The sequence below is a fragment of the Aegilops tauschii genome, chromosome 3 (assembly GCF_002575655.3).
Source record: "Aegilops tauschii subsp. strangulata cultivar AL8/78 chromosome 3, Aet v6.0, whole genome shotgun sequence".
Lineage (NCBI taxonomy): Eukaryota > Viridiplantae > Streptophyta > Magnoliopsida > Poales > Poaceae > Aegilops > Aegilops tauschii.
The window spans coordinates 174,321,169-174,393,257 of NC_053037.3; the positions used below are offsets into that span (position 1 = coordinate 174,321,169).

General features: G+C 48.0%; 1 protein-coding gene and 1 long non-coding RNA gene across 5 annotated transcripts; one reads left to right on the forward strand and one right to left on the reverse strand.

Moving 5' to 3' along the window:
• Nucleotides 1-26,102: 26,102 nt before the first annotated feature.
• Nucleotides 26,103-29,704, reverse strand: LOC141042329 (uncharacterized). Its single transcript, XR_012204632.1, has 3 exons — nucleotides 29,367-29,704; nucleotides 27,705-27,793; nucleotides 26,103-26,461 (listed from the first exon to the last, which is right to left on the reverse strand). It is a non-coding gene; the product is annotated as an uncharacterized lncRNA (long non-coding RNA).
• Nucleotides 29,705-58,579: 28,875 nt separating this feature from the next.
• On the forward strand, nucleotides 58,580-63,975 carry LOC109786988 (uncharacterized). Of its 4 annotated transcripts, none has more exons than XM_020345546.3 (6): nucleotides 58,580-58,981; nucleotides 59,309-59,385; nucleotides 60,359-60,794; nucleotides 62,022-62,053; nucleotides 62,136-63,082; nucleotides 63,474-63,975. In XM_020345546.3, exons 3-5 carry the CDS (start codon nucleotides 60,464-60,466, stop codon nucleotides 63,057-63,059), a joined length of 1,287 nt encoding a protein of 428 aa, XP_020201135.1. In that variant the 5' UTR covers nucleotides 58,580-58,981; nucleotides 59,309-59,385; nucleotides 60,359-60,463; the 3' UTR covers nucleotides 63,060-63,082; nucleotides 63,474-63,975. The 4 variants fall into 4 exon arrangements, with proteins under 4 accessions (XP_020201135.1, XP_020201136.1, XP_020201138.1 ...); XM_020345547.3 differs by having other exon boundaries at nucleotides 58,667-58,981; nucleotides 60,363-60,794; XM_020345549.4 differs by lacking the exon at nucleotides 59,309-59,385 and having other exon boundaries at nucleotides 58,669-58,981.
• The last annotated feature ends 8,114 nt before the right edge of the window (nucleotides 63,976-72,089 follow it).

A 72,089-nucleotide genomic window follows, 5' to 3' on the forward strand; every position in this document is an offset into this window, starting at 1 on the left:
TCATCCACTCCAGTTGCCCTGCCCTGGAGCACTTGCTCATTGTTTTAGGAATAGAAATCCCTATCTGTTGTCTCCAAATAAAGTCGCCTCACCTTAAAAGCATTGGAATTTGTTTTGTAGGACAGCAGCTCATCATTGAAGATGCCCCTTCACTTCAAAGGTTGCTCCTTGATGATTGTTATAAACCTTCGCAAATAACTGTCGTCTTTGTGCCCAAACTGGAGACCTTGGGCCTAATTAGTGCTCCGTCTGATGATCACAACAAGTTGGTGTTTGGCTCCTCACTTTTTCAGGTACCGTATATTATCATCTACACATTTGTAATCATAAGCTGCATTTTTCATTTGTGCGCATAAGTTTTATATCATCTTGGAGTACACTTTGGGTACTAATATTATGTTATATGCTCAATGAAGAGTTCATCCATGGATAGCCTATCAATGCTGCTGGATTCTATCTAGATCTTATATATCGGAATGTATAGTTATGATCTGAACATAATTATTGGCTTGCTGCGATGCTTTCGGTCTCTGGAGAATTTATATATAAAGGTGATGATTTCATGCACATTGAAAGACCGTTTATATTGTACTAGAATTAACCGTTTAGCTGTTGCTCTTTTAACATACTCTTTTTTCAGACCTTAACTGTTTTCAAATCTTCATGTCTACTTAGGTACTGCAACCACATGGAGAAAAATGTATACCAATCGGTGGCGTAATAAGCACCAGGATTTTCTCAGTTCTCATGACATTCATTTGAGTACAATAACGATGGAATGATATGCATCCAACCAGGCAAACAGAAGCTTTGTCACATTCTTCCTGTTGAATGCGAGGTTACTATTGTCCATGAGGCTTAAGTTTTACCGCAAGAGATTTCTCACGGACAGACACGTTGAACAACAAAAAAAAGAAGTTTCAGGTGGACAAATGGGCTTCTAAACGTGCTCGGCTTCTATTTACAACAAGTTGTAGTCATCCTGAAATAATTTTTTTTGCACAGGATGTTGATTTTATGGATCAGACCGATCCATTTGTTTGTGACTGCGAAAAAGAGTGGTTGGGTTAGATGCTACTGCCATGTTCAATCTGGGTTTTGTCTAAAAATTTGATGAAGAATTAATCCTTGGGCTTTTTGTACCGTTTGTAAGCTTGAGTGGTCAACATCTTCTTGAGCTGGAGAAAAGCTTCGTCCGCCTTGTCATCCCACTCGAAAAAAGGTCTTCTTCATGAGCTGGTACAGGGGAAGAGCCTTCTCGCCCAGCCGACTGATGAAACGGCTAATGGATGTCAAGCAGCCGGTGAATTTTTGCACATCCAACAGTCGGGTGGGTACCTCCATCCTCTCGATGGCTTTGATCTTCACAGGGTTGCACTCTATGCCGCGCTCTGAGACCAGAAAGCCAAGAAGCTGGCCGGCTAGTACTCCAAAGACGCATTTCTCCGGGTTGAGCTTGATTTGAAAGCGGCGCAAGTTTTCAAAGGTTTCCTTGAGGTCTTCTAGCAGAGTGCCACGCTTCTCCGTCTTCACCACAATGTCGTCCACATAGACGTGGGCGTTTTTCCCGAGTTGCTTGAGGAGACACTTCTGCATGCAACGCTAAAACGTGGCGCTGGCATTCCTTAAGCCGAATGTCATGGTTAGGTAGCAGAAGGCTCCGAATGGTGTGATGGAGGCGGTCTTCAGCCTGTGGGCCGGGTTCAACTTGATCTGATGGTATCCTGAGTATGCATCAAAAAAACTCAACAGCTCGCATCCGGCTGTGGAGTCTATCACTTGGTCAATTCTTGGCAAAGCAAATGGATCTTTGGGGCAAGCTTTGTTGAGGCTGGTATAATCAATACACATGCGCCACTGCTTATTTTTCTTCAGCACAAGGACTGGGTTGGCTAACCATTCTGGGAAGAATACTTCCATAATGAAGCCGGCTGCTAGAAGCCGGGCTATCTCTTCTCCAACGACTCTTCTCTTCTCTTCTGACAGGCGGTGCAAGGGCTGCCTGACCGGCTTGGCATCAGGTCGGACATGTAGCTTGTGCTCGGCGAAATCCGTTAGAACACCCGGCATGTCCTTAGGAGACCATGCAAAGATGTCCCGATTCTCACGGAGGAAATCGACGAGCTCGCTTTCCTATTTGCTGTCATGGTTTGCACCTATGACAGCATGACTCTCCGGGTGCTCTGGGTCCAAGGGTATCTTCTTCGTTTCTTTTGCCGGCTTGAACGAGCCCTCAGCTTCCGACTCCTTGGGGTTGGGCGACATTTCCGGCTGCTTGCCTGCCATTGCCACAACCCGGTCAAGGAGCCGCTTCTCTGCTGCAATCACGAGGGACTCGGCTAGCCGGCTACTGTCTGCTGCGCAGGCGGACGACTTCTTGTAGTCTCCTACTATGGTTAGGATTCCCTTGGTGCTTGGCATCTTCATCTTGAGGTAAGCATAGTGGGGGACCGCCATGAACTTGGCCAGAGCAGGCCGGACAAGTAGTGCATGATAGGGGCTCTCAAGGTCCACCACCTCAAACCAAACTGGCTCTCGGCGGAAGTGATCTTTGTCTCCGAAGAGGACGTCTATCTGGATCTTGTCGATTGGTGAGCAGGAAAGGCCAGGGACTATGCCATGGAATACAGTCCGATTGGGCTGAAGCTGCTTCTGCTTGATTCCCAACTTCTCCATAGTGTCACGGTATAGCATATTGATGCTGCTACCGCCATCTATCAGAACTCGGGAGAAGCGTGCATCCCGCCTCTCTGTTGCGAAGGTGGCATCCAAGACCAGGGCATAAGAACCAGGAGAAGGCATCACCTCCGGGTGGTCAGCCCTGCTCCAGCTGATAGGCTTCTCAGACCAATGCATGAACTCGTGGGTCCCTGATGCTACTGCATGTACTTCTTGTTACCGTTGCCATCTGATGTGCCTGTCGTCAGCCACGCTGGTGAACACGACGTAAGCTCCATGCTCTTCAGGATATTCGTCTTGTATTGCGCCGACCGGCCGACCTGTTGGCTGCTGGGGAGGAGGAGGCGGCGGGCCGGCAGGCGGAGGAGGTAGGATTCCATCGCCCTTGGTGATCCTGGTGAGCCAGTGGCACTTCCGAGTGGTGTGGTTGGACGGCTTTGCGCCACTGTGAAACTTGCAGGGTCCATCGAGAGTCTGCTCGTATGAGAAGGCGGGCAGCCAGTTGGGCTTGCCGCCCTTCTGACGCTTGGGAGGAGGTTGCCCTTCCGGCTGCTGGTCTTCAACTGTCGCCACCTGCTGGCTTGTAGAAGCCGGCTGCATGGCCTTGCGCTTGTTGTCATTCTGCTGCTGACGCCGACTGGTGTCACCAGCCGGAGTCCGAGGAGCTTGAGGAGCCACTTTGCCAGATGCGTCGACTTGGATCTCCGCCTTCATGGAGGAGTCGACCGTGGCATACTTGTCTGCTATGATCAGCAGTTCATCGAGGGTCGCCGGCTCGTCACAGAGAAGCCGGTGTTTGAGGAGGGTGCCTTCTCGGCACTCGGCGGTGAAGTACTCGATGGCCTGCACTTCGTGCACGCCCTTGCAAGAGTTGCGCAGCTCGGCCCAGCGCGTGAGGTAGTCGCGAGTCGACTCGTTGGGGCCTTGAACGCACAAGGAGAGCTGGCGAGTCTTGGGCGGCCGCTTGTACGTGTTGGTGAAGTTGCGAACGAAGGCTTCAGTGAAATCAACCCAGCTGTTGATGCTGCGGGGCTTCAGGCTGTTCAGCCATGTCCGGGCTGTGCCCTGGAGCATGAGCGGAACATACTTCACGGCAACGCGCTTGTTGCCGTTTTCTATGCTGACGGTCGTAGAGTAGTCGACCAACCAGTCCTCCGGCTTCACGGAGCCGGTGTACTTGGGCGTATCTCTTGGGAGTGTGAACCCTTTGGGGAAGGGCTCGTCACAGATGCGGGGGCCGAAAAAGGGCGGGCCCAGCGTGTCTTCTTCTTCTAGCGCCAGGGATCGGTTGAGGCAGTCGATCCGGTGGCGGGCATCATTCTCTCCGACTCCTTCTCGGCGGCCAAGGCAGTCGCCGAGTCTCTAGTGGTCAACAGGCGGCGGGGAAGCACGCCTCTCCCTGCGGGGAGGAGGGGAGGCGGACAGTCGACCCATCATTCCACCGCTCTTGGGCGGCCGTCTTGGTCGCGCTCGATGGAGATGTACGTCCGGCTGCTGCTAGCAGCCGGCTCCTTGTCCCGCCATCCTCGGTTCCCGCCAGTCGGCGTCTGAGAGGTCGCACCATGCTCTCAGCGAGGCGGCTGATTCTCATCTTGCAAGACGGGCTCTACCACTCGGCGACCGGCCTCTTGCTGAGTGGCAGCCGCGTCAAGGAGCTGCTGTACCCGCTCCATCATGCAGCGACGCTCGTCGCCCTCCAAGTGCTCCAGCTCTGTTGTTGCCGCCTGGACGGCTCGTATGTTCTCTTGAGGCGTGGCATAAGTCAGGCGATCGGCCCCCAGCATGCTGGCGATGGCAGCCCCGCATTGTCGAACAACGCCTACGCGACTGGGCTCGCCAGCAGCCGGCGTGCCACCAATGGCGCGGTCGACCTCGCGCTGATAAGCCTCGGAAAGGCGCCTCGTCGTGGCCAGCTTCTGGGCACTGTCGTAGAGCGCCTTGCGATGCGCCTCCAGCGCCTCGCCGTCGGCGTCTTCGGGTATGGGTACGGCCAGGTCCCGCAATGCCGCCTGCAGCGGATCCTGGCCACCTCCGCCAGAGTGCTCGCCATGGCTGATGACAAGCACCTTAGTGACAGTGCTTCCGCCACTGTCCGCGCGGGGAAGCGGTTCATCGTAGACCACCACGTTGGTGGGGAATGCGTCGAGCGACGCCGTGTCGGAGTCGACAAGCATCGGGTCGGTAGAACCGACCGACTCCAGGTCCACAGCCAGCTCGCTGACGATGTGGAGCTAGTCGAGGAGGCTGACGAGGCGGCTCTCGGGGCCATCTTTGCCCGCGTTAGATACGGGCTCGTCGGACAGGCGAATCTCGCTGACAAAATCGGCGAGGCAGCTCGTCGCGCAGGCGACCTCCGCACCGTGCAGCGCATCGGCACAGACGCCGTCTGGCGTGCCGGGCTGGCTGCGCTCGCCAGGAAGGAACAGGGTTCCTGTCCAGAACAGGTCTCCGGACGACGGTGCACCTCGCCCCACGGTGGGCGCCAAATGTCGGGGGTTGGGTGCAACATATGCCAAGGGATGGCTTATCATGGTGGGAGCGAGTAGAACGTCGCCGGTGCCCGGAAGTGAGATGAGGCATAGACATGAACGCCGGCATACTTTACCCATGTTCGGGGCTCTCCTAGGAGATAACACACCTAGTCCTGCTCTGCAGAGTTTCCGCATGATCACTAAGGCACTAGTGAGTACAATGGTGCTCCTCGAGCTGTATGCTAGAGGTAGAAGAAAGCTTGGCTAGCTCTCTCCTCTCTCTATGTGTGAGTCTAGGTCTAACAGGTTGGGGACCCTTTGCATGGGTGCCCTGGGGGGTTTATATAGGCCTAACCCCCCCGGGGTACAATCGTAATCTGGCCGGGTGTAGGACCCGGCTGTCAGTGTCTCCTGTCGCCGGCTTCTCCGCCGGCCGCTGGGGCCCGCCGCCTGGTGGGCCCTGTCGACTGGTCTGGTGCGGAGCCGACAGGCCGCCTCCGCCGCTTGTGGGTCTGGCCGGCTGCTTGTTACTGTAGCCGTAATGCTAATGACGCAGGCTTGGTCGGGGGGCGTGGCTACAGTCCCGCCGTCTGGTGGGAGATCACTGTAGCCACACCGTGTCTCATCTGGTTAATGGCGCGCAGACTCCGAGGGAAGAGGGGGCCGCCTGCTAGAGGCCGGCCTCCCTCGGGTCCGACTGGTCAGGCTCTGCCGCCCTCCGGTCTCTCGCTGCCTGGTAGGGCCCGCCGCCTGCAGGCCGTACCGACAGGCCGTCGTGGGAGCAGGGCTCCGCCTGACAGGGGTGACGTCAAGGGTGGAGCGGTAACAGTGCCGCGCCGTGCGAAGATCTTTGCCGGTATGGGGCACTGTGGCCGCGCCGTGCCCTGGATATGGGGGTGATGGGCTATACTGTAGCCACATCCTGTCTTTTCTTCTTAATGGGGGCGCAGACTTTGAGGGTGTTGTGGGCCGCCTGCTAGGAGCCGGCCTCTCTGGAGGCCGCCTGCTAGGAGTCGGCCGTCTTGGGGTCGTCTTCTGGTGCTTGGCCGTCTTCTGGCAGCTGGCCACCAGAAGGTGGTGCTTCATCCTTGATGCTTGAGGGGCGCAGCCGGCCCAATGTCTTGAAATGCTCAGGGACTCGGGTTAGGCTACCCGTGGCCCATTACTCCGACAAAATGCATCTTCATGTTCTGTGCAACGCACGGGCATCTTGGTAGTTAAGATTTTAAATTTCATTCATTTTTTTGTGGAGAATTGTTTTTTGAATTTTATTTTGATATAATTTTTCAAAAAATTATTTTTAACGGGACTCGAAATTTCATGATTAAAAGAGTTCGGACCCCACCGAAATATGCAAAATTTCGTTGAATTTTTTAGCAGTGCCCAGAATATATGGTCTGTAATGCTAATAAAAAGAATATTGGCTTCAAATATCCTTAAGAATTAGCAAATGGGCTGTAAATTATTGAAAATAATGGCTAATGGGCTGTATGTTGTTTTCCACAGATTTGGAGGCTGACTTCTGGGCCTACTAGGTTGACGGTGACGCTGTCCTAAAAAAATTTGACGCGTACGCAAGGCTTTGTCAACTTAGTCAACATAGAGCAGTGAATGTTGGATGTCCATCCAACGGTCGCCGTGCTTCTTCAATCTCTGATCTTCCTGCTCCAGCCGCCTAAACCAGCGCCGGCGGGACTGCCTGCTCCCTCCTCCCGTGGCTGGCTGTGCTACCGCCAGGCCATCCCTCTACCCACCCGCACATCCTGTTATTTCCCGGCGACGTCAGCCTCACCCCGCAGCCAACCAGTCAGCGCTCGTATTCCCCTCAGCGTGGGCATCCGCTGCAGTGGCTTCGCCGGCTCCGGGTCGGTCCCTTCCTGGGCCTCGCCCTCGTCACCACGTTTGTGCTCTCGGCGTGGCGAGGTCAACATGGTCAACAAACAACAGCCATTGGAAGAGGCTGACAGTAGGGGCCCACACAAGGAAATGCCTCCTTATTACGCACAAAATAATGATTCCTCCACCTGACAGTTGGGACCCACCGGAAGGGCCTCTGTATTTCGCGAAAAAAAGTTCCCCCCGCTGTCAGCTCGAACCCACTACCTATATCTTCGCACGCAAGGAAGTGCCTCTTTATTACGCACAAAAAATGAATACTCCCCCTGCTAGCTGGGACCCACCGTAGTGGGAGGCTGACTTGTGTGCCTAATAAGTTGACGGGGACGGAGGGCTTTGTCAACTTAGTCAATATGAACGATTTTAGCTCCACTGGCCGTACGATGTCCATCCAATGGCCATAGTGTTTCTTCAACCTCTACTCTTCTTGTTCCAGCCGCCCAAACCAGCGTCGGTCATGCCGCCAGCTGCTGCCTCCCATGGCCGGCTGTGCTGCCGCGGAGGCCTCACCGCCCCCTACTACTCACGCCGCTGGCCAGGCCATCCCTCTACTCACCCACACCCCCTATTATTCTGCAGCGATGGCAGCCTCACACCGCAGCCGAACCAGTGAACCCTCGTACTCCTCTCCGCATGGGCATCCACTGCCGTGTCTTCCCTGGCTCCGCGTCGTCCCCTTCCTAGGCCTCGCCGTCGTCCACCGCCATGGTGCTCTCGGTGCGGCGTGGTCAACGTGGTCAAGGAACAACGTACTGTACGTGGAGAGGCTGACAGCTGGGTCCACGACCGCAGCAAGGAAGTGCCTCCCTATTATGTGAAAAATAATGATTCCTCCACCTGACAGCAGGGACCCACCGGACGGGCCACCGTATTTCATGAAAAAAACGTTTCCCCCCTGACTGATGGGACCCACCAGCTACATCTTCGCATGGTAAGGAAGTGTGTCCATATTACGGGCAAAAAAAATGATTCGGCCCCCTGACTGCTGGGACCCACCAGCTACATCTTCGCACGCAAGGAAGCACCTGACAGTCGGGACCCACCTGGTCGAAGCGTACATAGCGTTGTCATTCTGGTCGCGAACGTGTACGTACATACGATCGGTCTGTCTGCAGGCTGCAGTGATGAACCGTGGCAGTGTAAGGAAGGGCACGTGTCGTAGTAGAGGCGCGCACGTAGCATGTACACGTATGTACAGCCAGGGTGCAAGAAAGTAAATATGGCCACGTACGTACATACGGGCGGGATCTCGAACGCCTACTCGCGCATACGTACGCCCAGGGCTCGTGTACATGGCTGGGTTGGATCGGAGAAACTGCGTCATCGTCGTGTTCATGGGGAGGCAACGGAATGCGTCGTGTTCATCGGGAGGCAACGGAATACGTCGTGTTTATCGGGAGCCAACCGGCTTGGACAGAACGACCGATCAAAACAAGGCCTAGCGTACTGCAGAACGGAGGAAGCGGCCTTGTGTTCGACCGGCCACGGTCGAAACGGGGTCCTGTTTATCGGGAGTGGTCTGGCGTACCGCAAAATGGAGGAAACGAACTTCTCTTGGACCTCCTACGGTCGAAACGGGGTCCTGTTGATCGGGAGGGGTGTGGCGTACCGCAAAACGGAGGAAACGGACTTGTGTTGGAGCGCTACGGTCGGAACGGGGGTCCTATTCATCGGAGGGGTGTGGCGTACCGCAAAACGGGACTCCACAGGATACTGTTCAACTCCACCGTCGACCTCCTCCAGCCTCCACGGGCTACTGTTCACCCACCGTCGACCTCCTCCAGCCTCCACCTACGACTGTTCATCCACGGCGTCTCCCCTCCTGCCTCCACCAGCCACTGTTCATCCAGCCTCCACCGCTCCTCCACCGGCTACTGTTCAACCAGCCCTCTCCACGGGGTCCTGTTCAACCACCCCTCCATGGGCTACTGTTCATCTAGCCCTCCACCGGCTACTGTTCAACCAGCCCTCGACGGGGTCCTGTTCATCCAGCCCTCCACGAGGTCCTGTTCATCCACCCCCAACCGGCTCGATCGGGGTCCTGTTCATCCAGCGGCAAAGGCCTCTACTACCACGGGGTCCTATTCATCCAACCCCCCACCGGGAACTATTCATCCAAACCCCCCAACAACGCTCACATTTCATCAAGAGGCGGCAAGTTCGATCAGCATTAGTTAACAGCAGTAGCGAAGGAATCGCTCGATCGGGTTCGGTTAACAACCATCGATCGATCGCTTGGGTTCAGTAACGCGTAGCCTGCAGTGCAATCGCTCAGGTTCAGTAGGCGAATGGCTCGCTTGGGTTCAGTTAGAGCCCAACGCCTCGCACCCACGCGCGTACGTGTACGAGAGAAACACGCATCGCTCGGCCCTGACCACCCACCATAACCAGGAACTCCCCGATATTTTCCTCGCCGTCGCTTCTACCATGGTTTTTTCCATCATGGACGGCCCAAAGAATGTCATGCAGCTGCGTCTCCGGCCCGCCCAGGACGAAAAGCCCATTTTATGTCATGATTTTTTGTCATAGAAGTAGGAGCCCATCACATCTATGATGATACCAGGTTTTGTCACAATTATCGTCATAGAAGTGTCATAAGCATGACTGGAAAAAAATTTGTTCGGCCCCAAATGTCACGGATGTGTCTATTTTTTGTAGTGTAACTTGTTGCCAAAGGGGGAGAAAGTGTATAGATCATAGGCTTCAAGAGAGAGAGTGCCTCTTGCTTTTTGTTGGTTTCTTTGCCTTGCTAATCTTGCTACTTTGGTTGTTTGGTTGTCTTCCTATGCTACAATTTGATTTATGCGCGTGAGATACTTATGTGATCATGTGTTTGATCATATTATGCTTGATATGTGCTTGCATGATTATATCCATGAATGTTCGTGTATGATCAATCACTTGTATCCTTGGTGATGAGTGCATGTTATGTAATTCTTATCATTTTGAGTGCTCCACCAAGAAGTATGTGACATGGAAGAGTGATCCATGATCCTAACCAATTGTGCATTTGCATTCCGAAGCAAATTTTAAATAATGCACAAATTTAGGGGGAGCTCTTGCTTATCACATACTTCTCAAAGCGACGATGTATTTCATTCATATTATCATTTGTGGAATCTTTGGTCTATATGTTGTCATCAATTACCAAAAAGGGGGAGATTGAAAGTGCAACTAATCCCGGGTGGTTTTGGTAATTCATAACAACATATAGCTCATTGAACTAATATCCATTCAAGTTTAATATTTCAGAAAGTTCAATGAATGGCATGGCATGGACTAGAAATGTGGACCCCTCAAAATTCTAAGGACACATGTTGGCCAAAGCTCAAGACTCTTCATTTCTATTTTAGTGATCCAAGATCACATTGAGTCCATAGGAAATCCAATACTATTAAAAGAAGATGAGGTGTTGCTTAATGGTCTACTTGCTCAAAATGCTTAGTGATATTGCTCCAAAGCACTCAACCACTTTCTCATTTCCAAATATGTCCAAAACCCAAGGTCAAACTCAGCCCCACCGAAATCTTCTATCCGGCGCCACCGAGTTCATTTGACATAGCCACTGCTAGAAACCCTAGACACTTCGGTCAGATTGATATGGATCTCGGTCTCACTGAGATGGCCTTGAAAACTCTCTGTTACTTGTTGTATTATTTCGGTCTCACCGAAATGTGCAATCGGTCCCACCGAGTTTGCTTGACATTCGCTATGTTGCCTTATTGCTTCACTTCGGTCTAACCGAGTTGATGCAATCGGTCCCATCGAGTTGATGTTTGCCCTAAGCCCTAGCACATTGGTCCCACCGAGTTATTCCAGTCGGTCCCATCGAGATTCCTAACGTTCACATTTTGAACTAAATCGGTCTCACCGAGTTCTTCTATTCGGTCTAACCGAGTTGGGTCAAATGTGTGTAACGGTTGGATTCTGTGTGGAGGCTATATATACCCCTCCACCCCCCCCCCCTTCTCCACAAGAGAGAGAGCCATCAGAACGAGCCTACACTTTCGGCCTACATTTTCTGAGAGAGAACCACCTACTCATGTGTTGAGATCAAGATATTCCATTCCAACCACAAGAATCTTGATTTCTAGCCATCTCCAAGTTGCTTTCCACTCAATTCATCTTTCCACCATATCCAAATCCGAGAGAGAGAGTTCAGTGTTGGGGAGACAATCATTTGAAGCATGAGAGCAAGGAGTTCCTCGTCAACACAACATCTATTACCTTTTGGAGAGTGGTGTCTCCTAGATTGGTTAGGTGTCGCTTGGGAGCCTCCGACAAGATTGTGGAAGGGCAAGGAGATCGCCTACTACGTGAAGATCTACCCGAGTGAGGCAAGTCCTTCATGGGCGATGGCCATGGTGGGATAGACAAGGTTGCTTCTTCATGGAACCTTCGTGGGTGGAGCCCTCCGTGGACTCGCGCAACCGTTGCCCTTCGTGGGTTGAAGTCTCCATCAACGTGGACGTACGATAACACCACCTATCGGAACCATGCCAAAAATCTCGGTTTCATCATTGCGTTTGCACTCTCCAAACCCTTCCCTTTACCTTCATATTCAATGTTTTACTTTCTGCTGCTACACTCTTAGAATTGCATGTGTAGGTTGATTGCTTGACTTGTGCTAAGTTGCTAGAATCTACCCACAACTAAAATTAGGAAAAGGTTAGATTTTTAGTTGGTCAAGTAGTCTAATCACCCCACCCCCCTCTAGACCTACTTTCGATCCTACACCCTCCCCACCCCCTTTTCTCTTCAACCACAAGTCACATTTCCCCTGTTTCCTCCTTCCTTCCTTCCTTCCCAAGCTATAGTCGCTTCCTCGCTTGCTTCCTCGCTCTCGTTGTCTCGCATCCGACCGCCGCGGCCGCCATGGTCTTCTTCAATGACCTCTCCAGCGGTTCCTCCTCCGACGACGACTATTCCACCACCCGAGTATGCCTCTCTTCTCTCTCTCGGGTTATAATTTGGAATGAAGGATTTTAACCCGGCGGTCATTTTGAGTCATTTCTTCCTCTTGTAGCTCCCTAGGACAATCAGCGAATGGAGCGGGGTGACTGAAGATCTGCCTGCTCGTTGTCACCATCAATCTCCATGTGTGAAGTTAAATGCGTTTGAATCTGTGGACAGTGGGAGGAAGTTTCTGGCATGTGCAAAGAAGGTTAGACCCACTTTCGTTGTTACAAATCATTTGTTAGATGTGATTCAGACACTGTCGCGGTGCTACATTATTCTGGATCTGATTTAGACAGTGTCACAGTTTCCACCTAGTATCTAAAAATGTTGCCATCTCATCAGCGGTGCCATTAGAAAATTATTTGGCACCGCTTCAGCAGTTTGTGCAGCCAACTTTGGTCCACACATCCGAGCAGCCAAGCAGTAAAATACTAAAAACTTTATGGCACGAAGGAACTGGGCATCGAAGCAACTAGGTGCTCCGGAGTCTGGTTCCCTGATTTTTTCCTCTGCATTGGCTCGCTAGTGCAGGGCACCGGTGCGAAATGTAGCAACAGTTGTCTTGACACCGGTTTTGGCATACATAGTGAACAACCTTAGTTCTATGTTACTACATTTGTGCATGTACGCACTTGTTAGTATCAACTAGATAATTCCCCGCGTGTTGCTGCTGGAGTATTGGTCAAAAATAAACATTAACCATTACGTGAATTGATAATTATGATGATCAGGGTACTCTTTTGGTCACATGGAACAGTGTTATGAGTTCGAGGGAGAGGGCAGTTTACTTGTCACTCTCCTATGGTTCTACGTATAGGTGCTAAGTTTGAAGGTACAATATAAAAGATTTTGGCGCTATATAATTTATGAATGCACCGTGTCTGAAAACAACAATTTCCAGCAAATAAATTACTTTGCAAAGCACATATCAAATCTAGGAGAGGAAGAAACTTTTACGATGGAGCAGATTTTGAATGTTAACTTTTCCTTGGAAGGAGGTGGCAAAAAATATGTTGCAACTGAGCACTTGCCAGCAAAAGATTTCCAACTAAAATTGAAACAGGGGAGGAACTTGAGAGGTGTCCGTCGGTTGTTTGTAGTCTTTCAGTGTAGGAATGTCCACCAAAGACCAAGGCACACCATGGAACTAGGAGCCCTACCAGATTCGTAACCGTAGATGTTAGGGGACAAAATTCATGATTAAGAATAAGAACACTTGTAGTTATATCATAGAGCAATAGATAAGAGTACTATTCTCTACAAAAAGATTTAACACATGACGTCATGACACGGGAGAAGAAAAAGACAACGTTGTAGCAAAGCGAGGCAAGAACTCAGACAACTTTTTTCTTACATTTATTCTTAGCATAGATCAATTATACAATTACAAAAAAGTATATTGTGAGAATACATAAACAATCCCTTGCCAGACCACAAATGAAAGAGCAAAAAATTACCAAGAGTGAGTAATAAACAAAAACAAACTTGGTAACAAAGTTGATGACACCTGGATTGGCAACGACCTCTTGGCAAAGGCCTCTTGGCAAAGGAGAACGCCCTCGGTGACACAATTCTCTTCATTAAAAAGGGAACATTACTTAGAGATGTCATATCACTATAAAGCAAAGTAAACATGATGGTTAAAGCACTCACTTCACTACTTCTTTTGCAAGTATTGGGTACAATGATGGTTACCACAAGCAAGTTAGAAAGAAGAAAATACAAATAATCGAACGAATCTAGACAGCCAAAAAATGATAATTGTGCACTGTAGTGCAGAGATGAAGTAATTTTCAGCAGAAAGCAACCATTTGGTCTCACTAATATACTTACATGGTGTTAAAACATACATGCAGTTCAACATATAAACCATGTCTAAATCTGTTGAGATGGCAATCAACCTAAAAGTCTGTCGATGTAGTTCTGGAATATGAGTGGTATGATACCAAATCCACTATTTTATATCCTTGATATTTCAAATGAATGTTGCCATGTGGCCAAATTCTCATCCAACTCCAGAACAAAGGGAAGGGATCTGCAGGATGAGTGAAATAATAATTGTATGCATCGGTAATTATATCTCTGATACTACACATGTGTTTTTGAGGTCAATAATGCAAAAAGGAAGCAAGAAGGGAGCCGGATTAACTATGAGTAACCTGGCTAGCATGACACTATTTTGGAGGAAAGGCATGGCCAGCATGATACTATTTTGGAGCAAAGACACATACACCAACCTGATGTTGGCGCAAAGGCGCAATTTGGGGAAGTCCCCCAAGAGCCGGCATCGTCGTCGCTTATGGGTAGCAGGGTGGTGGTGAATATCTTTCTTGAGGAGTCGTCGAGGTGGTAGAGGTTGGGCGTGCCGTGGCTGCAGGGTAGCGCCGCGGTCCCGATGCGTGTGCGGCACCTCTTGGCGGTGGATGTGGCCGACGCACATAGATCCATGGAAGGCGACGTGCTGCTGTAGGATCGAAAGTATGTCTAGAGGGGGGTGATTAGACTACTTGACCAAATAAAAATCTAGCCTTTTCCCAATTTTAAGTCTTGGCAGATTTTAGCAACTTAGCACAAGTCAAGCAATCAACCTACACATGCAATTCTAAGAGTATAGCAATGGAATGTAAATCATTGCATATGAAGGTAAAGGGGAGGAGTTTGGAGGGAGCAAACGCAATGTAGACACGGAGATTTTTGGCGTGGTTCCGATAGGTGGTGCTATCGTAAACCCGCGTTGGTAGAGACTTCAACCCACAAAGGGTAACAGCTGCGCGAGTCTACGGAGGGCTCCACCCATGAAGGGTCCACCAAGAAGCAACCTTGTCTATCCCACCATGGCCATCACCCACGAAGGACTTGCCTCACTAGGGTAGATCTTCATGAAGTAGGCGATCTCCTTGCTCTTACAAACTCCTTGGTTCAACTCCACAATCTTGACTGAGGTGACACCTAACCAATCTAGGAGACACCACTCTCCAAAAGGTAATGGATGGTGTGTTGATGATGAACTCCTTGCTCTTGTGCTTTAAATGATAGTCTCCTCAACACTCAACTCTCTCTCACGGATTTGGATATGGTGGAAAGATGAATTGAGTGGAAAGCAACTTGGGGAAGGCTAGAGATCACGATTCTTGTAGTTGGATTGGAATGTCTTGGTCTCAACACATGAGTAGGTGGTTCTCTCTCAGAAAATGAATGATGGAAGTGTAGGCACGTTCTCCCTCGTAGACCGAAAGCGGAAGCGTTTAGTAACGCGGTTGATGTAGTCGAATGTCTTTGCGATCCAACCGATCCAAGTAGTGAACGCACGGCACCTCCGCGATCTGCACACGTTCAGCTCGGTGATGTCCCTCGAACTCTTGATCCAGTTGAGGTCGAGGAAGAGTTTCGTCAGCACAACGGCGTGGTGATGGTGATGATGAAGTTACCGGCGCAGGGCTTCGCCTAAGCACTACGACGATATGACCGAGGTGTTGAACTGTGGAGGGGGGCACCGCACATGGCTAAGAGATTGTCTGTTGTGCTTTGGGGTGCCCCCTTGGCCACGTATATAAAGGAGGGAGGAGGAGGAGGCCGGCCTAGGAGGGGCGCGCCTATAGGGGGAGTCCAACTAGGATTCCCAATCCTAGTTGGAGTCCCCTTCCTTTTCCAAGAGGGGAGAGGGGGAAGGAGTAGGAGAGGGAGAAGGAAAGAGAGGGGGGCGCCGCCCCCTCCCTAGTCCAATTCGGACTTGCCATGGGGGGCGCGCGGCCACCCATTGAGGCCCTTCTCTCCTTTCCCGTATGGCCCATTAAGGCCCACTACTTCCCCCGGCGAATTCTCGTAACTCTCCGGTACTTCAAAAAATACCTGAATCACTCGGAACCTTTCCGATGTCCGAATATAGCCTTCCAATATATCGATCTTTACCACTCGGCCATTTCGAGACTCCTCGTCATGTCCGTGATCTCATCCGGGACTCCGAACAAACTTCGGTCATCAAATCACATAACTCATAATACAAATCGTCATCGAACGTTAAGCGTGCGGACCCTACGGGTTCGAGAACTATGTAGACATGACCGAGACACATCTCCGGTCAATAACCAATAGCGGAACCTAGATGCTCATATTGGCTCCTACATATTCTACGAAGATCTTTATCGGTCAAACCTCATAACAACATACGTTGTTCCCTTTGTCATCGGTATGTTACTTGCCCGAGATTCGATCGTCGGTATCATCATACCTAGTTCAATCTCGTTATCGGCAAGTCTCTTTACTCGTTCCGTAATGCATCACCCCGCAACTAACTCATTATTCACATTGCTTGCAAGGCTTGTGGTGATGTGCATTACCGAGAGGGCCCAGAGATACTTCTCCAATACTCGGAGTCACAAATCCTAATCTCGATCTATGCCAACTCAACAAACACCATCGGAGACACCTGTAGAGCATCTTTATAATCACCCAGTTACGTTGTGACGTTTGATAGCACACAAGGTGTTGCTCTGGTATTCGGGAGTTGCATAATCTCATAGTCAGAGGAACATGTATTAGTCATGAAGAAAGCAATAGCAATAAAACAAAATGATCATTATGCTAAGCTAACAGATGGGTCTTGTCCATCACATCATTCTGTAATGATGTGATCCCGTTCATCAAATGACAACACATGTCTATGGCCAGGAAACTGAACCATCTTTGATTAACGAGCTAGTCAAGTAGAGGCATACTAGGGACACTCTGTTTTGTCTATGTATTCACACATGTATCAAGTTTCCGGTTAATACAATTCTAGCGTGAATAATAAACATTTATCATGATATAAGGAAATATAAATAACAACTTTATTATTGCCTCTAGGGCATATTTCCTTCAGTCGCCCACTAGCACTAGAGTCAATAATCTAGTTCACATCGCCATGTGATTTAACACCAATAGTTCACATCGTCATGTGATTTAACACTCTATAGTTCACATCGCCATGTGACCAATACCCAAAGGGTTTACTAGAGTCAATCTAGTTCACATCGCCATGTGATTAACACCCAAAGAGTACTGAGGTGTGATCATGTTTTGCTTGTGAGAGAAGTTTAGTCATTGGGTCTGCCACATTCAGATCAGTATGTATTTTGCAAATTTCTATGTCTACAATGGTCTGCACGGAGCTACTCTAGATAAATGCTCCCACTTTCAATATGTATCCAGATCGAGACTCAGAGTCATCCAGATCGGTGTTAAAGTTTGCATCGACGTAACTCTTTACACTGAACTCTTTATCGCCTCCATAACCGAGAAATATTTCCTTAGTCCTCTAAGGATAATCTTGACCAATGTCCAGTGATCTACTCCTAGATCACTATTGTATACCTTGCCTCAATAGGTCTGGTACATAGCATGGCATACTTTATAGAACCTATGGCTGGCTCATAGGGAATGACTTTCATTCTCTCTCTATCTTCTGCCGTGGTCGGGCTTTGAGTCTTACTCAACTTCACACCTTGCAACACAGGCAAGAACTCCTTCTTTGACTGTTCCATTTTGAACTACTTAAAAAACTTCTGTCGTGGTCGGGCTTTGAGTCTTGATCTATCTCTATAGATCTTGATGCACAATATGTAAGCAGCTTCATCGAGGTTTTTCTTTGAAAAAACACCTTTCAAATACTCCTCTATGCTTTCCAGAAAATTCAACATCATTTCCGATCAACAATATGTCATTCACATATACTTATCAGAAAGGCTGTAGTGCTCCCACTCACTTTCTTGTAAATACAGGCTTCACCGCAAGTATGTATAAAACTATATGCTTTGATCAACTCATCAAAGCGTATATTCCAACTCCGAGATGCTTGCACCAGTCCATAGATGGATCGCTGGAGCTTTGCACACTTTGTTAGCACCTTTAGGATCAACAAGACCTTCTGGTTGCATCATATACAACTCTTCTTCAAGAAATCCATTAAGGAATGCAGGTTTGACATCCATTTGCAAAATTTCATAAAATGCGGCAATTGCTAACATGATTCGGACAGACTTTTAAGCATCGATACAAGTGAGAAAATCTCATTGTAGTCAACACCTTGAACTTGTCAAAAACATTTTGCGACAATTCGAGCTTTGTAGATAGTAACACTACTAACAACGTCCGTCTTCCTCTTGAAGATCCATTTTATTCTCTATGGCTTGCTGATCATCGGGCAAGTCAGCCAAAGTCCATACTTTGTTCTCATACATGGATCCTATCTCAGATTTCATGGCCTCAAGCCATTTTGCGGAATCTGGGCTCATCATCGCTTCCTCATAGTTCATAGGTTCGTCATGGTCAAGTAACATGACCTACAGAACAGGATTGTCGTACCACTCTGGTGCGTACCTTACTCTGGTTGACCTACAAGGTACGGTAGTAACTTGATCTGAAGTTTCATGATCATCATCATTAGCTTCCTCACTAATTGGTGTAGACATCACCGGAACTGATTTCTGTGATGAACTACTTTCCAACTCGAGAGAAGGTACAATTACCTCATCAAGTTCTACTTTCCTCCCACTCACTTCTTTCGAGAGAAACTCCTTCTCTAGAAAGGATCCATTCTTAGCAACGAATATCTTGCTTTCAGATCTGTGATAGAAGGTGTACCCAACAGTCTCCTTTGGGTATCCTATGAAGACGCATTTCTCCGATTTGGGTTCGAGCTTATCAGGTTGAAGCTTTTTCACATAAGCATCGCAGCCCCAAACTTTAAGAAACGACAGCTTAGGTTTCTTGCCAAACCACAGTTCATATGGTGTAGTCTCAATGGATTTAGATGCTGCCCTTTTTAACGTGAATGCAGCTGTCTCTAATGCATAACCCCAAAACGATAGTGGTAAATTGGTAAGAGACATCATAGATCGCACCATATCTAATAAAGTACGGTTATGACGTTCGGACACACCATTACGCTATGGTGTTCCAGGTGGCGTGAGTTGTGAAACTATTCCACATTGTTTAAAATGAAGACCAAACTCATAACTCAAATATTCGTCTCCGCGATCAGATCGTAGAAACTTTATTTTCTTGTGACGATGATTTTCCACTTCACTCTGAAATTCTTTGAACTTTTCAAATGTTTTAGACTTATGTTTCATCAAGTAGATATACCCATATCTGCTCAAATCATTTGTGAAGGTTAGAAAATAACGATACCCGCCGCAAGCCTCAACACTCATTGGATCACATACATCAGTATGTATTATTTCCAATAAGTCCGTTGCTCGCTCCATTGTTCCGGAGAACAGAGTCTTAGTCATCTTGTCCATGAGGCATGGTTCACAAGCATCAAGTGATTCCAAAAGCCCATCAGCATGGAGTTTCTTCATGCGCTTTACACCAATATGACCTAAACGGCAGTGCCACAAATAAGTTGCACTATCATCATTAACTTTGCATCTTTTGCCTTCAATATTATGAATATGTGTATCACTACGATCGAGATTCAATAAACCATTTATATTGAGTGTATGACCATAGAAGGTTTTATTCATGTAAATAGAACAACAATTATTCTTTAACTTAAATGAATAACCGTATTGCAATAAACATGATCCAATCATATTCATGCTCAACGCAAACACCAAATAACATTTATTTTAGGTTCAACACTAATCCCGAAGGTAAAGGGAGTGTGCGATGGTGATCTTATCAACCTTGGAATCACTTCCAACACACATCATCACCTCGCCCTTAACTAGTCTCTGTTTATTCTACAACTCCTGGTTCGAGTTACTACTCTTAGCAACTGAACCAGTATCAAATACCGAGGGGTTGCTATAAACACTAGTAAAGTACACATCAATAACATGTATATCAAATATACCTTTGTTCACTTTGCCATCCTTCTTATCCGCCAAGTATCTAGGGCAGTTCCACTTCCAGTGACCATTTCCTCTTCAGTAGAAGCACTCAGTTTCAGGTTTGGGTCTAGCTTTGGGCTTCTTCATGGGAGTGGCAACTTGCTTGCCATTCTTCTTGAAGTTCCCTTTCTTTCCCATTGCTCTTTTCTTGAAACTAGTGGTTTTGTTAGCCATCAACACTTGATGCTCTTTCTTGATTTCTACCTTCGCCGAGTTCAACATCGCGAAGAGCTCGGGAATCGTTTTCGTCATCCCTTGCATATTATAGTTCATCGCGAAGTTCCAGTAACTTGGTGATAGTGACTAGAGAACTCTGTCAATCACTATCTTATCTAGAAGATTAGTTCCCACTTGATTCAAGCGATTGTAGTACTCAGACATTCTGAGCACATGCTCATTAGTTGAGCTATTCTCCTCCATCTTGTAGGCTAAGTACTTTCTCAGAGGTCTCATACCTCTCGACTCGGGCATGAGTCTGAAATACTAATTCCAGCTCTTGGAACATCTCATATGCTCTGTGGCATTCAAATAGTTTTTGAAATCCCGGTTCTGAGCCGTAAAGCATGGTGCACTAAACTATCAAGTAGTCATCATACCGAGCTTTGTCAAACGTTCATAACATCTGTATCTGCTCCTGGAATAGGTCTGCCACCTAGCGGTGCATCAAGGACATAATTTTTCTATGCAGCAATGAGGATAATCCTCTGATCATGGACCTAGTCTGCATCATTGCTACTATCATCTTTCAACTTAGTTTTCTCTAGGAACATATCAAAATATAAAACAGTGGAGCTATGCGCGAGCTATTGATCTACAACATAGATATGCTAATACTATCAGGACTAAGTTCATGATAAATTAAGGTTCAATTAATCATATGACTTAAGAACTCCCACTTAGATAGACATCCCTCTAGTCATCTAAATGATCACGTGATCCATATCAACCAAACCATGTCCGATCATCATGTGAGATGGAGTAGTTTTCAATGGTGAACATCACTATGTTGATCATATCTACTATATGATTCACGCTCGACCTTTCGGTCTCAGTGTTCCGAGGCCATATCTGCATATGCTAGACTCGTCAAGTTTAACCCGAGTATTATGCGTGTGCAAAACTGGCTTGCACCCGTTGTATGTGAATGTAGAGCTTATCACACCCGATCATCACGTGGTGTCTCAGCACGACAAACTGTCGCAACGGTGCATACTCAGGGAGAACACTTATACCTTGAAATTTAGTGAGGGATCATCTTATAATGCTACCGCCGTACTAAGCAAAATAAGATGCATAAAAGATAAATATCACATGCAATCAAAATATGTGACATGATATGGCCATCATCATCTTGTGCCTTTGATCTCCACCTCCAAAGTATCGTCATGATCTCCATCGTCATAGGCATGGCACCATGATCTCCATCATCCTGATCTCTATCAACGTGTCGTCACATGGTCGTCTCGCCAACTATTGCTATCGCATAGCGATAAAGTAAAGCAATTATATGGCGCTTGCATCTTATGCAATAAAGAGACAGCCATAAGGCTCCTGCCAGTTGCCGATAACTTTAACAAAACATGATCATCTCATACAACAATTTATATCTCATCACGTCTTGACCATATCACATCACAACATGCCCTACAAAAACAAGTTAGACGTCCTCAACTTTGTTATTGCAAGTTTTACGTGACTGCTACGAGCTTCTAGTAAGAACCGTTCTTACCTACGCATCAAAACCACAACAATTTTTCGTCAAGTGTGCTATTTTAACCTTCAACAAGGACCGGACATAGTCACACTCGATTCAACTAAAATTGGAGAAACAGACACCCACTAGCCACCTGTGTGCAAAGCACGGCGGTAGAACCAGTCTCATGAGCGCGGTCATGTAATGTCGGTCTAGGCCGCTTCATCCAACAATACCGCCGAATCAAAGTATGACATGCTCGTAAGAAGTATGACTATTATCGCCCACAATTCTTTGTGTTCTACTCGTGCATATAACATCTACGCATAGACCTGGCTCGGATGCCACTGTAGGGGAACGTAGTATTTCAAAAAAATGCCCTACGATCACGCAAGATCTATCTAGGAGAAGCATAGCAACGATCGGGGAGAGTGTGTCTACGTACCCTCGTAGACCGAAAGCGGAAGCGTTTAGTAACGCGGTTGATGTAGTCGAACGTCTTCGCGATCCAACTGATCCAAGTACCGAACGCACGGCACCTCCGCGATCTACACACGTTTAGCTCGGTGATGTCCCTCGAACTCTTGATCCAGTTGAGGTCGAGGGAGAGTTTCGTCAGAATGACGGCGTGGTGATGGTGATGATGAAGTTACCGGCGCAGGGCTTCGCCTAAGCACTACGACGATATGACCGAGGTGTTGAACTGTGGAGGGGGGCACCGCACACGGCTAAGAGATTGTCTGTTGTGCTTTGGGGTGCCCCCTTGGCCACGTATATAAAGGAGGGAGGAGGAGGAGGCCGGCCTAGGAGGGGTGCGCCTATAGGGGGAGTCCAACTAGGATTCCCAATCCTAGTTGGAGTCCTTCCTTTTCCAAGAGGGGAGAGAGGGAAGGAGTAGGAGAGGGAGAAGGAAAGAGAGGGGGGCGCCGCCCCCTCCCTAGTCCAATTCGGACTTGCCATGAGGGGCGCGCGGGCACCCCTTGAGGCCCTTCTCTCCTTTCCCGTATGGCCCATTAAGGCCCACTACTTCCCCCGGCGAATTCCCGTAACTCTCCGGTACTCTGAAAAATACCCGAATCACTAGAACCTTTCCGATGTCCGAATATAGCCTTCCAATATATCGATCTTTACCTCTCGGCCATTTCGAGACTCCTCGTCATGTCCGTGATCTCATCCGGGACTCCGAACAAACTTCGGTCATCAAATCACATAACTCATAATACAAATTATCATCAAACGTTAAGCATGCGGACCCTACGGGTTCGAGAACTATGTAGACATGACCGAGACACATCTCCGGTCAATAACCAATAGCGGAACCTAGATGCTCATATTGGCTCATACATATTCTACGAAGATCTTTATCGGTCAAACCTCATAACAACATACATTGTTCCCTTTGTCATCGGTATGTTACTTGCCCGAGATTCGATCGTCGGTATCATCATACCTAGTTCTATCTCATTATCGGCAAGTCTCTTTACTCGTTCCGTAATGCATCATCCCGCAACTAACTCATTAGTCACATTGCTTGCAAGGCTTATAGTGATGTGCATTAACGAGAGGGCCCAGAGATACTTCTCCGATACTCGGAGTGACAAATCCTAATCTCGATCTATGCCAACTCAACAAACACCATCGGAGACACCTGTAGAGCATCTTTATAATCACCCAGTTATGTCGTGACGTTTGATATCACACAAGGTGTTCCACTGGTATTCGGGAGTTGCATAATCTCATAGTCAGAGGAACATGTATAAGTCATGAAGAAAGCAATAGCAATAAAACTAAACGATCATTATGCCAAGCTAACACATGGGTCTTGTCCATCACATCATTATCTAATGATGTGATCCCGTTCATCAAATGACAACACATGTTTATGGCCAGGAAACTTAACCATCTTTGATTAACGAGCTAGTCAAGTAGAGGCATACTAGGGACACTCTGTTTTGTCTATGTATTCACACACGTATCAAGTTTCCGGTTAATACAATTCTAGCATGAATTATAAACATTTATCATGATATAAGGAAATATAAATAACAACTTTATTATTGCCTCTAGGGCATATTTCCTTCATATATATAGCCTCCACACAAAATCTAACTGTTACACACAATTTACCAAACTTAGTGGGACCGAATAGTGAAACTCGGTCAGACCGATTCAGTTTAAAATGTGAATGTTAGGTTTTTCGGTGGGACCGACATGATCAACTCGGTGGAACCGATGTGCTAGGGTTAGGGCATAACTTGATCTTGGTTAGACCGATCACATGAACTCAGTGAGACCGATTTCAGTAATAGGCAAACAGAGAGTTGGTCAGGCAAACTCAATGGGACCGATCGGTCATTTCGGTGAAATCGAAACGTTACAAAAAGGAAACAGAGAGTTTGCATTGCGAACTCGGTGGGACCGATCGCTCATTTCGGTTAGACCGAAATGTTACGAAGGGAAACAGAGAGTTTGCAATCCCTCTCGGTGAGACCAAGATCCCTATCGGTGAGACCGAAGTGATTAGGGTTTCTGGCTATGGTTATTTTAAATGAACTCGGTGGCGCCGGATAGATCAAATCTGTGGGGCCGAGTTTGACTTTAGGTTTAGGACGTATGTGGAATTGAGAAAGTGGTTGAGGGCTTTTGGAGTATATATCACTAAGCATTTTGAGCAAGCAAGCCATTAAGCAACACCTCATCCCCTTTTAATAGTATTGGCTTTTCCTATGGACTCAATGTGATCTTGGATCACTAAAAAGAAAAGTAGAGTCTTGAGCTTTTGCCAATATGTGTCCTTAGCATTTTGAGGGATCCACATCTCTAGTCCATGCCATGCCAATCATTGAACTTTCTGAAATGATCATCTTGAAAGATTATTAGTTCAATGAGCTATATGTTGTTAAGAATTACCAAAACCACCCAGGGATTAGTTGCACTTTCAGCTGTGCGCCCGACAGCAACCAGCGAGTGGAAGATCAATCCTTGGTCGGAGGCAGCGAAGGTCGTACAGCGGATCTGGCTGGGGCTACATCGGATCTGGTGAATGCCGAAGCGTTAGTTTGCAGCGAACCGTCATGTGGTGCGCGGGTTGTGGCTGATGGCGTTGTCTGTTCTCCTGCCTGGGAGATTAATAGGAGGGATGGACCGATGGGCTTATCTTATCGGTTTTTACATGGACTGACGCTGCTAATGAAAGATGGAAGAGGCCTGCTTCGGTTATCAGGTTTGAATCACACGATTGGTTGAAAAAATCTAAGGTGGATAGCCTGCATGTTAAGAGAAATAGGGTAGTGGGGATGAACTATTTAGGTATTATAGATGTGATGTCATCCAAACATTATCGCTATGCTGTTGCGGTTATATTTAGCTTCCTCATAAAATGTTCAATTTGTTATTTATAGTACATGACTAAGAACTTGTAGCGTTGTTGCAGTTAATTATAGCTTCTAATGTTTCTGAATTTGGTTGCTGTCTCAGTAGCAATTAATTCATTTGCACATTGGTCTTTGTGAGAAGATATGTGATAATTAACCTGTTTCTTCAGTCTTTCAAAATGTGTATTTGGTGATTTTTCTATGTTGCTAGAAACCCATCTTCCCTACTGTAAGTGCATCTAGTGCCACCCCTAGTTGGTTTTGGAGTATTGACGACAAACCTGGTTGAGGGACTAATGTGTTTGTGAGAATTGCAGGATAACACAGGTAGTAGTCCCTCATTGATTCGGTTTACCTATCGGAGATGACCCCTAAAAATGTATGAAGACATTGAAGACAATGGTGGTATGTGAAGACAATCACATCGAAGTTTATGACTCGAGAAGACATTCACGTGAAGACTATGGAGTGCGAAGACATAGTTGTTTCGTAGTTTCCTTTTCTTCTTTGTTGAGTCATAGGAACCACCGTACTGTTAAGTGGGGTCCAAGTGAACAAAGTCAGAGTGACTGAAGTGATGCTCAACCAAATCCTATGTCTTCGAGCGAAGACAATGAGAGCAAATCTTATCCAGAGCTGGATGAGTCAGCTTTACTTGTAGCCCAAGTCAAGCTGCCGCGTGTGTTTGAAATCTGACCGTTGGAACACGTGTCAGTTCCTTAGTGACCCAGGGTCATTTCGGACAAATCAGGTCGGGTTGCCTAGTGGCTATAAACAGCCCACCCCCTACACCATAAATTGGTGGCTGCTCAGAGTTAGTGCATGGCTTTTGTCGTTTGAGAGCAACCCACCTCCGAAGCTTTTGAGAGAGAGAAATCCTTGCGAGAACAAAGCCCAAAACACCTAGAGCCAAAGAGTGTTAGGCATCACTGAAGTCTTTCTGTCCGCGTGACCTGAAGACTTGTTACACTTGAGGACTGTGAATCCTCCAGCCGGTTAGGCGTCGCGTTCTGAGCATCCAAGAGTCATTGTGGATTGCCGGTGAACGAAGTCTGTGAAGGTTTGGAAGTCTACCTTGAAGACTTACCAGAGTGATCGGGCAAGGACTGCGTGTCCTTAGCTCAAGGGGAATAAGGTGAAGACGCGGTCTTGCTGCGAGGACTGGGTGTCACGCCCAAGATGCGACCCTATCCTAAAGGAACTCGAAGGTCCCACCAAGGATAGAAGCGCATCTTGAAGACGCTTTTGCAAGGTGCATATCATTACATCAAACCATTACATAATAGTTGGGGATACATACATAAGGCACAAACGCCCCAAGAATACATCAACATCATACAAGAGATCAACATCCGACTACGGATGGAACACAAACAGAAACTCAAACAATATCCACCCTGCTAGCCGAGGCTGCCGACCAGGAACCTAACCCAAGATCGACGAAGAAGAAGAACTCCAACACAAGTAAACATCGCTCTCGCGTCATGAGCATTGCATAACCTGTACCTGCAACTGGTGTTGTAGTAATCTGTGAGCCACGAGGACTCAGCAATCCCATTACCATGGGTATCAAGACTACCAAAGCTTAATGGGTAAGGAAAGGGTAAAGTGGTGAGGTTGCAGCAGCGGCTAAGCAAAATATGGTGGCTAACTTACGAAACAAGAGCGGGAAGAGGAGCTTAACAAGCGGTCGTCAACTAGTAATGATCAAGAAGTGATCCTGAACTCCTACTTACGTCAAACATAACCCAAAAACTGTGTTCTCCTCTCGAACAACCCCGAAAAGAGACAATCACGGTTACGCACGCGGTTGATGTATTTTAGAAGAGTTTACTTCAAGTTTACTACAACCGGATATTAACAAATTCCCATCTGCCACATAACCGCGGGCACGGCTCTCGAAAGTTTATACCCTGCAGGGGTGTCCCAACTTAGCCCATGATAAGCTCTCACGATCAACGAAGGATATTCCTTCTCCCGGGAAGACCCGATCAGTCTCGGAATCCCGGTTACAAGACATTTCGACGATGGTAAAACAAGACCAGCAAAGCCGCCCGATGTGCTGACAAATCCCGATAGGAGCTGCACATATTTCGTTCTCAGGGCACACCGGATGAGCAAGACGTCAGGTTGGCATAGACCCTGGTTGCCCAGGGGGCGCCGGACATCGCTCGGTTTGGACCAGCACTTAGAGGAGCACTGGCCCGGGGGGGCTAAAATAAAGATGACCCTCGGGCTCCGGAAACCCAAGGGAAAAAGGCTTAGGTTGTTAGGCAAATGTAAAACCAATGTTGGGCCTTGCTGGAAGAGTTTTATTCAAAGCGAACTGTCAAGGGGTTCCCATAACACCCAACCGCGTTAGGGACGCAAAATCCAGGAACATAATACCGATATGACGGAAACTAGGGCGGCAAGAGTGGAACAAAACACCAGGCATAAGGCCGAGCCTTCCACCCTTTACCAAGTATATAGATGCATTAATAATATAAGAGATATTGTGATATCCCAACATAAACATAATCCAACAAGGAGCAATCTTCAACTTCACCTGCAACTAGCAACGCTATAAGAGGGGCTGAGCAAAAGCGGTAACATAGCCAAACAACGGTTTGCTAGGAAGGGTGACAAAGGTTAGAGGTTCATGGCAATTTGGGAGGCTTGATAAGCAAGTGGTAGGTAACGCGGCATAGCGATAGCATCGAGGCATCTAGCATAGCAATGATAGTAGTGAGATCCAAGGTGACGGTCATCTTGCCTGAAATCCCGCTAGGAAGAAGAACGAGTCCATGAAGAAGACGAACCAACGTAGTCGAGTGGATCCTCACAATCGCAACGTTACCGGAACTATCAAGAAGAAGCAATACCGGAAAGAAGCAAACAACATAGTAAACAAACAAGCATAACATGACATGATGCACAACCAAGTATGATGCATGTCAAGATTAAATGTTGTTAACATGGCAAGAGGTGAAGCATATGCAAACTATCTATTTAGGCAAGTTTAAATGAGGCCGGAAACACAAACAACAATTCTGAAAAATCTCCATATGCATATTTCAAATTTGGTACTGTTCTTCCTAAACCATATTTTAGAGTTGTTAAACAGAAAAAGTAAATGCATCATTTTAATCTATGCATTTTTCTAAACAAGTTACATATATAGTTTATTAAATTCGGAGCTACGGTTGTTTAGTTATGAAAAAAACCATTTTAACATGACATATGTGCAGAAATGATGCAAACAGCAAGTTTAAATATTTTAACATGGGTGAAAGTTGGATATTGTGAAACTAGATAAAATTCTAAGCATTTTACATGTATTGTTTGGTTAATTTGGATGCATGCATATTTAGTTATTAACAATTCAAAATGATGGCGCTTCTGTGAATAAGAATGCACTGGAAAATGCTAAAATACACAGACTGGGAAAAAAATGCACGGGCCGGAATGCAGCAACCTGCAGCGGCCCAGGAGGACTTGGCCCGAGTGAGCGCTGAGTGTGCAAAATAACAGGAAAACAGAGCAAAAATGGGGCCGTTTGGGACTCGAACCCCAGACCACTCGGGTGGATAGTGGCTGCTCTAGCCACTAGGCTAGCTATGTGTTCGTGGTGTAAAGGGAGACCGGCAGAAGATAATGCATATGCGCATCGCGACCAGGACCAAAACTGAAGTGTGCTCACGGACGGGGACTCGTCGGCGACGGGAGCCAACAGCAACAGCTGCTGTGGTCACAGAGGACCGGCGGGGTGCGGAAACGTGCCAGGGTGCGTGTGTGCGTGGATGCAGCAGGGACTCGAGCACGAGCATATCTCGGCCGCGCGGCGAGGCTGCAGCTACAGCGGCGATGTGCGCGAGCGCGGGGCAAAGCATGAGTCGGGCGGCTGTGTGAGTGTGCTCGCGTCCACAGGAGCGAGGCGAGCTGAATGGTCGTGGCGTTGGGACAGCTGCAGAGGCGTGGGTGTGGGATGACGCATGCGCGTGCGAGCGTCTGCGAGCAGGTTCAGGGTCAGAGAACCCAAGCACAAGCCTGGGGCTTGCTTCAATGGAGGCCATGGCGACAGGAGCGGTGGGTGTGTGTGTGTGGACAGAAGCAGCGTCTGGCAAGGTGTGCTAGTGTGCTGCGAGCGCCTGGGAACAAGGGCGAAGACACCATGGATGAAGAAGCTACAGCGAGCATGGTGCAGGTGTGTGGGTACGTGCAGAGGCGTGGTGCTCGGGTGCGTGAGCGCGTGAGGTTATGCTTGCGTTCTCGCACGGACGAGCGTGCATGCGTGTGCGTAGGAGCGGGCGGAACAGAGACGACGCTCGTGGCCATTCCGCAGCAGAGCACGGTGGCTGGGGTTTGGCATGGATGGATCGGCTCCTAGAGGACGAATATGAGGCGGAAAAAGGGCTTGGGCGACGCGACTGCTCACCTAGTGCCCACAGGGCATGAAGTTGTGTCCGTGGAGACGAAGGAGACGGCGCGATGACGCGCGAAACTTGCCGGTCTTCGGGTCCGGGAAGAAGAGGAAGAAGATGGGTCGGGGTAGTCGATCCAGAGACCGTAGAGGTGCGTGCGTGGACGTAGTTGAAGAAGTGGGTCTTCGGGGATCTCTCCAAAGTGGCCGGAGGGTCGGAGGCGCGGCGAGGAAGCTACCCCGAGCTCGAGCTCTTGCTCGCTCGGGTCATGGCGGCAGCAGCGAAGGCGTGGGCGTGGAGACTTACCTAGGCGGCGTTGAGGGAAGGAGGGGGTCTGAATGGATAGAGGAGAGGCCGGGGTAGGGTTTGGACATGATTTATAGGGGCTAGGGGCGTCGGACGGCCGTCAAATCATCGGGCGTGCCGACGTGGCTCCTCTGGATAGCCTGCCCTACAGGAGGACGAAGCTCCTGTCGCTTGCGGGCTAGCTGGGCTGCCGGAGGCTGGCTGGGCCGGTTCAGGAGGGAAGAGGCTCAGGTGGCTGCGAGTAAGTTGGGCCTTTTCCTTTTCATATATTCTGCCCATTAAATAAACAGCCAACAAAAGGGAAAGGCCAGGGATATTGGGTAAGAAATAGAAAGAAGTAAGGATACACATGGACTCCTGGAATTATGCAACATTTTATAAAATTTATTTGGGCATTTTTAGAGGTAGAAAAATAATGCAAGTTTGAATAAAATTCAAACTTGAGCCATTTTTGAACCCAACCAAAACAACTTCAAAGGCTCTGAAATTTGGCAGAGAGTGTGTAGGCATGGTCTAAGATTTACAGAAAATAAGTGAACATTTACTGGAACAGGAAAATGCCACTTGCAATAAATGTGTGAGAATTGAAAGGAAGAAGCTAGTGATGGGTGTTGCACTTGATGATGGTTTAGATGGAAGGGCAAGATGGAACAACAAGGAAGATGAGGAGAAGGAGTTCACAAAGATAACAAGCACACAACAAATATGCACATGACAATGATGATCATGATGCAAATGCAACAAAATGACAAAGGCAATATCACAACATGAAGCATAGAACAAAGCAAGTGACACAACCATGGCAAACAAACAAGGATGGCACAATGCAATAAAATAAAAGATGAACATGATGCAAGAAGCAAAATATGGCAATGACATTCATCATGATCATGGCAACAACATAGGGGAAAATAAATATGCAAAACAATTATGACAATGCCACACACAATAAACACGCGACAACAACTAAAATAAAGGAAGGCATCTGGAGCATCGGACTCGGGGCGTTACAACTCTCCTCCAGTAACAAGAGATCTCGTCCCGAGATCTTAGGAACGAGACGGAAGGGAAAAGGAATGAGGTGAAACGAGAGCTGAAGAGAGATAATGAACAAGGTTGAGGGCACTCGGGAAGAAGAGAGGAACAATGAATATGATGAGACCCAAAAGCTCAAGGAAGAAGATAGATTTTGAAACCACTCCGGTTAGAACAAGATAGACAAGGAATAAGAACGAAAGAATTTAGGCGGCACTCCGGCTGAACATTGAAAGATTAGAACATGAACTTGAGAAGATGGAAAGCTACTTGACGAGAGGAACAACACGACGCCTCCGGAAGAATTGAAAGAGTTGAATGAAAAAGGAACGGAGAAGAAGAAGACAACTTCTACCACGAATGAATTTGAAAAGCATCCTTAGAAGGAAGCATTGAACGGAGTTGTTGGAAATTCAACAACAAAAGAATTGCTTGTTATGGACTTATAGATAACATCTCAAATTTTTGAGGTGATCGCCGACCACAAGCGAAAAGATTAAATAGCGGAGAAGAATGAAGAAATGCAAAACTCCATTGCAAAAGACTACGAAGAATTAATTGCACTTCGAGAGGTAAGAAGGAAAGATACTTGAGCTCCTCCAAAAGAATCTTGATGAACACTTGAAGAATGAATTAAATCCTTACGAACCACCATAAGAACTCCGGTAACAAAAGGATGACGAGATAAAATTGAAGGATGAAAAGAAATAAGATTAAAGCCTTGTGATGATTTAGATGGAGCTTCGAGACGAGACAAGTGAGAAATTTGGAACTCCGGAAAAGAAAAGAAAAACAACTTAGAACCGAGAAATTATTCCTCATGAACAATCTCCGAAGAATGGAATAAATCCACTTGATGAAAGAAGAATAAGAATTATGTTATGCTTATCCTTCATCAATTAAATTGATGAGAAATCGATTTGGCATGCTAGTTATTCTCATTGAAAAAGGATTAAGGAGAGATATAACCCACAACTTGGAAAGGTCTTCAAGAACCACCGGTAGGATTGGAAAGAACGAAGGAATTGATACGATAACGAAGTAACGGAATCTTGAACGAGCCACCGTAAGAATTTGAAAATGGATAAGAAAGAGAACGAATCACTCGGAGGATTGAAAGAACAAATATACTTTAGGGGATCAAGATGCAAGAGAACGAAGAGATCACGGACTGATAAAAGAATGCTTGAACGCAACACCGGTACAAATATGGGAACGAACGAAGCTGAAAACTTGGAACAAAGAAATATTCTGAAATGGAGGCCTCCGGATAATCGAAACGGAAAAACAACTCCTGAAATACTCTGGATGGGTAAGAAAAGAATTTCTGACAAACGGAATAATTTGAGAGGATAACATGAAGCTAGCACCACGAATCCTCGAGAGAACGAACATGATTTAGTGGAAAACTCTCTTCGGTCTTCAAATGTTGAGAATGACGATGAGGAACACCACCAAAACTATTGAGATACTCCGGGAGAATGAAAAGCGAAGAGGTTGAACCAACAATGAAAATAATTTAAAATTGATCTTGGAAAAGCATCTGACTGATGAAATTCATTCTTACATCAAACTTCGAAAATAATTTGAGAATAACTCCGGGAAGATTAGAAGAGTCGGGTAAGATCCTGGGAAAAGACCTGTGGGTTAGGGCCCACTGAAAAGAAACACCGTTGGAAAGGATTGTTTGAATGAGAAATGATGCACCGGAACGATTGAAAGATTTGAATGAGGTGACAACCTCGAAATAATTGAATGCAAACACGAATCTTATGAGATGTCTTCATCACTCCGGAATGATAGAATGGCGAGAGGCGAACGAGCAAAGGGAAATATTTGAGCTGAGGGAAAGAATACGATCGACAACGAAAAACTTGAATTTGATCCACCGGAAAAGGAAATGAGACGAACAATGATTAACTAGACAAGAATTTACCGGTTGAGACAATTGAGAAAAGACTGAAGAGGCTCCGCATGAATGATATTGATGCTCGAATAGAGGCTCAGACTCCGGGAATAAAGGGGTGGGAGGGCGGGAAAAGCAAGGCAACTAGAACGGCGAATAATTGAATAAAAAGCACCGGTTGAAATAATTGAGGAGAGAAAGCAAAGGCTTTGCACGAGTAAGAAGGATACTCGATTACGGACTCCGGTTCCGAGAAGAAAAAGGGTGGGCGGGTGGGAAAAACAAGGACAACTTCGGACAGGGAAACAACGTCGTGGAGGAAGAACTGAGGATTGATCTCGCGAAAGACAAAGAGGTTTGAGTCGACTTGACGAGAGATGCACCGGATAAAAGAGGATGGACAACGCACGAAAACTAACCGCGTGATCCTAAAGAAGAATTTGAAGGGGAAGAGGAGTAGTTCAAAACACCTACGTCAAGATTCCTTACCAGAGCGACGAAAGGGCAGAGGAGTAAAAAGAAGCCCTACTCTCTGATATAGCTAGACTCTGAAAAAGTTTTCTTCTAGACTCAACAATGGCCAAACTACACGATCAAACAAGGGGGCTCCTATGGTCGGTCGAGGCTCTGATACCAACTTGTCACGCCCAAGATGCGCTTCTATCCTTGGTGGGACCTTCGAGTTCCTTTAGGATAGGGTCACATCTTGGGCGTGACACCCTACACCATAAATTGGTGGCTGCTTGGAGTTAGTGCATGGCTTTTGTCGTTTGAGAGCAACCCACCTCCGAAGCTTTTGAGAGAGAGAAATCCTTGCGAGGAAAAATCCCAAAACACCTAGAGCCAAAGAGTGTTAGGCATCACTGAAGTCTTTCTGTCTGCGTGACCTGAAGACTTGTTACACTTGAGGACTGTGAATCCTCCAGCCGGTTAGGCGTCGCGTTCTGAGCATCCAAGAGTCATTGTGGATTGCCGGTGAACGAAGTCTGTGAAGGTTTGGAAGTCTACCTTGAAGACTTACCAGAGTGATTGGGCGAGAACTGGGTGTCCTTAGCTCAAGGGGAATAAGGTGAAGACGCGGTCTTCTGAGTTGAATCTCAGCCTCCCTAACCAGACGTACAGTTGTCACAGCAACTGGAACTGGTCCAATAAATCCTTGTCCTCACCGAGCAACAGGTTCTATCTTCTCCCTCTCGTTACTTACAGTTTGTCTTCGTGAAGTCATTGTCTGCTTGCATATCTGTTATCTTCACTGTGTGACGGCTATTGTTGTTTGGCTTCATACTGTCTTCCATCCTGATCCATTCTACTTAGCTACTATTAGTCTTCGTGCTTTCGCTTCATTGAATACTTGACTATGGCTTGTCTAGTGTAGTCTACCTTCCGCTGCATGTTAATAGGTTCACTTCTATCGTTTGTCTTTGAAACTTCCATGTTTTGAAGACTTTCATAAAAATCGCCTATTCACCCCCCCCCCTCTAGTCGATAACTAGCACTTTCAATTGGTATCAAAGCAAGGTACTCCCTTGTTCTGTGTGATTCGGTTTAACCACCTGGAGTTTTAGCTATGTCGACTGCAGGGATAATCAAACTCTCCGCTGCGTGCCCTGTCTTCGATGGCACTGGATACCCCTACTGGAAGAATAAGATGCGCATGCATCTTGAAGCCATTGATGTCGACCTTTGGTATGTCGTCAAGAACGGCGTTCCCAAGGGCGGTGAAGGCGTCACTCCTGCTGATGTCAAGAAGTTCATTCAACTGGATTCTACTGCGAAGAACATCATCTGCGGTCATCTGACCAAAGGACAGTATGGCCGTGTGAGTGCTCTGGAAACTTTGAAGCTAGTCTGGGACTGGCTCTCCAAGGTCAACGAAGGCATCTCAACACAGAGAGATCAAAGGATCAGTGTCCTTCGCAACCTCTTCAACCGCTTCAAGAGAAATGACAATGAGAATGTCCAGCTCACGTTTGATCGCCTCACTGATATCACCAATGAGCTTCATGCACTCGGCGCTACTGAGATCACCAAGCATGAAATCGTCAAGACACTCCTGAGATCCCTTGATAGCTCATTTGATACACTAGCCCTGATGATTCAAGAACGCCCTGACTTCAAGACACTCGATCCGTCTGACATACTTGAGAGGCTCAACACACATGAGTTTCAGCTATCTGAGAAAAGAGATATCTATGGTCCCAACTATGGATGTACTCGTGCTTTGAAGGCAAAAGCTGCTTCCTCATCTGAAGAAGAATCTGACTACAGTTCTGGGGATCCTGAAGACATTGGAAAGGAGCTTGCTATGCTTGTGAAGAAGTTCCAGAAATTCACCAAGAAGAAAGGCTTCAGAAAGTCTTCAAGATCCAGCTCGAGAAATGATGAAGCTTCCACTCATGACCACAAGAAGAGAACATGCCACAAGTGCAAGAAACCTGGTCACTACATCTCTGAGTGTCCACAATGGGACAATGAGAAGAAGAAGAAGAAGAAGAAGAGCAAAGAATATGATTCTGATGACAAGAAGAAGAAGAAATCCTCAAAGTCTTCTTCCAAGTCTTCCTCCAAGTCTTCATCACATAAGAAGAGCTCATCTGGCAAGGCTCGTGCTTTTGTTGGCAAGGAGATGGATTCAGAGGAGGAGTCTGCTTCTGAGGAGGCGGAGGTGGAGTCTGAGGAGGAGTCCGACTCTGGCGTTGCAAATCTGGCTCTAGCTACAGCCTACGTTGCCAAGTCCATCTTCAACACTGAAGACAACGGCTCCGTCACCAACGCTGATGCTAATGACAAGGATGACTCCGCTCCCACCTACTGCTTCATGGCACGTGATGCGAAGGTAAACTCACGCGATGCTTACTTTCAAACATCAAGTGAAGATGACTCTGATTGTGAATCTAAACCCAGCTACAAAACACTTGCTAAAATTGCAACTGAACAACAGAAAGCTATGGAACATATTCAAAAACTGCTAGACAAAAGCGATGACCTGTTGGGCGCGGAAATGACCCGATCTCAGTCCTTAATTGAAGACATAAAAAATCTTCATGTTAAGTACGAGGAACTTGAAAGTCGTCATGAAACGCTCTCAACAACTCATGAAAAGCTTTCCTATGATTATCTTCAAAGGAAGCAAGAACTTGAGAAATTGAGAGCAGTTCATGAAGATCTTCAAAAAGAGAACGAGTCACTTCGCGCTCAACAGATCAGTCCCGCTCAGGAAGGATTTGAACCACCATGTCTAAAATGCCTTGAGCGTGATAACGCTACTTCTGTTGCTGAATGTTCTACTGCTGCTACTGTCACAATATCTTCAACTGCTGATGTGGTTACTAACCCCTTTGCTGAGGATGCCACTACTATTGCTGGTGAAAATGCTAGGTTGAAGACATTGCTTGAGACTGGGATGTATAAAAGTCTCAAAGGGCATCAGACACTGTGTGATGTCCTCAAAAAGTAGATTCTGAACCGAAACCCTAGAAAAGAGGGTGTTGGGTTCGAGAGGAAAATGAATGTTGATGGTTCTTACTGGAAGCCTGAGCAGTACCCCAAAACCACATGGGTTGCTGCAAAGGGACCTTTAGTGGATCCATCCACCTTATCTGGCTTCACTTGTGCTAACCCTATTATCATTGATGAATCCTTTGATGCAAACTATAAACTGTTTAAGAATCAGAATGGTGAAGTGTTTGCTAGGTATATTGGTACTAACTGCAGGAATGGACCACCTATGAAGAAGATCTGGGTGCCCAAAAAGTATCTTGAGAATCTTCCTGTGAATGTCATCATGACACCACAAGGGAAGAAGACAAACCCCAGACCAAAGGCTTCATATGGTCCAAAGGCTTCATACAGACAGAGGACTCACCTGAGTCACCCTAACGCCAATGTTTTGTAGGGAAATCATACTCAAACTTATGAATATGAGTGTGTATCATCAAACCGCTATGTTCATAAGACTAAGAACTATTCTGCTTATTCATATGAGTAATATTCACCTCCTGCAAGGCTATTTCCTAGGGCACCAAAGCCGAAGTTCTCAGATGCTGCACTTAGACTCATTGCTTCTAAGCCACCCCTGAAAATGTGGGTGGTTAGGAAAATTTAACTTTCTTTTGCAGGGAAAGGTCTCCAGCCGGAAATCAAAGGCGTCCGATGCTTTTACTGGGGACCTAAAACATCTTGTGGGGTGCAAGATTAAATGCCCAAATGATCTTACTATGTATTTTGTTCCTGAATCGCTTGCCAATCGTCCTACCAGTCCTAACCTTGATCTGAGCTTTGATAATCCTCTTGTGCGTCAAATGTTTATGCTTCACAATACCCTTGGTGAAGCCTACCCCCCTAACTGTACTGTAGGGTATGACACCTCATGCTTCAGAATGGATTATGGACAGTGGATGCACTAATCACATGACTGGTGACCGAAGTCTTCTCATGGACTCAACCTTACGTCCATCTGACAAGAGTCACATCACATTTGCTGACACTGGTGAAAGCAAGGTATTGGGTCTAGGTAGAGTTGCAATCTCAAAGGATCAGCACATGGATAAAGTGATGCTTGTTGAATCCCTTGGTTTCAACTTAATGTCTGTCTCAATGCTTTGTGATTTGAACATGATTGTGATATTTGGAAAATATCGTTGCCTTGTTCTAATGGAATCTGACAAGTCTCTAGTCTTTGAAGGGTACCGGAAAGATGATTTGTACATGGTAGATTTCTCAGCAAGACCACAGTTGGTTGTATGTCTTCTAGCAAAAGCTTCGGAGTGCTGGCTCTGGCATCGGAGGCTAGGGTATGCTGGCATGAGGAACTTGCACACTCTCGCAAAGAAGAAGCACGTCATAGGCATCGAGGGCGTCAAGTTCAAGAAGGATCATCTATGCGGTGCCTGCGAAGCTGGAAAGATGACGAGGGCCAAGCATCCCTCGAAGACAATCATGACGACATCTCAACCCTTCGAGCTGCTTCACATGGATCCCTTTGGACCTACTCACTACTCAACTCTCACTATTACTGCTTGCCTCTATGGTTTCGTCATAGTTGATGATTATTCAAGATATACATGGGTGCATATAATCCTCTACAAAACTGAAGTGCAGGATGTCTTCAGACGCTTCGCCAATCGTGCCATGAATAACTATGGCGTCAAGATCAAGCATATCATAAGTGACAACAGCACAGAGTTCAAGACCACCGGCCTCGACCTTTACCTGGATACATTGGGCATCACTCATGAGTTCTCAGCTCCGTACACACCGCAGCAGAATGGCATCGTGGAGCGCAAGAACAGAACACTCATTGGGATGGCTCGGACGATGCTTGATGAATACAAGACTACAAGAAAGTTCTGGCCTGAAGCCATTGATACTGCATGCCATGTCATCAACCGTGTTTATCTTCACAAGCTTCTGAAAAAGACATCCTATGAACTCCTTACTGGTAAGAAGCCAAATGTCAGTTACTTCAGAGTATTTGGTGCTAGGTGCTGGATCAAGGATCCACATCACACTTCAAAATTTGCACCGAAAGCACATGAAGGTTTTATGCTTGGTTACGGAAAGGATTCGCACTCCTAAAGAGTCTTCAACCTCTTTCACTATAAAGTGGTTGAAACTATGGATGTGCGGTTCGATGAGACTAACGGCTCACAAAGAGAGCACCTGCCAAATGTGCTAGATGAAGTTCCACCTAGTGAATCCATCAAGCTCATGGGAACTGGAGAGATCATACCTTCTGAGGCTCAGGCTGAAGAGGAACTTATCATTTCTGCACCTAATCAACCTGAAGACAATGCTCAGCCTAAAGACAATCCACCAAATGATGACATTGATCAGCAAGAGCAAAATCTTCGTCCAGTTCATCCTTGTGTTTCAAATGAAGTACAAATTGAGAAGATAATTGATAGCATCAATGCACCTGGTCCACTCACTCGTTCAAGAGCAACACAGCTAGCAAATTTCTGTGGGCACTTTGCATTTGTCTCAATATCAGAACCCAAGAAAGTCGTTGAAGCCTTCATGGAAACTGAATGGATTCAAGCTACAAGAAGAGCTCCAACAGTTCAAGCTGAACAATGTATGGGAATTGGTCAAGCGTCCTGATCCTCGTAAGCACAACATCATAGACATCAAATGGATATATTGCAACAAGCAAGATGAACATGGTCAAGTTGTCAGAAACAAGGCTCGTCTCGTTGCTCAAGGATACACTCAAGTTGAAGGAATTGACTTTGATGAAACATTTGCTCATGTGGCTAGGCTTGAAGCCATTCGCATACTGCTAGCCTACGCAAATCATCGCAACATCCTTCTGTATAAAATGGATGTGAAGAGTGCCTTTCTAAATGGCAAGATTGAAGAAGAAGTGCATGTTGCACAACCACTTGGCTTTGAGGATCCAAAACATCCTGATATGGTATACAAGCTTAACAAGGCACTGTATGGCCTCAAACAAGCCCATCGCGCTTGGTATGACATACTCAAAGACTTCCTGAAGAGCAAAGGCTTCAAACCTGGTTCCTTGGATCCCACTCTCTTTACAAAGACATATGATGGTGAACTGTTTGTGTGCCAAATATATGTGGATGACATTATCTTCGGCTGCACTAACCAGAAATACAGTGATGAGTTTGGACACATGATGCAAGAGCAATATCAGATGTCCATGATGGGTGAGCTGAAGTTCTTCCTTGGTCTTCAAATTCGTCAGCAAAGCAACGGCATCTTCATATCTCAAGAGAAATATCTCAAAGACTGCCTGAAGAAGTTTGGAATGCAAGACTGCAAAGGTTACACGACGCCAATGCCAACCAAAAGTCATCTGGGTCCTGACGCCAATGGTAAAGAGTTCGATCAAAAGGTATACCGCTCCATGATTGGTTCTTTACTTTATTTATGTGCATCTAGGCCAGATATAATGCTTAGTGTTTGCATGTGTGCCCGATTCCAAGCGGCACCAAAAGAATCGCATCACTTAGCTGTGAAGCAAATTCTTCGATATTTGGCTTACACCCCAACACTAGGATTATGGTATCCAAAGGGCTCAGAGTTTGATCTAGTTGGATTCTCGGATGCTGATTATGCTGGTGACAAGGTGGATCGCAAGTCTACATCAGGCACATGTCACTTTCTGGGACGATCACTTGTCTGTTGGTCTTCAAAGAAGCAGAACTGTGTATCTCTCTCCACTGCTGAATCTGAATACATTGCTGCTGGATCTTGTTGCGCTCAGCTTCTATGGATGAAGCAAACACTCAAGGACTATGGCATCCATCTGAAACAAGTACCACTCTACTGCGACAATGAAAGCGCCATCAAGATTGCCAACAACCCAGTTCAGCACTCGAAGACAAAGCACATTGAGATTCGTCATCACTTTCTCAGAGATCATGTCATGAAGGAAGATATTGATATAATTCACGTCAACACTGAAGAGCAATTGGCAGATATCTTCACAAAGCCCTTGGATGAGAAAAAGTTTTGCAAGTTGCGGTGTGAGCTAAATATCTTAGAATCCTCGAATGTCCTGTGATAAGGCACACATCCTAACACTTATGCATGTTGATGACTTAGATGTGCAACACACGAAGTAATGTATATCTTCAATCAATGAAGACTTACACACTGAGTGTGAATACATTAATGCGGAATTTGACTTCGGAGCACCACGATAATTGTGCGCCGTGTCTGGGTCTAATACTTCCTATACGGTGGGTAACGCCACCACCAAACTTTTGTTCGGAGTGTTTTCTCTTGGCGTTAAATTTGCTAAGTCTTCTCATTTGATTTATCTTCAACATTGATTTGTCTTTATGTTGATCTTCACTTTGTTGATTTAGTCTTACTCAGATATATACATATACTTGTGTTCTGTCCTCTACAACATTCACTTATAGCTATGTCTTCTCGTTTGAATCTTTTGGACTAAGTGAATGTGATCGGACCCTAACCTCTTCTATGCTTCTACCTTAAATTCTATCTATCCAAATCATATGCATTCTATTGAAACTGTCGAATGTCTTCTCTACGTCCTTGTCAGCAGAAGATACAGAGACAAACATTGAATCTGTTTTAAATGCTCAATCCTTATTGCCTGAAACCCGGAGAAGCCGGAACGACCACCCGACAGTCCAGGCGTGCGTGGGAACATGGAACAACTTCCAATGTGTTGCATGTTCGCCATGTGGCCTTCCGATATGAACCGTCAGGGGCACCTGCATAATTGCGCTGTGTTGTCCCTTTCCTTATAAATACACATCACATCGCGGTCAAAAATACTTCTTCCACCTCTCCACCTCGGAAAAACCCTAGCGCCACCGCTAGCTCTCGACAACGCCGGTGACGAAGCGCTTAGCTGCCGCGACCTCACCGACGCCGTCCTCACGCCGGCCGCGGACCTCGTTTTCTCCGCCGCCGCCGTAGGTGTCCTCCGTCGCCAAGTTAGGGCACGGAAGATCGAACTGCTCGGCCTCCTCTCTAATTCGTCTAGCAGTTCTTCGTGTGGTAATTAAAACTCACTTTTACTGCCTTTTTGATCCGATAGATTCATCCTTCCTCACCAAAAGTGGTTTCTGTGGCTACAAATTTGGATCTATCCTGTTCTGCATCTCATAATATGCCTAGTATATTCACTTCTGCTTCACACATAGTTAGATTCCTCACTTGTACCTATTCTCGGATTCGTACAAATCTAGAACCAACTCTCAACATATAAGTGAATGTCTTCGCGCTGTGAGGTCAATATCTTCAAAACTGATTTATCTTCAAAATCTTCTGAGAATGCATATGACCTCTTCCCCTTCCCTCGCATCTCTAATGCTGTCACAGGTACATGTCCGTGGGAGAATCCCTTGGTTCTCATAGTATGCATTCATTTGCAGAATTCTTACAGCATCACATCAATTCTCCCGAAGCTAGTTCTTGTCTGACCAGCAGACGGAAGCCTTTGACAGCTTTGAAGCCATTCACTCTGAACTACATGGCCACAGAAAAGTCAGCAAGTAAGGGAGGCAGACAGCGCCGCGGGAGCACTTCAATGGATTTGCCTGAAGGTCTCATCACTCATATTGCTGTTCAGGGGGCAGCCGTGGAGCACTCTGCAGACGACGCTGATTCTGATGAAGCGCCTGCTCCACCAAAACCACAGAAGCAAAAGAAACCCAAGGCTTCAAAGCCCTCCACTGCACCAAGAGCTTCGCGTGCGAAGCCTCTGGCCACTGCTCCTCCTGTACCAAGTGTGCATTCTGAAGATCTCTCTCGCATCTCCAAGACTGAGAAGAAGAAGAAGCCCATGCAGATTACTGGTCAAGCACTGACCCCAGCTGCCGTTCTGAGGAACGAGACTGAAGCCATTGATCTGTCTAGTGACGACGATCTTGGCGATGATGCTCTTGAGCTGCTGATAAAGAGCAAGCAAGAGGCAGAAATCTTCAACGATTTCCCCCTCTTTGACGTGGACATATTGAACAATTTCATTGATGAGTGGTTTGACAGCCCAAACCTCGGTTTTGATGATCTTCAGCTCCCAATTGGCCTCAACGTCTCCTTCCACGGAGTCATTGCTCCTGAGCTAGCTCTAGCTCAGAGGATTGTTGAACTAAAGAACAAAATTGACTATGAAAAAGCCCAGTTCAAGAAGCACATGGCCAACCTTAGTGTGACTGATGTCCAAAACTTCAAGCAAATGATGCATGAGCTCAAGGAGGCGTTTCGCAAGAAACGTGAAGAAGCAAAAGGTTCACGAGAGCGAATGAAACACCTCGCTGCAAATGTGTTCAAGCTCACAATGAAGCCGAGAAGCGCAAGGCACTTGGGCGTCCTGGCATCGACCCCAAGATGGCTGCCAAGAAGAAGAAGCCTGCTGTGGCCCCAGCTGAAGCATACAGGCGGGAAGAACCTCGCATTGTCTTCCCCGCTAGCATGATAGGCTCGAAGCCTAAGGTCCCCACGGTTGCTTTAGAACTCAAGAAAAGAAGGGCAGCTGAAGCCGAAGTCAGAAAGCGCAAGTCCAAGAACACCACTAACGATGCTCCACCGACCAAGAAGAGAAAGACAACGAAGAAAGATCGGGCTGCTCCCACAGAGCCCCTTGTCCTCGAGCCAATCTCAGTTGCTCGTCCTGCGTCCACACACCAAGAGCGTCATTTAATAGTTCACAAGCCTGCTACCACAAAGGCTCCTGAAGCTCAAGAAGATCCAGCTGTTGACCACACCGCAGCTGAAGACATTGGTCCCCAAGACAATGTAGATGATGATGAAGTCCTTCCTCAGATTGAGCACCAAACGGTATCATCGCCTGTTCTCACGAACAACGAACTCATCAGCATTGGTCGTCCTTTGACGCCAATTGCTCAGGATGATTCATGGGTTGATCACCCTCAAGACTCCCCCCGTCAAGAAGAATCACCACGTACTCCCCCAACTCAAGTCACCACTCCGGTGCTTGATGATGACGACTTTGTGGCCCAGACAACTCCCTCTCCACAAGTGTCGCCCGCATTTCGCAGGCTTCGCAAAGGACCAAGGCCACAAGTCACTCTTTCGAGTGTTCCAGAAGGAGAAGAGCACCACCACTCAGTATCACGCCAAGTGTTTCCTGAAGCCACTCCAACTGCGAATGACTCAGAGTCTGAAGCCAAAGCTGCTGAAGACATTCCGGCTGCATCAGCCGATGATCAAGAAGAACCCCGTCAAGAAGAAGAGCGCGTTGCCACACCCCCTACCAACCAAGAAGCTGTTCTCGAGGAGAACGTATCCGACCCTCTAGCTACTCAAGTGGAGGTTGACAATACTGAGGCGGCCACCAACAACACTACTGAAGCCAATGACGTTGTCATGGCTGAAGCTAATGTGGCGCCTGAAGTGAATACGGTGCCTGAAGCCAATGCTGCACCTGAAGCCATTGTACCACTAGCAGCTCATGTCAATGCCGATGCTCCTGTACCGCCTCCAAGGCCACACACTATTGAGCTGGCATTTGATCGCGGCCAACCTGTCATGGTTCGCTGGCCTATTCTGGTTCCTCCTCCTGCTCCCGGACCTCAATTTGACTATCATGTGGAGCACAGGCCTCAGGCCCAGAAGCCAAAACCAAGGCTGCCAAGGTTTCCAGGTACTGCAACTTCACCAGGATCTTTCAATGTGAATGGCTTCATTGCACACAACACCTTCTTTGACAGCAACAAGAACCCATACTCGAAGCCAAGAATTTCATCTGATCGGTTCTGGACCTATCAGCAGCGCAGTTACTACTCTTGTGTTCTTTATGATCAAGGGCGCATCTTTCCCCATATGCGTCTAGACTGCGAAGCTATTGCTGGCCTGCCCTGCTTAGAAGAAGCCCTTGATTGTTTCCGAGATGCTGGTCTGCTACAATTTGTGACTGATAAAGAGCACTGGAACGAAGAGCTTCTGCTACAATTCTATGCCACCCTCCACATTCGCGGCTACAACAGGGATCCGAAGACATGGATCCTTGAGTGGATGACAGGCAATGTACACCACAAAGCCAAAGCTCTTGATATTATTGAGCTCACTGGCCTGCCCACTCCGGGTGAACTCTTTGAGCCTGGTTGTCAGCTTCACCGCAATGCTTTGGAGAGCATATTCCAGAAGCCTGAGCCAAACATGAACCAAATACTGAGCATGATGAAGCCACTGCCACGCGACGCTGAATATCCAAGGGAATTCTTTGTTGAAGACCTAGAGTATCTGCCCCGCACTATTTATCATATTATCATGTGAACTCTATGGCCTATCAAGGGACATTCTCCTGCAGGGAAGCTTGAAGGAGCAATGAAGACATTGGTTTTCTATATCTTAAATGGCATCAGCTTCAATGCTCAAGACTTCTTCATTAGGCAATTGACTGCATCTGGCTCTGATCTCTTTGGTCTGAAGTTCTTCGCTCCATGGGTTATGCGCCTTATCAAGCTTCACTCTGCTGTCAACTATCAGCCGTCTGCGTGCAACCATCTGATATTCTTGCCAGAGGTTGATATGTCTGTCGAAGCCATCTACCCAGAGCCTGCCAAGGAGACAATTTATCTTCACAATGCCGATCACCAAAGCTTCACTCAACCCATTGAAGGCGTTCTGGCTGCTACTCGTGTTTATCCTTTGGCTGGCAATACACGTGCACCTCATCGTGCCCATACTGAAGCCACTGAAAGCACAATTTCTCAAAGGCCTCGGAAGCATTCTCGTGTTCTCAATGACCGAGAGCTTCTCGTTGCCATGCATCAAAAATAGGATAAGCATCACGACTGGTTAAAGCGTCATATGCAAAGTCTCTTGGTGGATGTTAATCGCATTCGCAACCTTGCCACCAAGAATGCATTTGTCACTCATGAAACCTGTCGGAGGTCGTGGAAGAGTCTGGCATTGCTCAGTGCTGAAGCTGATCTTCAAGACGATGGCTTCACAGAGAGATTCAAGTTTGATACCACTCCTCCCAGAAACGCTGTCTTGCGTCGGATTCCCTCTCTCGAAGACTCTGATTACTCCTCCTCAGCGGCAACTGTTAATGCCAGAGTCATCGATGATGAAGATGATGCTACTTCACCACCTCCAACTTCGGCGTGTATCGACACTGCACCAAGTTCTTCTGCACCACTGAACCTCCACGACGACCCTGCTGCTTCACCTACTACTCATGGGAACGAGTAGAGGCTCTATGTCTTCAACCCTTTTTCGTCCTTACTGACAAAAGGGGGAGAAGCATATGAGTTGATAGTCTTCAAGCGGGTCCATATGGGTGGTTGCTTTATATTTTGCCAAGTGTTTACAACTCTCGCTTTTGATACTTCTGGTTCTTTGAGTTGTAACACTTAAACTTGATGGTCGTCTGCTACCTCTTTCTGCCAACTATGTGATGCGATGATAAATCCCGCTCGAAGTCATATTGCAGACGTCCATTTTTCATTATGCATGTCATTATCTTCGTTATATCTTTTCATGCATGATGAATTGCCTTCATAAGTTGAAGAGGATCTCCACAAGTACAACTTGCCATGTGCATTTGCATTCCAAAAGCAAAATACTTATATGCACATCTTCAGGGGGAGCCTTTTGCTACTTATGAAGACAATACCTTAATCCTTTACAATTTCACATACTTTTATCCCCGTTGAAAACTTCAACCAGTTTGTCATCAATCACCAAAAAGGGGGAGATTGTAAGTGCATCTAGTGCCACCCCTAGTTGGTTTTGGAGTATTGACGACAAACCTGGTTGAGGGACTAATGTGTTTGTGAGAATTGCAGGATAACACAGGTAGTAGTCCCTCATTGATTCGGTTTACCTACCGGAGATGACCCCTAAAAATGTATGAAGACATGGAAGACAATGGTGGTATGTGAAGACAATCACATCGAAGTTTATGACTAGAGAAGACATTCACGTGAAGACTATGGAGTGCAAAGACATAGTTGTTTCGTAGTTTCCTTTTCTTCTTTGTTGAGTCATAGGAACCACCGTACTGTTAAGTGATGCCCAACCAAATCCTATGTCTTCGAGCGAAGACAATGAGAGCAAATCTTATTCAGAGCTGGATGAGTCAGCTTTACTTGTAGCCCAAGTCAAGCTGCCGCGTGTGTTTGAAATCTGACCGTTGGAACACGTGTCAGTTCCTTAGTGACCCAGGGTCATTTCGGACAAATCGGGTTGGGTTGCCTAGTGGCTATAAATAGCCCACCCCCTACACCATAAATTGGTGGCTGCTCAGAGTTAGTGCACGGCTTTTGTCGTTTGAGAGCAACCCACCTCCGAAGCTTTTGAGAGAGAGAAATCCTTGCGAGGACAAAGCCCAAAACACCCAGAGCCAAAGAGTGTTAGGCATCACTGAAGTCTTTCTGTCCACGTGACCTGAAGACTTGTTACACTTGAGGACTGTGAATCCTCCAGCCGGTTAGGCATCGCGTTCTGAGCATCCAAGAGTCATTGTGGATTGCCGGTGAACGAAGTCTGTGAAGGTTTGGAAGTCTACCTTGAAGACTTACCAGAGTGATCGGGCGAGGACTGGGTGTCCTTAGCTCAAGGGGAATAAGGTGAAGACGCGGTCTTCTGAGTTGAATCTCAGCCTCCCTAACCAGACGTACAGTTGTCACAGCAACTGGAACTGGTCCAACAAATCCTTGTCCTCACCGAGCAACTAGTTCTATCTTCTCCCTCTTGTTACTTACAGTTTGTCTTCGTGAAGTCATTGTCTGCTGGCATATCTGTTATCTTCACTGTGTGACGACTATTGTTGTTTGGCTTCATACTGTCTTCCATCCTGATCCATTCTACCTATCTGCTATTAGTCTTCGTGCTTTCACTTCATTGAATACTTGACTATGGCTTGCCTAGTGTAGTCTACCTTCCGCTGCATGTTAATAGGTTCATTTCTATCGTTTGTCTTCGAAACTTCCATGTTTTGAAGACTTCCATAAAAATCGCCTATTCACCCCCTCTAGTCGATAACTAGCACTTTCACCTACAATTGTTACTGATTTAGTTTTAAATACTATAGGATGAACGGAACTGTTCTTACCTGGAGTGGGCTGATCAAGAGTGGCCACAGTCTTTGAAGATGTGCCTAGCAAAGCTCTGGAGCATGTATGAGGAAGAGAACAGAGATAGGCTTAGAGAAAGTGTTGTCAACGCTGAAGAATATTTCAAGATGCGGGAAAAAAGAGGAAGATGGAGAATGGGCTCAGGTTTTTAAATTAGACTTTGCTAAGATGGTGTTGGCAAAGGAGGAGGCATTTTCCCAGTTGGTCAGTGCAAAACAGGTTCTTACTGAACTGAAAGCGGAGGTGGAGAAGACGAACCTGGCTGATCATGCATCAGTCGATTAGGGAAATGAATATATTGTTCTAATATTATTCTTATGAAGGTGAACTAGCTATATGTCGTATTGTGCTGTTTTCAAGTCACTATCATACTGTGATGTTAAAATATATTTATGTGCCTGATATGAAATTGGCAAACAGATGTTCGATATAGCCCAATGCCATACAATTTTCTTCATCAAATCATGTGTGATATGGTTGAATAAAGCAAACGGTTAACGGAGGCAGAGCATGTGTGATCATTACACCTATCACACACGAGGCTATACATAAAACTGTGTGCGATGTATATACGAACGGAAACGTTCGTCTGGGATTCACTGTGTGGGATCTGCAAACGAACGGAAACATTTCTCTAGGATTCACTGTGTGGGATATGCAAACGAACGGAAAAGTTTCTCGTGAATTGACTGTGTGAGTTGTGCAGACGAAGGGAAACGTTTCTCTGGGAATCACTGTGTGGGATGTACCTACAAATGGAAACGATTGAGCCTGTATAATTGTATTCAATGGCTAGCATGATCGCACACGAGCTCATTTTGTGCAGCGTGTGTGACCGGAGGGCCTATCCCCGATGGTTCCTGGGTCATGTGGGAAGGCCCCCTATCGCCCATACTCACTAGGCGACGGTTTAAAATGCCATCGCGGAAAGGGGTTCAAAATTGTTCGTATAGCAGCCCGATGTACCAGTGGCACCACAATGATTGAGCTCTGCAACACCACCAACCATCTAGGGCGCCAAAGCACGCAAGAGGCACAAGCTCCAGGGTGCCCAAACACACAAGAGTAATAAGCTCCTCAACTTTTACTTCCACGTACCACCGTGGAGAACTCAAACTGGTGCACCAAATGCAATGGCAAGAACACACAAAGTGCTCAAGTCCCTCACTCTCAAATCCCACCAAAGCAACGAAAGCTATGGAGGAATATAAGAGGAAAACAAGAAAGAGAACACAAAGAATCCCAAGATCCAGATCCAAAGGGTTCCCCTCACTAAGAGGAGAGATGGATTGGTGGAGAATGTAGATCTAGATATCCTCACTCTTTTCCCTCAAAAAGATTCAAGATTCATGGGAGGAATGGAGGGAAGGCAAAGCTTTTGAAGGTCAACAATAGAGAAGAAAGCTTGGCCAAAGTCACGGGGGTAACGAGGAAGGAGACCCCCTTTTATAAAGGGTGTACAAATCCAACCATTATGCACACAACTTGTGCTAAAGAGGAACTACCGCTCGAGGGAGCGGGACTACCGCTTAGAGCGGTGGTTCCGGCCGTAGCAGTGAGTACTACAAGTACTAGAGTGGTAGTGTCGCTGGTGCGGTACTATCCTCTATCAGAGCGGTACATCTACTTCAATCACATGGCACAGAGGAACGAACAATAGTATTGAAGCGGTGCCAGAGCGGTACTACCGTGTAACGACCGTTCAAGTACAGCGAGAGCTGAATGGGCAACATCAGCTTGAGCATCCCTCGAAAATAAGCAGAACTAGCGCGGTAGTAGCAAGCGGAAGTACCGCACAAGAGATACTACCATGTCACTACCACTTATAATCTAGAGAGCAACGAAAGGCATTTCCAAAGCGAAAGTAGAAGCGGCACCTGTCGGCGTTCTGGGAACGGGGGTCCCCAGACTTGCCTGCCTGCGGCCCACGGCGTGGCTAAGTCAGCAGGCCGTACGGTCCATCTTCATCAACAAAGCATTCAAGACCCTCGCGAGGGGCCAAGCCTCGCTAGGCGGACGACGCAAGACCTCCTCAAGAGTGGCCTAGCCAGGCGGGATCACGAGGAGCGGAGATATCAAGGCGGAGCAAACCTCACGAGGCTCTCGTGACGTGAGCCATGACGATCAGCGCCAGGCGGGCGCCAGCGCGCGCAGCGTCCTTGTTTCCTCTTTGCTGCTAAGGAGGCCAGCGCAGGCGAGGAGTACCGAGGCATCAAGCAAAGGTTGCCATATCGGCGCAACGAGACCAAGACCAGAGGGACGGCAGGACGGAGGTCATCATGGAGCCCAAGACGGCGTCACCACCAGAGCTTTTCGCAGGCGAAGACCATTTTTGTCAGGATAGCTTGTACTGGCTGTCCCCCTTTAAATTTGTCCGCCGTTGTTGGCTCCCTTCCCGCTCAATATTTGGGAAGAGGAACAGGGCCTGTATAAGTAGAGCTAGCTACCACAGTAGAGGCATCGAGTCCTCACTCACACAAGTTCGGCAAGCACAAGAACACCTCAACCTCAGGAGGCTGTTCTTCCCCTTGTACTGTTCATCATCAGCCCAAGAGGCAATCCACCACCACCAGACTGGAGTAGGGTATTACACCACAACGGTGGCTCGAACTAGTATAAATCCCATGTCTTTCTGTGTTGCGAGTCCGTCGAGTTCGTCCGCGAGATCTTGGTGAGCTAGGGCATGGATCGGTAGGAGGGAAAGACTTCGCGCGCACCCCAGAGTTCGAACCTTAAGGGTTTGCCGAAACCCCACATCCGACATTTGGCGCGCCAGGTAGGGGTGCGCCATAGCTTCCCTTCCATCAATTCGTCGCTCCGTCGCTCCCACGTCTCCATGGCGGACGCTCGCCGCGCTCAAGCTGAGCGTCGGGCTGCCCTCACCGCCCGCGTTGCTCAGACGGCTCCCGTCGGCGGGCCACCTCGTCGTTCTCCGTCTCCCGCCAGCAACGCCGCCATCGGCCCGGCGGGGAACGAGCAGCAAGCGTCCTTGCTGCATCCATTGGTGCGGCAGGACGGCCGCACCGCCACTCCGTCGCTGACCCCGGCCGGTTCTTCGTCTCACGCACGCCGCGCTCCCATGGAGGCGCGGGCCGCACTCCTCGCCGCAAACGAGCTCCTGCGCTACCGCCCGGTTGACGACCTCTACGAGGAGTGGCTCGACCGCGTCGCCGAGCTCGTCCGCGCCGCAGGGGGCTCCCCGACGCCGTCCCCCTCTCTGCCTCAGCCTCCGCCAGCCACAGACGACATGGCTCATGGCGCGCCTCCACCACCTTTGCCCCAAGACTGCGCCTTGGCGCCAAGGCGCGCGGCCCCACGGCGTGATCCGCCACATTCGGCGCCCGCGCGCGAAGAGAGAAGCTGCCAAGAAATCCCTCGACCGCGAGAAGCTGCACCTGCGCTCCCCGTGCCACCTCGCCAAGACCGCGCGCCGCCTGTAGCGGCGCCGCGCGGACCTCATCAAGACCAAGCTCCACCTCCAAGGCGGGCCCCGGCAACCACGGCCGGCTGCCGCGCCTTCACCCCCGAGCTGCGTAGCGTCGCCTGGCCAGGCAAGTTCAAGCCGGATCTGCCTCCTCGCTACGACGGCACCGCCGACCCCGCGGAGTTCCTGCAGCTCTACGAGTTGAGCATCGAAGCAGCCAACGACGATGAGACAGTCATGGCAAACTGGTTTCCCATGGCTCTCAAGGATGGAGCCCGTTGCTGGCTCCTGAACTTGCAGCACGGCTCGATCTCCTCCTGAGACGAGATGCGCGACCGCTTCGTCGCCAACTTCCAAGGCACTCACGACTGCCCGCCGGCCGCGGGTGACCTGCGCCGCATCAAGCAACAACCAGGAGAGACCCTCCAGAAGTACATCCAACGCTTCAACAACACTCGCCTCAAGATCCCCAAGGTCACGGATGAGGCCATCATCTCCGCGTTCTCAGACGGCGTCCGTGACGTCAAGATGAAGGAAGAGCTCGCTATCCATGAGGGGTTGTGCACATCTCAGGAGCTGTTCAACCTGGCGACCAAGTGCGCAAGAGCTGAGGAGGGGCGCCTCTCTCTCCTCGAGCTGCCAGCCGCGGGCACAGAGGAGAAGAAGGCCAAGGCAAAGGACGTGAAGTGCAAGGAAGCAACAGTGCTGGCAGCGGAGCCCGACACCAAGTGGGGCAGAGATCAGCCCGAGTCATCCAAGAATGGTCGACCGTTCTGCGCCTTCCACAATCTGAACACCCACAACACCAATGATTGTCAAGAGCTCAGAGCCATTCGCGAAGGACGTTTCGGTCGACGCCCCGAGCGCAGCGACCGGGGCTACGGCCGTGGAGGAGGACGTGGAGGCGGACGCTGGGACGACCGTGGCCCGCACCAGGAGTGGCGCGACAGGCCTCGTGAGGACCGCTGGCAGGACCATCCTCGCGAGGACGCCCGGAGGGACCAGCCTCATGAGGATCGCCCCAGGGCAACGCCGGTCTTCCCCCGTTGCCGCCACCAAGAAGGAACGACGATCACCATCAGGATGAGGGGCTGGGGGCTTCCAGGAGCCGCGTGCAATCGCCTGCATCTTGGGCGGCGCCCAGGCCCCAGCCTCTCAGCGCATCTTCAAACAGTTCGTTCGCGAAGTGAACGCGGTGCTCCCCAAGCTCGAGGCCACGCGCCCGCTCAAGTGGTCCCAATGCGCCATCACTTTCAACTCGGCAGATCAGCTCAAGTGCGTGGCCACCGCTGGCGCCCTCCCGATGCTGTGCTCCCCAGTCATCAACAATGTGCAAGTTACCAAGACCCTCATCGACGGCGGCGCAGGGCTCAACGTCCTGTCCGTCGACACGTTCGACAACCTCCAAGTGCCATATGAGCAGCTTCAGCCTACCAAGCCCTTCTCAGGAGTGACCGACGGTTCCACCACACCGATAGGGCAGGTCCGCCTGCCTGTCACCTTCGGAGAGCGCAAGAACTGCCGCACCGAGCTCATCGACTTCGACGTCGCGCACATCCGCCTGCCGTACAATGCCATCCTCGGGGTATCCAGCCCTAGCCAAGTTCATGGCGGTCACCCATCACGGCTACAACGTCCTCAAGATGCCAGGAAGCGGCGGGATCATCACGGTCCCATGTGAAGAAAGAGACGCGGTGTGCTCCCTCGAGCGCGCCTTCCAAGCTGCAGCAATCAACGACCCCGACAGCAGGAGTGAGGGCCCTCCGGACGCCACTCCCAAGAAGAAGAAGCTGCGCCGAGCAGGATCTCAGGAGGGCAGCGACGCAGCTGGAGCCTCGTCAGGATCAGCGCCCGCTCCAGGGGTGCCTCCCTCTGTTGCATAGGAAGGCGCGCCCGGCGCCCTCCTCGGGCAGGGCTCGAGGGCTCTCTTCTGGAGGGCCTCAGACCTTGCCAACCTCACGAGGGAGGCGCTTGGGCACCACTTGGAGGCGTGCTTCGCGGCACGTTTCCCTCAGGAGAACACATGGCAAGGAGTGCCCACCACTCAGGAGTTCATCACCAAGACCACTCAGGAACTGCAAGACGCAAGAGCCGTGCGCGGCGACGGCCGCTCACGAGGCGCAGCTCCCCATCCAGGCGAGGATGCTGGGCTGCGTGTCTGCATCGACGTCACAGGGCTCAACAGGGCCGCATCTCAGGAGCGTTTTTGGCCTTCGCGTGCGGGCCGTTGCGAGGGCCCGCCACACAGCTACGTTCACATGCCCTTCGGCTTGCCGAGCGTGGCGTCAGCCTATCAGCGCAACATGCGGCGTGTCCTGGCGGCTCAGGAGGCCAGGTATCACGCCGTCCTAGAAGAGATGGAGACGATCTTCAGGGAACCTCCCGAGGCCCAGGGCCCCGGTGGCTCGTGAAGAGTCATTCCTTCGACGCACGCCTTCAGCTGCACCAACTCTACTTCGTCTACAGAACCAGGTGACACTTTTCAAGCTCGTTTACCTAGGAGCGCCCCTCGGGCTGCATTATTCCCAGGCCGCATGGGTCCATCCCTGTGGCATGTATCCCTTTTGCTTATGTCTTTAGCTTACCTTGCTGGGGGCGCCCCTCGGGCTGCATCATCCCCAAGCCCCTCGGACCGGACCCAGTGGCACGTATCTTCCCGCATTTACCCAAGCTGATTTTCCTTCCCTGCTTAACCTGCCTACGGTTATCACCTGCTCAATCATCGCGTCCCACGGGGCCTCCTCACAGGCACGACGCTGGTGCATGGGTCCGTTCCTGCCACGTTGACAAATCTGAGCGGTCGAGCTCTGGCTCACGGCACGCCCCGCGCACGTCACCTCACCAGGCCCTCAGTGCCTTCACCTCATCTCAGAGCGACCAACGGCAGGCTGGCAGCTGTAACGACAAAACCGTGTTTCTTCTTGTGCCTGCTCACAGGGATCCCACGAGGAGGATAGCAGGCGGCACTGCGAGTCTCCTTTTCTCTCGTGCAATTCGCTTGTGCGTTGAAAGGGGGCTCCTGAGCATCGCGACTCAGGAGCTCTTACTGGCTCTCCAGCCCTCACCCCTGGCCTTGACCACGGCATCGCGACCTGGCATACCAGCGGCGGCTGAGCTCGCTCGAGGGCCGGGACCTGAGGACGTAGAGCACTAAGGAGAGCATGGGAGGAGGGAAACTCATGTGGGTCCGACCTAGCTATGCCGCACAAGCTGGCGCGCAGGCCTAGCGCACCATCAGGAATCGCCACGAAACCGACAAGATAAGTCCCGCTCTCGGATCGGCTAAATTTTGGGGCCTAAGGGCCACCCTCGCCTTGCCGCAACCCCGTTGCGGCCACGTCAACTCCCTTTCTTGCCTTACCATGGCTGCTTGAGCGCTAAGGGGGACCTCCTGAGCATCGCGCCTCAGGGGCTCTTACTGGACCTCGGGCCGCACACCTCCTAGCCTTGATCACGACACGCGACCTGGCATACCAGTGACGGCTGTAGCCCGCCTGGGGACCGGGACCTGTCAGCATAGAGCAACAAGCTATCGCGAGGGAAGAAAGGGGGGACCGAGCCTTAACGGGACATGCGTTCACAAATTTTCGCAACAGGGAAGATGAGCGCAAAAGACATTACGGACCCTTACATGCCACCACGGGGTACTTCATGATTCTTCGCAGGGAACAAAAGCTAGAACTAAGAGGGATCCTATCTACACCCTCCCGCGGCGGACGCCATCACCAACAGTGGGCCGGCGCCAACCCCATCCAGATCAGCGGCGGCGACGGCCGGACGCCGCAGCTCTGCTCCGAGCGCGGCGAGAGCTCGGGGGCACGTAGCTATCGTCGCTCGTCTCCGGAGTCTCATAGAGCTCAGGAGAGCTGCTGGACTCCCAAGGGCTGCTGCTGCCGGAGTGGCCGCGAGCGGAGCGCGCGTCAATCCGACGCTCCTCTCCGGAGCAGCACTCCAGGCGGCGGCCCTCCGCATCAAAGACCTTGAAGAAGAGCGTGGAGGCGCCGCCGTACTCAAAGTGGATCGCGAGGGCGCCCCTCGCACGGCATACCCGCGCAACCTCGCCCTAGCCGCGAGTCATGAAGATCTTGTCGGTGGGGACCGCTTCGATCTCTGCTCCGGTCGCCAGAGCGCTGCAGTCGGCGTGCTGCAACCAGAGCTCGAGAGGCCCCCTCGGCGGCATCACGTCAGAGAAGAACCGCGGGAAGCAGATCCAAGAGCTTGGAGGCATCGGCGCCCATAGCACAAGCTCGCGCGAGGAGTCCGCGGTGTGGAGTCCAGGGGCGACAACGCGTGTCGCCGTGGCGCGGCGACCACGAGCGTGGCGCAGGTGGCGCCGTTCGTCGCCCCGTCCTCCTGAGCCCTCGGCTCGGGCATACAAGGGTAGCGGATACCCTGGAGGAGGCCGCTCGCACCAAGGCCTCGTCACCACCTGCATCGCCGCTTCATCACGGCGGTGGACCGACCTCTTCTTCGGCGGAAGCAGCCCCGGATCATCACGCGGGGCCTTTCCCTTCTCTTCAGTGGAGAACCTTCTGATAGGCGCCATTGTCACTAGCAGTGGAGCGAGGAGGAAGAAGCAAGCAAGCAAGGAAGAGATGGGCGACGGGGGCTCCGCCCCCTCCCCATTTATAGCAAGAGAAGGCCAACCGGCGCCTCCCACGATCGCAGGTAATGATGGTTTTCCTTGCATGTCGCAGGGACTTGTCAAGTCAAGCAGTTGCCGAGGCAGCGTGGGGAAGCGGAGGCACCCACGTCCAATCAACCGCCACGCGTCAACCGAGGCCGCAGGCTTTTGGGGCCCGCGGCGCTCCGTACTTGACCCTTGGCTTCGCCGTGAAGCCAAGCCCGAGCGCACCTTGGGCCCGGGGGCTACTGTCGGTGTTCTGGGAACGGGGGTCCCCAGACTTGCCTGCCTGTGGCCCATGGCGTGGCTAAGTCAGCGGGCCGTACGGTCCATCTTCATCAACAAAGCATTCAAGACCCTCGCGAGGCGGACGACGCAAGACCTCCTCAGGAGTGGCCTAGCCAGGCGGGATCACGAGGAGCGGAGATATCAAGGCGGGGCAAACCTCACGAGGCTCTCGTAACGTGAGCCATGACGATCGGCGCTAGGCGGGCGCCAGCGTGCGCAGCATCCTTGTTTCCTCTTTGGTGCTAAGGAGGCCAGCGCAGGCGAGGAGTAGCGAGGCATCAGGCAAAGGTTGCCATATCGGTGCAACGAGACCAAGACCAGAGGGACGGCAGGACGGAGGTCATCGTGGAGCCCAAGACGACGTCACCACTAGAGCTTTTCGCAGGCGAAGACCACTTTTGTCAGGATAGCTTGTACTGGTTGTCTCCCTTTAAATTTGCCCGCCGTTGTTGGCTCCCTTCCCGCTCAATATTTGGGAAGAGGACCAGGGCCTATATAAGTAGAGCTAGCTACCACAGTAGAGGCATCAAGTCCTCACTCACACAAGTTCGGCAAGCACAAGAACACCTCAACCTCAGGAGGCTATTTTTCCCCTTGTACCGTTCATCATCAGCCCAAGAGGCAATCCACCACCACCACACTGGAGTAGGGTATTACACCACAACGGTGGCCCGAACCAGTATAAATCCCGTGTCTTTCTGTGTTGCGAGTCCGTCGAGTTCGTCCGCGAGATCTTGGTGAGGTAGGGCGTGGATCGGTAGGAGGGAAAGACTTCGCGCGCACCCTAGAGTTCGAACCTTAAGGGTTTACCGGAACCCCACATCCGACAGCACCAGCCCGCGGAAGTACCTCCTAAGCGGTACTACCATGGATCTGAGTGATACTACCGCCTAGGTGCTGCAAAATTGCCCAAGCAAAATAGATGGATGCAAGAAACCAAGACTGTCATAACTTCTGCAAATGAACTCTGATTTCGACGAATTCAAACTTGATAGAAAGCTAACAACAAGACTTGTCAAATCTTCAGAAGTGGCAAGAAAGATACGCTAATGATATAGAGGTGTGAAATCTCCATGAGTGAAGAACCGACAAAAACTCCAACATCGAAAATACAATAGATGATGTATGCGAAATCTGTTTTCGATTAACTCGAGCTTGTCATGAAGATGACCACAAGCTCCAAAAGTCACACAGAGAAAAGGCAAACAAGAATCGAGAAAGATGATGTCAATGATGTCAATGGTTTGAGCTCTCTACGAATGATATCATCACGCTACTCACTCGAGAGCCCCCCTTGATAGTAAACAATCAATCCTATAACCCGGTCTCTCAACTAACACCATGAGACCGGTAAAATAGAGAACCTATCAAGGTCAAACCTTTGTCTTGCACATAATTCACTTGAGCTAGATGATGACAATCTTGACCTCCACAAGCTGGACCATCTCTCTTGATTGTGCTGGCTCGATGAAGACTAGTAGATTGCTCCCCCATACCCCACCATGGTGAGCCTCTCTTCGACACATCTTCACAAGTCCATTATCACTAGAGTGGACGACAAGCTTCAAGCATGTGATCTCTTCGTGATGCTCCACTTGAACTTGCACAATACAACCTTGATGACGATCACCACTTGATGTCATCGTCCATGGGTTATATGAGAATCTTCCTTTTGATGCAAGCCCATGAAAATATACCTAACCCCACAAAGAGGTACCACACAAATAGACCATGGGTTAATACACACAACATAATGGACAATGTTTGCTATACCGTGAGATCACTTGATCCCACCAAGTATATCCTATACGCTTTGTGAGTTCATCAAATTGAATCACTCTTTGTACTTAGTCTTGATCAACCCTGAATCATATTTTTCCTCTTCATAAAGATGATGTCTTAAAGGTAAATATGAATGTTCACACAATTTTCTTCTTTAAGACATGCTTGCAATAGGCTCATTCTCACATGACCAATCTTTGGATAACTCCATGACTAACATCACACATACTATGATAGATAATGTGTCAAGTAATTAATGAAGAAAGAGAGGCATGAGGTAACATAGCTAGTTACATAATACCCTCTCCGTTCCAAAATATAGTGTGTTCTCGGTTCCCGCGTTTCAACTTTGACCATAAATTTAACCAACGAGACCAACCGCGGCGGAAGCAAAAGTTATACTAGTGAATTCGTATTCAAAAGAAGTTTTCAATTATATAATTTTTGCTCCCGCCGCAGTCGGTCTCGTTGGTTAAATTTATGGTCAAAGTTGAACCTCGGAAAGCGCGGACGCACTATATTTTGGAACAGAGGAAGTATGAGTAACATCACGCATACCAAGACAAGACGAGTCTATAACGTAATGAATGAAGTGTTGCATGACATCACATATATGTTACTCCCCACTATAGAGGTAGTAACATAGACTAGTAACACCGTTGTGGCTAGTCGTAGAACACACTACACATACATCACATGTTACACTATATTTTATCTAGATATGTGTAATGTTATCATCTAGTATGTTACTCCCATTATGGGTAGTCTATCATGGTCTTTCCTTTCCAGTTTATAGGGCTTATCTCAAAATTTTAGTTTTTTCATTTTATAAGGTTCAATTTGGTTGTTCCCCATCACGTGTTCAGATTCCAAGGTGTATTAAATCATTGCATGCAAGTATTAAGAAAAAATTGACTAATGCATGTACTTTATGCATGCACGCATTGCAATTAATGTATTTGATGAACATAATTTTTTGAGGAAAACAAGAACAGTAATTGGGTGCTTTTGCAAATTACAAAAAGTATTCCACCACTCACCATCGATCTTGGTTGGTGAGATATTTGAATTGAACCCTATAAACCGGAAAGGAGGGAGTAGTTGGTTAAATTTATGGTCCATGTAACTATGGCTAAAAAACTTAGTTCACTTGGCGCAGAAAAAGGAAAACAAAACGGCACCGACTTTTCGCATCCCTACAGATGGCCCACAAGCCAGTGAAGTCGCCGCTGGATCCCAAGCGGGCAACACCTGTTGCAGCCGAATGGCCAAGAGGGTCAATGCAAGTGGTCCCTCACATCCTGTGACACGCGGCGAGCCACGTGGTCCGGCACTCGCACTCGGAAGCGTCACGACTGCGCCCCTGGTGTCCACCGGTGTGGCCGGAGCAATACTCCGCAGCGCGGAGCGGAGACCCATTCCTACCAGTTTTTATACCCACACCACACTCCCCTCCCCACCTCTCTCCCTCTCTCTCTCCTTCGCTTCCCTCTCCTCCGCTCGCCGCTTCTCCCGGGGACAGCACCAGCCCTAGCGGAGCGGAGCCGTATCCCAGCCCGGCGCGCGCCCGTTGCGCCGCGGTCGGTCCTTGTCACCTGCCAGATCCAGACCCGGTGCCAGACCGCCGGGATCCTCCGCGACGGTGGCGCTGTGGGGCAAGTGCCTGGACGCCGCCACTCCCTGATCGGGGCTGCCTACTCGCGTGATTCGAGGTAATTCCCGCGAATTGTGGGACTGCTTGGTGCGGTAGGTGGGGTAAACTCGGAGAATTTCGGTGGTTTGGTGAAGTGTTGGTAGTCGTGCGGCCAGTTTCCGATGAATTGTGCGGGTCCCCACCGCCGCTAGTTTTTTTTTCCCGAAAGTCTGTTCTTTCTTTTTGGTAATCTTATTACTGTGATATTATTATGAACTGTGATTGTGGGATATAGGCCTGACCTGATGTTCCCCTGTTCGCGATTTTGCCTGCTGGATTTACTGTTTGATTACTGGCTATCCTTTCACTTCATGATGTACTACTTGTGATGGTTAAAATTTTACAGCACTGTTTCCCGCTGGAAAAGAAATCTGGATTCAAAGCCATCTCGATGTGATGAACTGCGCCTAGCAACCTACTTTGGTATAATCTCGCGCTTGAGTCACACAAGCATACGCCGTTTTTCTTTGTTATGTTGCTTTCATGCGATTCCGTGTTTAAGATATTATTTATTTGTCATTCGGCCCTGTGGTCTGAAATTGACACGGGAATAAATGTGATATATGCTAGTGTGTTGTGTGGGGAGAGGAATCAGTGCCCCTTGAGTGTCTTTAAGTATTGGAATGTCTTGGATACTGGTCCACCTAACGGCGGCTTTCTCCCTTCACATTATCACATAGTTTCACCCACTGCGGTTAGCTGGCTTCCCTGCTTTGTGCCTTCAATTATACGCAAGCATCCTTTTGTATTCCCCTTTATTTTTTTTTTATTGTGAATAGGTTAAGTGGTTGCTTTATGGATGTTGATGTTCAGCTTCTTGGAGAATTTGTTAGAAATGTCATCAGGGGATACTTATGTGTGGAATGCATGCTGCTAAATCTTCACGTTGTCCTTCCCTTAAATCAATTCCATGATTTATATATTGTCTAGACTATGCAAAATTAAATAGGAAAATAAGTGAATAATTTCACTTTTTAATTTTTGTAAGATTAAGTTTTACCCTAATTTAATTGATGAACCCTGTCTGATCGTACTATCAAGTATGTGGACTTCATATTAAAATATGTTTCTTCTTTAGACTTTCATGTCCTCTCACTTTTCCCATTTGCCACACATAGGTGACCATGCCTCCTTTTTATACTGCTTTTGTAGGTCCATGTTAGATAACATATGGAATGCAAGAATTTAGATTTTTTGAAGTTCAGTACTTTCAAAGTGTACTTTTTTCTTGAGAATAGCTTGCTGTAGAAGCTCCATAGATTCCTTGTTGGGTTTGCTTTCTTATTTTGATTTGTACTTGTACCCCTAGCTGTCTAAGCTAGATAGTAGTTCTACTCATGTATTTTTCATGTCTTGATTGAAGGCAATCCTTATTGTTGTACTCTTTTTATGTCAGCCAGGTAGAGCGAGCTCATGAATTTGCATCACATGGATGGATTCTCAGCATTTTGAGTTTGGGTGATCAAATCAGCATCATATAGATTTCTTTTGCTCGGCCGACATGGGAGCTAATTGCTGTATAGCTGCAAAGCAGAGGCCTCAGCCATGTATCATTCCAGTTGAAGTGTCAGCTTACAGGAATGTAAGACACTCCCCATCATGGAGCTTCCGATGGGATAACAGAACACATATAGAAGACATAATGGAAATCCCCACATTTTTGTCCAACCATAGTAGTGGAAGCATTAGGCCTGAAACAAAGAGTGGTTCCATTGCGCCAACTGAAGGCTTTTCTAATGGCGGTAGCCCTTCTGAACTGTTCCACAAGGTCAAGTGGCAGAAATCAGAAAAGAAGATGGAAACATCTAAAGTTGCACAATCTGATCCTAGAGGTAAATAATTCAGTTCATGATATGCGGCATGTTTTGATTCTTGTATGCTATTTTGCATTCTGTAAACATGCTGGGATGTGGGATGTAACAGTGATGTTCTTTGTAGTCAAATAAGTCCAAATACTAGTAATTCTTTGGTACAAAAAGAATTACTTGGGACAACGTTGTTGTCACTACTAGTCGAAATATGCCATTGCAACCACCATCCCTTTTGCCATGCAAAGCTACCACACTAAGATGACAGTTTACTAAAAATGCCCCCATATATAGTGAATATACTCAATCACCATCACTGTGATCTGGCTCCATGAAACCAATAGAAAAGGATGAATTGGGTCATCGTCTATGCTGGCACGTTGTGGCGTGGCGTCAAGGATTCGACCAGGATTAGCAGACCCACTCATGGACACATTGTTCTGTTCAACAGCTAGCAGGAAAACAACATCATCATATAGGGAAACCATCTAACACTGAATCAATGCCTCCAGATGATACACAAGGTTTCGACAGCAACACAGCCATAACATCGTCTTGCAGCATATAGGGTTTGAGCAGCCCGCATATTAGACTACAACATTGGCAATGCCCACAGTAGTTGGTGGTCCAACCAGCTTTCAGCCTGGTTCAGGAGGGAGCAAAAGTATCCATGCAAAAATATGGCTTTAAATGCTAGCCATGAACCATGTTATCTGGGTGTATATTGAGTTGTATAGCATTCTAGAGAATAAAACCATTTCTGTGGGCGAGCAATTAAAGTGGCATTCTTCAAACTATATGGCATTGTGACTGCATTTAGGGCATGGCCAATGCATAGCCCTAGGGTGATGCTCCGGACGCCATGTAGGATCGGATGTCAGGAAAAGTAGGTTCGTATGGGATAGCGGGATCCTCGGTAGGAGACGGGTGTTTGGGTTGAAAAAATGTGGTCTGGTGCATAAAGTTGAAAAAGTTAAAAGTGGAGAGTAGGGGTGCATCTGTAGCAGGAGTCTACTTTCTATTCTTTGATGAGGCCCACTAGTAGTAGCTTGCATTGGGGAGAAAAAATCAATATAGATGCCTCAAGCTATTTTTTATCATGAGGCATCTGTATCCATATGCCACCATTGTACATGCCCTTATCCAATTATTCCTTTTCACTGGACATGGTTCGACATCACTATGTTTTAACGCCTCAATATTGATTTACTTGATCATTTTTTGCTGATCTCTTTCTTTTTTGCTCACCAGATAGACCCACTGCAAGTAACTCCTCCCCCGAGGTATACAGTAGCTGCTACTTTTATGTTATATGCAATCTTAAGATTGATACAATTTATTTCTAACAGCTCTATTCTTTTGTAGGCAAAGCTTTGTAGGAAATCACTAGACATGGTAAGTGTTGCTTCAGATACGAAGGCATCAACCTCTGTCCCTTCAACACCACCTGTAGTATCCAGAGCAGATCCTTCATCCTCTAGGGGGCATTCTCTAGGGATTGATACAGACTCAATGAGGAAAGCACGTCGCTCACCAGGATATCAACTATATAGACAGGTCTCAGACAGCAAGATTCCATCTCTCAGGTCTCTCAATGAGAGCAACTCTCCTGAAGGAAGGCCTTCCTCCTCCATGCTCTCAGTCTGCAGCAATGATTTATCTGTAGCAGGATCACATGGAGAGTCATCTGATGGTTGGTCAATGCGAACATTTTCTGAAATGGTTGCATCATCCCAAAGAGAGAGATGGTCAATTGATAGTGAGCTCTTAGGTTCCGTTTCAAGTAAAATGACTCGATCAAATGCTTCAAATCGTACTACCGTCTCCCCTGACCAAGAGGTGTGCAAACTATGTTTAAAGCCACTAAAGGAAAGGTCAGCGTGGAATGCCCAGGATCTGGGTGTTGTCGCTGTTTTATTGTGTGGCCATGTTTACCATGCTGACTGCCTGGATAGCTTAACTGCAGAAGCTGAGAAATATGATCCTCCTTGTCCCGTATGCACCCACGGTGAACAATGTACTGTGAAGCTATTCGGTAAGCTGGAATCAAAGATAAAGAACAAGATACCTACAAATGTGATACTCGATGGTGATCTAGATGGGAGCTCTAAGCATCAAAAGAAAAGTAAGAGAGTTCCCAGATTAGGCACAAGGATCAGTATGAAGGACTCATTCAGTCGGTCATTTTTGAGGAGGCATTTCTCAATTGGCTCCCGGCCACCCCGGTTAGTTTCAGAGAGCGAGTCAACAAGGAAGAAGGGCTTCTGGGCGAGGCACTGGAGAGAATAGCATAGTACTCAGTCATCACACAGGTGAGCAGCTTCACATTCTTGTGTTCTGGTAATTCAGTTCTGGTGGCAATTAACTATGTAGTTCTTGTGTTCTGGTAATTCAGTTCTGGTGGCAATTAACTACGTAGTTCTTGTGTTCTGGTAATTCAGTTCTGGTGGCAATTAACTACGTAGTTCTGTTACTTCGCCTCTCAAGGATATGGACCAGTTCTTTTGGCCGATTCTCCCAGAACCTTGAGAATCGGACATCCCCCAGATTCTCCCCGAATCTTGAACCCATATTTTTTTGACAAACTTAGCTATTTAGACCCTAACTTGTACTGTGATGGCAAATTTCTTGTACCATTGTCGGTTGTAGTGAATACAGCATGGAAAACATACTTATATGGTACCATTTTTTCTCTGCTTGTAGGAGGGTTCTTGAAGAGGAAGTGAACTCCCAAGCAAATCATGTGGGTTTTGTAGTCGTACTAGAAGTATGGGTTCAAGATTCGGGGAGAATCCCAAGCAAATCATGTGAAAGATATTTGCTGTCGGGCAACCATCGTACTAGAAGTTCCTCCCACTCGTCATGTTCAGAGTTGGGAACTCGGAGTGCTGTCATCGGTTTCCAGGATAGAAGAATAATAACAGTTTCTATACTATGCAACTGAGGGTTCTTGCAGACCCCGTCGCAGCTTATTAGCAAGTAACCTAACAGAGAAGGGGATGGCCTTCAGGCTGAAGGTAGGATCCAGCATGGTAGATTGTTATGTTTGCAGTTTTTCTTCTTCGTATTATTGGTTATGCGCACCAGCGATTGTTTGATCTGATACATAATTTGGGAACTATCGTACATAGCTGATGCTATTTGTTTGATTAAAATGCATCACCGAAGGCGTCGATGGATTTATGGGGATTATGTTTACAAGGAATATGTCTTTCTCTTCGTCCAAAACAGAACAGAAGTGTTCTCCCCTTTTTTATATTGTTCGTCTTTAGCAGCTTCGTATCCTTTTTTCTTCTCTGCAACGGATTGGCAGACGCTGCAGAATTGGGAAACCGGAAGCGGATATTATGTCAGGCACCAAAAATCTGAAGAATCAAACACCCCTCTCCAATTTCAGTTAACTCTACTTGCCACTTCTTTTTCGTATGAATTCAGGCCGCCAATCGTTGATCTAATGACGCCAATCACTAAGTACTGCTTCCACTTCGTTTAGTTTGAAAATTCTGCCCCCCGATCACTTCGTACTCCTTCGTGCCATGCACGAGTGTCACTGTTCACCGAAAATCATCTAACCTTCACAGGGTTACAATCGTTCATGAGAAGTTCAGCAACAAAGGGTGATTGGTTAAGCCACAGTGCTATCCGTCGCTAAGCAATGTGCAACCCTATTTTGTTCGTGAGATATCTTAACTGGATCAAATACCCTATTCTCCAACAAGCCATTCACCTTAACAACAATATGATCACTAGAAGGGTTGTATGCACTTGCTGCGCCGTTTTCAACAAAAATATATTTGGTTTGACGCGTGAGAGAGATGATGGACTATTTTTATTTATAATGTGGTGTTTTCCAGGTCCCTTTCAAAAGCTGTGATTCTGTGCTAATTAACCCACATGGTTGGTCCCCCGTAAATGAAATGCAAGGTATTCCAGATAAAAAAAAAACCCCACATGTATGTGGGAAAGTTTCCTGCACTGGCGACGGCATGTTATATCCGTCCTATAGGACGGTTGTTGACGTTTTGTTATACGCTGGTTGTTGTTGATTGATGTGAGAGAAATTATTGACCCGTTCAAAATCATGAATGACTCCAAAACTAGAAATCTCAATTTAAATCGTTGACCCAACCAAAATTAAACATCTCAATTGAATGAAAATCATGAAACAAATTTAAAATAACCAAAATCAAAATCGTTAACTGAGTTAAAATCGTGAACCAGATCCAAAATTTGAACACCTCAATTGAAATTGCCGGCCTAGTCAAAATTATGAAACATCCAAAATTAAACACCTCAATTGAATGAAAATCATGAATTAAATTCAAAATAACCTCAATCAAAATCGTTGACAGAGTCAATTGTGAACATGATTCAAATTGAACACCCCAATTGATAAAATCATTAACCGAGTCAAAATCATGAACCAAATCAGATATTAAACACTTAAATTAAAGGAGAGAGCTCCAAAATTAAAGAGCATAGTGTATCTACTAGAAGGGTTCGGCGCGCTTTGCTGCGCCAAAATATAATGTGTATTACTTTTTGGAAACACAAACCTATTAAGTTTGACAATATTTGTAGAGAAATATATCAAAATCCATAATATAAAATAAATTTCTACATATTTTTTGTTTAATATTGTGGATGTCCTTTTTTTTGCACACCAGTCCAAAGAGGGCCTTGTCGAGACAACACACATACGTCATAGTCATTGCTCCTTCCCTAGAGGCATCATCACCATCCATAAACTTTGAGCAAAATACTCCGACTTCGCCGTAGGCGATCTTTGACTCGACCCACACCATAGCGGACACGTGAACCTATATGAAGATCTGCGTCAAAACTCAGTCACCAGCGCGAAGGAAATATGCCCTAGAGGCAATAATAAAGTTGTTATTTATATTTCTTTATATCATGATAAATGTTTATTATTCATGCTAGAATTGTATTAACCGGAGACTTAGTACATGTGTGAATACATAGACAAAACAAAGTGTCCCTAGTATGCCTCTACTTGACTAACTCGTTAATCAAAGATGGTTAAGTTTCCTAACCATAGACATGTGTTGTCATTTGATGAACGAGATCATATCATTAGAGAATGATGTGATGGACAAGACCCATCCGTTAGCTTAGCATTATGATTGTTTAGTTTTATTGCTTTTGCTTTCTTCATGACTTATACATAGACAAAACAAAGTGTCCCTAGTATGCCTCTACTTGACTAGCTCGTTAATCAAAGATGGTTAAGTTTCCTAACCATAGACATGTGTTATCATTTGATGAACGGGATCATATCATTAGAGAATGATGTGATGGACAAGACCCATTCGTTAGCTTAGCATTATGATTGTTTAGTTTTATTGCTATTGCTTTCTTCATGACTTATACATATTCCTCTGACTATGAGATTATGCAACTTCCGAAGACCGGTGGAACACCTTGTGTGCTATCAAACGTCACAACGTAACTGGGTGATTATAAAGATGCTCTACATGTGTCTCCGATGGTGTTTCTTGAGTTGGCATAGATCGAGATTAGGATTTGTCACTCCGTGTATCGGAGAGGTATCTCTGAGCCCTCTCGGTAATGCACATCACCATAAGCCTTGCAAGCAATGGACTGATGAGTTAGTTGCGGGATGATGCATTCCGGAACGAGTAAAGAGACTTGCCGATAACGAGGTTGAACTAGGTATGATGATACCGACGATCGAACCTCGGGCAAGTAACTTACCGATGACAAAGGGAATAACGTATGTTGTTATGTGGTTTGACCGATAAAGATCTTCGTAGAATATGTGGAAGCCAATATGAGCATGCAGGTTCCGCTATTGGTTATTGACCGGAGATGTGTCTCGGTCATGTCTACATAGTTCTCGAACCCGTAGGGTCCGCACGCTTAACGTTCAATGACGATTTGTATTATGAGTTATGTGTTTTGGTGACCGAAGTTTGTTCGGAGTCCCGGATGAGATCATGGACATGACAAGGAGTCTCGAAATGGTCGAGAGGTAAAGATTGATATATTGGACGAAGGTATTCGAACACCGGAAAGGTTTCGGGATGTTTCTGATATTTATCGGGGAACCGAGGGGTTACCGGAACCCCCCAGGGAAGTTATGGGCCTTAATGGGCCATAAGGGAGTAGGAGAGGGCAGGCCACAAGGCCAAGGCAGTCCGAATTGGACTAGGGGGAGGGGGCGCGGCCCCCTCTTTCCTTTCCTTCTCCCTCTCCTTCCCTCCTTCCCCCTCTTGGAATAGGAAGGGGAATCCAATGAGGATTAGGAATCCAACTAGGATTGGGAATCCTAATTGGACTCCCCCCTTGGCGCGCCCTCCTTGGCCGCCGGCCTCCTCCCCCTCCTTTATATATGTGGCCAGTGGGCACCCCAAAGGCACAACAGTTGTTTCTTAGCCGTGTGTGGTGCCCTCCTCCACAGTTTACCACCTCGGTCATATTGTCGTAGTTCTTAGGTGTGTCACCCTCAGTGTCATGCTACGGTAACCCACTGTGGTTAAGCTAATCATTCTTCCAAACAGTGCTTAATCACCTTTGATTCAAATCTCATTTGAAATTCCACTTTGGAATCAAATTCAATTTGCAAGTGCAAAAATGAAGTTGATCAAAACTTGTTGGAAAAATGTTCACCTTTTAGCAAATAATCCAAAACTATTTACTGTTAAGGAACACAACATCATCATCATTTCTAAATGGGCCTAATGCATTTTAACAGAGCAAAAACAACCTTTAAAATGCCCTTTTCATTATTGAATAAATTCAAATGAAGTCCAAAAATGCCCAAACTTTTTGTGGCAGTGCTGGATATTGCAAAGTAATTATGTGACCAAGTTTCACATTTTTGCAAAATCATATGGAAGCTTAAAATATTACTAAACCCCCATTCTATAAAAAAAGGAAAATAGAAAAGGCCACTGTGCACAGGCCTAAGTGCACAGTGCCTAGAGCTCAGCCCACCACGGCCTCCTCCTTCTCCCCCGTTCTCTGTTCAAGCGACCGAGGCGCGCCCGCCGTCGCCGCCGAACCCACCTCGCCGACCACGCCGCTACAGGCCGTCGGGGTGGATAAGATCTCCACCGTGGCCTCCCCTCTCGTCATCTTCATCCATTCGCCCCCGCGTGCCTCTCCCTCTCTCGTTCCCCACCTCACCCGAAACGCTCGCCGCCGTCGCCGCTCGATTCCGTGGCCACCGTGCCTCCCGCGCCTCAATCTGGAGCTCACCGTCTTCCTCGCCATCGTCTACGTCGCCAACGCCATCGGGACCGAGCCGAGCGCCTCTACTCCGACCGGAACGAGCTCGTCTTCAACCTTCGGATCGCCGGCGTTCGTCGCCGATTCCGGCTACCTCGCGCCCTCCCCGAGCTCACTGCCACTCCCTACGGCTCTGCTGTGAGCTCCCGCTTCTCCTCCCCCTCTCCGTTAGCTCACCCACGTTTCGTAGCCGCCGATGCCACCGACGACCGAACACTCCGCCGCTCGCGCTTGTCGCCGGCGTAGCCACGGTGACCCTTGGGTCACGTGCGTGCCACCATCGCGCTCACCGCACCGCGTAGGCCTCGTCTAGCCGCTTGGTTTGCCCGCAAACGCACCCAGCCCCGATCCCGATGATGACCGAAGTCCGGCGTCCGCCTCGCCGCTCGCCGTCGACGTTCCCGACCACTGCAGCCTCTGCCACCACCCCAGATCGCCTCGCCGTCGTCTTCTCGTTCGAACGAGTCCAGCCGCGTCCGATTTGAGCCACCATAGCGCAAATCCGGCGGCCTCCCGTGCGCGCCGCCGTGCGTTTTGGTCGCCGGCGTTGCTCCGGCCGCCGTGCCGACCTGGCGCCAACGTGGCCCTATGGGGGCCACCCCAGTGAGGCTGCCAGGGGGCCCCGGCGCGCCAGTTGACCACGTTGACTCTGGTCAACGCAGTTACTATGCACTGACATGTGGGCCCCGTCTGTTAATTAGGCTAACTAAACGTTTTTATAAATAAAATTAACTTGTTAGACTAATTAGTCACTGACATGTGGGGCCCAGCTGCTAATTAACCCCCCTGTTTAATTAAAATAACCCACTGCTAGCCCTCTGTCTATGACATGTGGGACCCACTGGCCAGTTTGACCAGTCAGCGGGTCTGTTGACCTGCTGATGTCATGTTGACACTCTGCTGACGTCATAATTCCCTTTTATGTTAATTTAAATAATTCTAGAAAATGGTTTAATCTTTGAAAATTCATATAAAATAATTCGTAACTCGGATGAAAATGTTTTCTACATGAAAGTTGCTCAGAAAAATCCAACGAATCCGAATACGCGGTCCGTTCATCTGTCACATGCCCCTAGCATGCTGAACATGGAACATTCCCCCTCCGGTCATCTGTTTGATACAGGTCCGGAACCGGGAATACATTCCCGGTTGAATTCCCCCTTCGCCTTTATCGTGTAGCCATACGTTAGGTCACACCCGGCACATCATATTGCCATGTTATGCTTTGTGATGCTTTGATTGCTCTGTTATTTATTGTGTTCCCCCTTTGTTACTTCTTTCCGGTAGACCCTGAGACCGATGCCGGTACCCCTGTGGTCGACTACATCGACGACGAACCCTTCTTGCCAAAACAACAAGGCAAGCCCCCCCCCCTTGATCACCCGATATCGCCTATTCTTCTCTATACTGCTTGCATTAGAGTAGTGTAGCATGTTACTGATTTCGGTTAATCCTATTCTGTTGCATAGCCTGTCATTGTTGCTACAGTTGTTACCCTTACCTGCTATCCTACTGCTTAGTATAGGATGCTAGTGTTCCATCAGTGGCCCTACACTCTTGTCCGTCTGCCATGCTATACTACTGGGCCGTGATCACTTCGGGAGGTGATCACGGGTATATACTATATACTTTATATACATGACACATGTGGTGACTAAAGTTGGGTCAGCTCGTTGAGTACCCGCAAGTGGTTCTGATGAGGGGGCTGAAAGGACAGGTGGCTCCATCCTGGTAAAGGTGGGCCTGGGTTCCTGATGGCCCCCGACTGTTACTTTGTGGCGGAGCGACAGGGCAGGTTGAGACCACCTAGGAGAGAGGTGGGCCTGGCCCTGGTCGGCGTTCGTGGATACTTAACAAGCTTAACGAGATCTTGGTATTTGATCTGAGTCTGGCCATTTGGTCTATACGCACTAACCAACTACGCGGGAACAGTTATGGGCACTCGACGTCGTGGTATCAGCCGAAGCCTTCGTGACGTCAGTGACTGAGTGGCGCGCGCCGGATTGGACTGGAACGCCTGCTAGGCTAGGTCTGCTTCCGGCCGCGTTCGCAACGTGCAGGTGTGCAATGGGCGATGGGCCCAGACCCCTGCGCCATAGGATTTAGACCGGCGTGCTGACCTCTCTGTTGTGCCTAGGTGGGGCTGCGACGTGTTGATCTTCCGAGGCCGGGCATGACCCAGAAAAGTGTGTCCGGCCAAATGGGATCGAGCGTGTTGGGTTATGTGGTGCACCCCTGCAGGGAAGTTTATCTATTCGAATAGCCGTGTCCCTCGGTAAAAGGACGACCCGGAGTTGTACCTTGACCTTATGACAACTAGAATTGGATACTTAATAAAACACACCCTTCCAAGTGCCAGATATAACCCGGTGATCGCTCTCTAACAGGGCGACGAGGAGGGGATCGCCGGGTAGGATTATGCTATGCGATGCTACTTGGTGAACTTACCATCTATTCTCTTCTACATGCTGCAAGATGGAGGTGGCCTGAAGCGTAGTCTTCGACAGGATTAGCTATCCCCCTCTTATTCTGGCATTCTGCAGTTCAGTCCACCGACATGGCCCTTTACACATATACCCATGCATATGTAGTGTAGCTCCTTGCTTGCGAGTACTTTGGATGAGTACTCACGGTTGCTTTTCTCCCTCTTTTCCCCTTTCTATACCTGGTTGTCGCAACCAGATGCTGGAGTCCAGGAGCTAGAGATCCCGAGGATGATTCTACGTGGAGTTCGGCTTCGAGGAGTAGTTAGGAGGTCCCAGGCAGGAGGCCTTGACTTTTCGATCGTTGCTACTTTTGTGCTAGCCTTCTTAAGGCAATCTTGTTTAACTTATGTCTGTACTCAGATATTGTTCCTTCCGCTGACTCGTCTATGATCGAGCACTTGTATTCGAGCCCTCGAGGCCCCTGGCTTGTATTATGATGCTTGTATGACTTTTTTTAGAGTTGTGTTGTGATATCTTCCCGTGAGTCCCTGATCTTGATCGTACACGTTTGCGTGTATGATTAGTGTACGGTCAAAACGGGGGCGTCACATTAGGCGAAGCCCTGCGCGGATCACATCACCAACGCCGTCACCATGCCGTCGTGCTGACGAAACTCTCCCTCGACCCTCTACTGGATCAAGAGTTCGAGGGACGTCATCATGTTGAACGTGTGCTGAACACAGAGGTGTCGTACGTTCGGTACTTGGATCGGTTGGATCGTGAAGACGTTCGACTACATCAACCGCGTTACTAAACACTTCCGCTTTCTGTCTACGAGGGTACGTGGACACACTCTCCCGTCTCATTGCTATGCATATCCTAGATAGATCTTGCGTGATCGTAGAATTTTTTTGAATTACTACGTTCCCCAACACTATGGCCAGACACTCCGACTCTGACGGAGAACTCTGAAGGACAAAACCAGGCACAGTTGGCGCCACGGAAGATCGCCCAATGGGCCACCTACAGGCAATCGTCGTACACCACAGGGCCCACCGCCGCATCTTCGACTCCATAGCAACAAACAAACCAAAGCATGGACGCGCCGGACAAGAGCCGACTACCGCAACCACTGCCGTGTCGCCGGCATCGCTCCCGGCATCATCATTGCCACAAAAGTCTAGACGCCATATGAGGGAGTCCTGGACTAAAGGGTCCTTGGGCGTCCGGCCTGCTATCCATGGGCCGGACTGATGGGCTGTGAAGACATGGAGACCGAAGACCATACTCGTGTCTGGATTGGACTTTCCTTGGCGTGGAAGGCAAGCTAGGTGATCAACTATGAAGATTCCTTCTTATGTAACCGACCCTATGTAACCCTAGATCTCTCCGGTGTCTATATAAACCGGAGAGAATAGTCCGGATAGGACACATTCATTACCATATACACATAGGCTAGACCTCTAGGGTTTAGCCATTACGATCTCGTGGTAGATCAACTCTTGTAACACTCATATTCATCAAGATCAATCAAGCAGGAAGTAGGGTATTACCTCCATAGAGAGGGCCCGAACCTGGGTAAACATCGTGTCCCCCGTCTCCTGTTACCATCAATCCTAGA

Excerpts from the sequence above, each read along its gene's own strand:
- LOC109786988 (XM_020345546.3), top strand. The coding sequence starts at position 60,464 with ATGGGAGCTAATTGCTGTATAGCTGCAAAGCAGAGGCCTCAGCCATGT. Across the intron at positions 60,795-62,021 it reads TGCACAATCTGATCCTAGAG|ATAGACCCACTGCAAGTAAC; the intron begins GTAAATAATTCA and ends TTTGCTCACCAG. Across the intron at positions 62,054-62,135 it reads CAAGTAACTCCTCCCCCGAG|GCAAAGCTTTGTAGGAAATC; the intron begins GTATACAGTAGC and ends ATTCTTTTGTAG.